A 69,243-nucleotide genomic window follows, 5' to 3' on the forward strand; every position below is an offset into this window, starting at 1 on the left:
CATTAGCTTTTGCTGCATTTTTGATGACCGGAGGTTTTCCATGAGTTCATCAGTTCACAGGCCCCGTGTCCAAACACAGCTTGCGGAGAAGCTGGTCCAGCACCCCCTCCCTCTGGGCCCTACGGTCATGATGGATGCATCTGGGGTGATACCAACAGCAGGTAGCAGGAAAACATTTTGCAGCAGTGCTACAGGGAGGTTAAGTCTTTTGGCGCAGATTACAGAGGCCCCTCTGGACTTCATTTCCCATCAGCACAGCATTTCCCCCCCGCCACAACCGGTGATCGCTTCCTGCTCCCGATCATATCTGGATAAGGTTACAGCTTTTCCTATGGCTGTCTATTCAGATTTCACATTATTATTCACACATTCACACATTATTGAAATGCAGATTCCTTTCTGATAAACTAAATTCATATTAGTTAAGTCCTGGTGTAGGTATGGGTACCACTGTAAAAATCTGGCCCCCTTTGTTCAGAAAACAGGTCATTGAATTGGTGATGGCCGATGCAACCCGTTTGCAGGTGCGCACAAGAGAACCTTGCTTTATTAACCGAGACAGACCAATAGTGTTAACATCTCATCAACGAACTACACCTACCTAATCACCACATACCACAATCGGACCACCTTCACTTAAACTGCACTTCAATACGTGCTTGGATTACTTCTGGAAGATACCCGTTTAGTATGACTTTATGGCCGTTCTCCATCCACTGCTCCGGGTTCCTAACTGTCGCGAGAGAAGAAAGTACTTTGAGTAATGAACAACAGGAAGTACGGGTCACAGAAAAAAATGGTGCTTTATTCCAAACAAAATGTGTCAAAACAAGAAGAAAACATGTGTTACTGTCTACAGTTCATCACTTTCCTTTTTTTGTTCCGTTTGCCCTGGTCAAACTTTTCCTTATGTACAAAATAAACAAAGGTATCAAATAAACTCAAACCCAATAAAAAAAGAAACATGACAGGGGAACACCTTTTATAAACATGACGTGGGTACTTTTCAATGTTCCTTAATGCATTTCACCAGGCCTCGAACAAAAGAAAATAAGGATTGACAGACCCCCCTTCCCCCCGCCCCCTCGCCAGCATATATACAAAGAAACATATTAACTTAAAAAATCTGACTATGCTCATACTCCACAGTTCCCCTGTGTACATGTACAATTTCCAGTGAAATTTTTGCTTCAGGTGCTTTGTAACTTTGGCGCTACAAATGTCCGTGCAAGAGCGTCAGAAGGCTTAAGCAGCCTCCTTGTCCACTACATCCGCAAGCTAATAGAAGACAAAAGGCTACAGAAAGAAATTAAGAAATTAAGGATTAAGGTCCCTATGCTACTGGATATAAATATGATTTACATATATCGTGACTGCACAGTTAACTCTCGAGGAAAGCAAACTTCCAAAATCTCTCCAGCCATAAAGAATGTTCTTTGTTAAAACGTTCCTCCCTTTAAAGGCACCGACTTTGAATCACTGACATAATGATTTTACGACTGGCACAAAAAAAAAAGGAAAAAAAACAGCAATGCAGAAATATAATGATCGTGCCATTTCACACAGAATGCAATTAAAACTGAAACCCGTTCGCATGTTCCCCCTTTCCCAAGTGCCGTTCCAAATATGAGGTCGTTTCCTGCCATTACAATTACAGCAAATGTGTATTAGCTTTGGAACTAAAAACAACAAAAATGATGCAATGCAGACCAAGACCAATGCAGAGAATAATATCTTGAACCTGGGCCCACTGACAGCCCAGTCCCACTAATAAAGCTGTCTTGTCCCGTATGGCTACATACAGTACTGGAAACACACTCACGCACGCACGCAAGCATAAACACACAGGCAGACAGGCACGCTAGAAGGCATACGCACACGCAAACCTGCACGCACAAATCCACAAGTAAAAAGGCACAAATGCTTAAATATATATATATTTTTAATCCAGGAAAAATCCAAGCATAAAAAAAGAACATAAAAGAAGGAAACCGTTGTAACCAAAGCAATCTCAGACAAGCACACACGCATAAGCATAGCGTAAACTATTTTTCTCCAAATGAAGATCAAGGGGCAGGATGTGCTAAACTGAGGGAATATGCTTACCACAAAGCCTACTGATGATCTTTAATCTGCTGTTTAGCTCATAAAAAGATCTGAGCTTCGTGTGTACGTCCCACAGGCCACTGTGTAGTTTTCCTCACATCATCCTTCAAGCAGCAGCTGCCCCAAACGCAGGCTTCCGGAGGTTTCCGTGCTCCCAGCCTCAGGAGCTCCCAGCGTTGTGCCCTGGACACTCAAGTGTTCTCCCATCTCAAGAGGAGGGCTGACACAGAACAGACTGCCTGGGCATCCACAACTGGGACATGCACACGCATTTCACATGAAACACGAACAGGCACACGCACACACACACACACACACACACACACGCACACGCACACTCTCTGATGAGCCAACAGGGATGTCAGACACAGTGGGAGACCTGGGAGACGTTCCTGGGGGTGAGGGGTGATGTGGCCAAAAAACACCCATGGCAAATTATAAATTCTATACTTTAAACCAGTGTGTTTTTTAACTCCAATCCTGGGGACCCACTGTGTTTGCTGGTTTTTGTTCCAACCACAATAACAAGCTCTGTATTGTAATGAGCTGCTAATTGGACATGTTTACAGCCTATGGAAGGATGCTGTGCCCTCTTAAAGCCACATTCTGCTAGAAATAGCTAAGTATGCCCCAAAAAATAAATGTCCCATATTCACAATACAGGAATTTCAATCGGTCAGACCAAATTTACAGTGCTGTATGCCCTATATGGCAAATAATCCCAAGTGAAAGAGACTTCATTTTAATCAATTAAATTATAAACTGACAAATGAAATCAGCTGGGTCCTATTTGCAGAGATTGTAGACACCTTAAGCCGTCTGTGCAGAGTGAAAGGAGTTTACTGACAGTTAATGGCAACAAGCCAAACCTGCATCCTTTTAAAACAAGTTTACCCACACAATTAAGGCAGAAACGAAACACATTTTCAGCAGCCTTAATTGATCTAGAGATTGGCTTTGACCAGAACCAGCACACACAGTGGGCCCCCAGGACCAGGTCTGTGAACCACTGCTCTAAACATGTCCCTATTGAATCAGTTCTGAATTTGGATGTTTCCGGCTGATGTGCTCGCAAACTTCTAAGGCTGATTGGCACGTGGCTGGGGCCAAGCCCATTTTTAAAAAAGATTTAAAAACCCCCCAAAAAAAGAAAAAGTTAGGGGAGTCACAGAGTTTAAGGTAAGGGCCAGCCCCTCACACTGTGGTTGGGCCTCCTATGAAACAGATGTGCTTGGTGCGTTTGGTGCGTCACAAGTGTATTCTGGGTCCGCAGAGTCTAAACTTTTGGGCAGAGGGATATGGGAGTGGAGGGCAGCCGGGGATGAGGTGGAGAAAAAAAAAGAAGAAGAATAAAGAGCTAAATTATAACGGGGAAGGATGCTGTGCCTACCACAAACCCCACAACAAACGCTCAAACGTCTGGCTGACCGCCAGCCCCTTCTGCATCAGCCACAGCCCCAATTAACCCCTCCCCTGCCTGAACGCCGGAGCCCAAAGCGCTCCTCGCCCCACTCTCAATTAACCGTAAACTCCTTCCAGCTTTAGAAATGAGAAGTCCAAAGGGTGCGTGAGGTTACCCTTCTGCTACAAAACCCAAGCAGCTTGTTTCTCGTAAAATGACAAAAATGAGAAACAACAAGTGCAATCTACACACAACTAGTGAGAACTGCTTATGTTTAAGTTTTTATTTATAAACATTTATGTACTTATTTTTTGCACCAGTCTCAAAAAATATCAGTCCTGTTGCTAGGCAGTTAAAACAGTCAGTACTTGGCTGCCAAGAGTGTGTGTGTGTGTGTGTTTGTGAGTGCCAGAGACCGAACAAGCTAAAATAGGAACTGTTGGCACAGAAATCTCCAGAATCTCTTGCCATTTCACGAATACTTTGAAGTGAGCTCATCTACCTAACAGCGACAATAGCATCACAACATGGACTCCTGGGAAGCAGGCGATCTTCAGAAGAAGCAAGCTGTAGGGAAGCGCAGGCTAACAGTGTAGCGCATGCTACCTCAGACAGCCTGTACCTTTCTCCTAAAGACTGCTGATGTCATCCCATTCCCTTTCTGCATCATACTCAAAATAAACACAGGACCCAAGGGAAAGAATCTCCTCTCAAAAGTAATTAAATGCCTGCATCCACTCAGTATTTACTGCTATCAAAATGATATACTTGCAAATGAGATATTCATTAGAATTAATTTCCAGACTGTCATAAAGAACATCCTAATCCACCATTTTACACTGAGGATGTAAAAATAATGATTAGAAGCATAATTGGTTTACCTGTTTCAAGTGCTTCGAGGGTTGTCTGGATCATCAAAAACTAAGCTCAGCGTTTTGAGCATAATTCACTCCGACACACAGTCTAAATCGCTGCCTCTCATCTTGGTGAATCACAGTGATAGTTTATCGATACTATAACACTGAAAATACTGTTGGATTGTGGGGGGCCTGCCAAAAAGAATGTGACTAAGGCGAAGAATTTGCTTCGTCACTCAGAATCCTCTTTATTCCCCTCTCGACAGCCTAAGACGACTGCGTCGTGACTGGAACAAGAGCCCGGCGCTATTAGCGCAGACCGCTTTCTCTGAACCCGTCCGGGTTCGGGCAGGGGCTCTCTCACCCGCTCCCTCCAGGCGTGAGAACCGGTCCACCCCTCCCTAGAACAGGTCCCCTGACATATAAACACGGCCCCCCGACCCGGTCTCACAAATCAGATCAGAGAAGGTAATTTGATGCAAACAAAGCAAAGGCAGTGCCCAGCGGTAGGGAGGGAGGGAGGGAGGGAGGGAGGGGCCAGCTGGCCGAGTTTTGCAGCGTCACTCACGGACCGCTGATCAGCAGCCAGGAGCAGCGTTCTCTCCGAGCGCTGGCTGCACCATATGCAAAACAATACCCTTCTCCCTCCTCTGTCCATTTTGAGGAGAAACAAACAAAACCTGACCCCCGTACAGGGCAACCTTCTTGAGTTGCTTTTAGGAGTGCGGCAGGGATTCGACCTAGAAAACGCCCCCGCCCCCCCCTTTAAAAATGTGAAATACAAGTCAAACTCTTAGGAATCAATGCTTAGATGAACACCAACATTTTTTTTAAACATCCCGGTGTTACACACAGACTGGGGGTGGGGTGTGGGGGTCAAAGCCCCCCGGCCCACAACCTGGGCTGGAGGGTGTCTTAAACGCTTCTAGATCAAGCACAAAGACAATGGCAGCGTAAGTGGCTCCAGGCAGGAACTGTTCATCCAAGTGCCATGAAAGTGTTCAGATACATTCACCTGGAGGCCTCTAGGAGCAGGTACTGCTAAAGAGAGTCTGATCCATTAAATACTATCCTCAAAGTTTACTGAAAAAGTGATTGAAGAAGAAGAGTTTTCCTTTTTCGCCCAGAGATTTCCTTTTTTCGCTTTAGTTTCTGAAGCGTCTCTCTCGCCGGGTCCCATGTAGTGATCCATTTCTCGATTTTGCAGTTTTGTTTTCTTCTTTAGTCATCGCCACGGCCCCTCCGTGCCGTGGAGCGCCCGATCAGACGTACCACTCTCTGCGCGAGATCACCGACCCGTCCAGGTGGGACACATAGTCGCTGTCGGTGCCGTTGTCGTAGCAGTCCTCCGGCAGGTAGGGGGAGCCGTTGGTAAGGGTAGGGCTGTGCACAGTCGGGCCCCTCGGGTGGATGTTGTTGGGGCTGTGGTGGTCAGGGTAATAGTCCTCCTCCCGCTGGGCCCGTCGGTTGTTTTTCACGTTGTCGCCCCACTCCTCCCTGTCCTTGTGGTCGGCGGGGTAGTCGGGGTAGATGACGTCCCCGGGCTTGGGCTTCAGGTCCTGCTGGCTGCCCTTCCCCGAGCCCTCCCCGTAGACCTCCTGGAGCTCGTGGGGCTGCAGCACGTCCAGCTGGGACTCCTTCTGCATGTCGCTGGGCCCCAGGTACTGCTTGGTGTAGTAGTCCCCGCGGAAGGTCCTGCGCTGGCGCATGTAGCACACCCCGCCCAGCACCAGCAGCAGCACCAGAAACAGCACCCCGCCCACCGCCCCGCCCACGATGGTGCCCAGGCTGCTGTCCGTCAGGGAGGCCAGCGTCGGGGAGCCGGATTTGGGGCTGGGCTTATGGGGGAGCGCTCCGGTGGAGGGGTGCCCGGGGACCGGCACGGCGGTGGTGGGGAGGGTGGTGGTGGTGGGAGGAGGCTCTAATGGAGGATGGGGTAAGGATGGAGGGAGGAAGGGAGGGAGGGAGGGAGGGACAGGGATGGAAAGAGAGAGGGAGGGAAAAGAAGGGATGGACAGACAGAGAAAAGCACAGAATGTCAATGACAGCTATGTAACTCTGAAAAGGGCTGACATGAATGTACACAGATCAGGTGAAGGACGATTATACCATCTAATCTACGATACCGTCTATACACACATTACACACACAGACACACACAACAGTTCCAGGTTTGAGTCATAACATTTCACATAACATCTCAGTTTGATTTAAAAAAAGAATAATAATCAAAGAACATGCAGATAGAAATGCGCATAAAATATAAAATGCATCATTAATATAATCTTAAAACTAAATTCAACAATCCAAGATTAGGACAGGATACACAGCCAGGCAAGGGTGACCTATCCATGTACAAGAGACGGTGACAGAACAAAACCTGCAACTGTTGTACACAGACACATTACAAATGGGGAACAATTCCTACTGGAGGAGTAGTGAAGAATGTAAAGTTTAACAGGATGTGGGGCAGTGTCCTCCACCCTAAATCGCACCGTCCCCTGAAGTACAGAACGTGCACAGGTGAAAGTAACAGGGCAGAACGTTCAGCGGGTCAGTCAGGAGTCACCTCAGTGAAACGATAAAGGAAAGAAGGACACCAAATAAGAGTATTTGGGTGCGGTCACAGGAGGACACAGAACAAGGCCATTTCATGGAAATTAGCTTCCGCTCAACCTGAAGAAAAGCTCTTCCAGCACAGTGTACACAATTCCATATGAGCAACGGTTACATGTTTTTCTTATTTGGTAATCCCTGGATTAGTTTAACCCTCTAAACAATGTAAATGCTTTTTTCTACAACTTCAATTTCAAGAAGTCGTCATGAACATTCAACAGCGGACAGCTAAAACCTCAAGAATCTTCAAAGGAGACAAGGCTGAAAAACTAGAGCAGCAGGGAGTATCGCATAGTATTTTAGAAAGTCTCCTACATGCATATGTCGTGTATGTTTACGTATGTGTAGTTTCAACCGAAGTTTCACCCAAATAGCAAATTCATTTAATAGCAGCTTGGTATATGATCACTTAAGTGAGAACAGAATAAGATCAAAATTAAATTCTGGCCCAGAAAACTCCTTTTTCATTTTCCTAAAGCTGTTGCAACTGAAATTGCACTCTGGCTTCTGCCCCATTTAGTTGTACAGGTGTTCTTTTCCTTTACTTGATTTTCTATTTTTGTGAGGACGTGAGCGTCGTTTGGCGAAGATCAACACCTCGCCTCTCCTTCCCTCAAACACCACCGTCGCTGGCGGTGACGCACAGCGACTCCCACCCGATCGGAACAAAGTAATTTAAGAAAAATACAACAAACAGGGAGGCCTGAAAATCCCTCTGCCCACACGGTGCATTTCTCTCGGTTTGAGGAAACAATACAAAAAAACATTTTTCTCCTCAATTTAAATCAAGGACGTATCAAGGGCTCAAGGATACAGTTGTTTATTTTCCAGGAATTCCGGTACATGGCTTTCAGAGCAACGGAGTCGAGCAGGAGCACTTCAAATGCATCACCTTGTGTGAACCCTGGCGTGTGCATCTGACTGTGCGTATGGGGTTATGCGTTTGGGCTGGTGTGTGTGTAAGTATGTGTGCGTGTTTGTTTGTGTGTGTCCGAGCATGTGTATACGCACGCACGCACGTGTGTGTCTGTGTGTGTGCGCGTGTATCTGTGTGCAGTGTGTATGTGTGTGCGTGCGTGTGTCTGTGTGCACATTGTGTGTGTGTGTAGGGGTGGGTGTGTGTGTGTGTGTGTGTGAGTGTGAGTGTGTATGTGAGTCTGAGTGTTTGGCCCCGCCTCCTTCTCAGGACTCAGGGAAGTCATGTGAGGAGATAAAGTGCTACAGGATCGATAGAGAGGGCCGCTGCTCTACTCTGGTCCTGAACTCCAGCGCTGCAGAGGACGCGCAGAGATAGAACCAGCCCCCCGGGACCGCGGTCAGGCCACCCCTCCCCTATCGACTTCCACACATCCGGAGAAAAACCAGGCCTTTAAGCCTTCTTCTTTTTCCTTCAGGAAAACTAAATCTCGCTAAGATGGGAAATGGAAGCCTCTGCATTATGCCCATTTATCGGCGGCTATTGAGCCAGTCATCGCAGATGCCCGTGCCTATTTTATACACTGTTATCCTGGATTAGACTCAACTGAGAAAGCAGAGACCCGGCTGAACAAAAAATAAAAAGGCACACAATGGGAGACCAAGCGATCAAGGTCAGAGGGGAGACTGGTTCCTGTCCCAGTCCCCCACCCAGTCTGTGCGAATCTGTGTCCACTGTAAAGGGGTGGGGGGCACCTGAGACCAGGGTCATCTGGGGGAGCACAGGGCGACAGGAGGAAGTGAAACGCGAGACACTGTTTACCAGGCTGGCCGAGACCCTACTGGGAGCGATGACTGGCTGACGTGCTATAGGCCAGTTTATCGCCCACCGCCAGGCCAATCCGAACGGAGCATTTGTCGAGGCCTAGCGCGATATGCAACGCCAGCCTCACACACTCGCACATGAGAACCGACTGTCTGGTTTGGGACCCTTCCAGCTCTCTTTTCCTTGTGAAAGGGGAAAAAAAAAAAGGAGGGGGGCGCAGAGCATATCCAAAAACTGCAGTCAGTGTGTTTGGACGTGGATCAGATGAAAGCAAGAAAAATATACAGAGAGCCGGGAGTTCTGATTTCTCCTTTTCCATGTCTTCAGAGTGCTGTGGCGGTCACATGAATAAAGGGTTGAATTAGGGATTTCTGGAAATCGCTCTGTTCCCCAACCAGACTCTGAACCAAACCCCACACTGTGTGAGACCTTCCAGATCTTACGGTTTGGCCACGTCTCCAAACGTTGTGTCGGTTTTCTGCACTTTCACACTCATGCTGTATACACTCTCTCACAAAATGCAGAACCAGAAACACACACACATGAAAAGCCTTTGACTGTTTTATGGACACAGTTGTGTTCCCCAGACAAAACAAGACATCCAAACACCAAGACCACAGGACCATGCGCAGAAGAGTGATCTGTCGTCTGATATATAGCAAAAATACCAGAGTTTATTGCGCAAAACTGAAAAGTAATCTTTTTCACCACTCTGGTTTTGTCTTTGTCCATAGACATGATATTAAAAGGACAGAGTTTAACCAAATACTAAATATAATAAAATGTAGATGTACACACACACACACACACACACACACACGTTAACGTACACGGAAACAAAAGTGCCAGCCACAGACCAATTTAACAGGGAGGGGGACGGGGGACGGGGGGGGCAGGAATGAATGAAAATGCAGGTGAACACATTAGTGAATGTTTTACCAGAATCGGGGCTCTAATCTTCCAGTCAAGGCTGTTTGCGTTTGACTGCCGGTGCAGGACAGAGAGGACTTTAAACAGAATGCCTGTTGGCTGCCAGGTCTTTTTACAGCAGACTAAACTGGCGGCCAGCGGATAGCTGTGGACAGCTGCGCACGTCCCTAGCGTGACCCAGCATGCACTGCGCGGAGGAAGAGACGGACGGAACTGAGAGATGGACAGACACTTCCAGAAAGGATCCGCTGATGGGCTCAGCTGTTTCAGAGGTCGGTGGAAATAGCCAAAGGACACTCTGGGATTTTAAGTCAGTGCTAAACCTTCACGGGCACACACCTTGGTGAAGTTAATGAAGTAACTGATTAATGTAGGTAATAATTATCCGAGGTGTCCTGCTGAAATGTGCATGCTCTCACCCTCTGTTCTACAAGTCAGCTCCCCTCGACTTTCTCTTTACTGAGCTGAACAGAATCCACTACCGTAAATGGAACATTAACGCCTGCAACAGAAGTCACATCAGGAGGAGAAGCATGTGTGTGCGTGCATGGTTATTGTGTGTGTGTGCGCGCATGGTTATGGTGTGTGTGTGTGTGTATGCATGGTTATTGTGTGTGTGTGCGCGCGCATGGTTATGGTGTGTGTGTATGTATGCATGGTTATTGTGTGTGTGTGCGCGTGCATGGTTATGGTGCGTGTGTGTATGTGTGTGCGAGCATGTGTGTGTGTGAGCACACACATGGTTATTGTGTGTGTTTGTGCGCGCATGGTTATGGTGTGTGTGTGTGGTTGGAGGTAGCAGTGAGTAAGGGTAAGTGAGAGAAAACAATGCAGTAACAACCTTGAACATATAAAAGCATTATGACCCCCTGTTATCCACCCCCATTAAGCCTCCGGTTCAGAGTCCCTTCATCGCTCATTACGTTCTCTCTCCCCCTCCAGAACTCCTCTGTGCCCAGCCTCCCTGGAGCCGGAGCGGAGAGAACGCTGCCCCTCATCAGCAGAGTGCACCACCCTCCCCAGGCCTGGTGGAGTCTGTTAAAACCCGCTCCTGTGTACAGAGGAGGGACACAGCCAAGACCCCACTGCTGTCCCACCACCACCACCACGCCCTGCTCCTCTGTCACAAACCAAAACATACGCGGGAGCGCACACACGCATATACACACATATATACACAAACACGCACACACTCAAACACACACACACACACACACACACACACACACAAACACACATATATACAAACGCATTTACACTTGCACCTACACCCGTGCTCCCACACGTGCGTGCACGCACAAGCAAAAGCATGCACACAAACGCACATGCACACAAACGCACATGCACACACACTAACAATTCACAGCTGCAGTCAAACACACAGCATACAATTATGGGAGACTCTCTGGTTAAAGGGCGGAGGATTTGGGCCTATGTTTTCCTATGCAGGAAAATCGCTTAACGCTCCCCGCCCCAACCCCCAAATTGCCCCCGGTGGCAAGAGGCAGCGTGATGTCTAGGGGCTCTGAAGAATGAGAGACAGAGACAGAAAGAGAAAACCCGAAAGACAAAGCGTGGGCAGGGGAGGGTTGTGTTTGGGGTTCCTGAGTGTGGTTCTAGGGTTCTCCGCTCACCTTGTATCTGGACGTGTATCTCCTTGCTCCGGCGGCCCAGGTCGTTCCCCGCTTCGCACCGGTATTCCCCGGAGTCGTTCCGCTCCAGCGCCCGCGCGAAAACCAGGGTTCCGTTCACCACCGCCAAGCCGTCGGGAATCTGCCCGCCCACCCTGGGGAAGGAGCGGAGCTCTGTCAGCACCCCGGCCCACACACACCCCGAAACTGAGCGCACAGCGAGACATTACATTACATCACATTACATTACATTACATTACATCAATGGCATTTGGCAGACGCTCTTATCCAGAGCGACGTACAGCAGGAGACAATCATCCCCTGGAGCAATGCAGGGTTAAGGGCCTTGCTCAAGGGCCCAACAGCTGTGCGGATCTTATTGTGGCTACACCGGGGATCGAACCAGCGACCTTGCGGGTCCCAGTCATTTACCTTAACCACTACGCTACAGGCCGCCCTGTAGCGTAGTCGCCCGACATCATGGCACATGACCCCCGGGGTGTGTGTGTGTGTCAGAGCAACAGCTCAAAGCCCTGTGTTCCGCTGAGCGCCCTACAGTGAAAAACGATAGGCGCGGGGCAACATGGCGACTGCAGCCTTCACCTTGGCTCTGTTTGAAGGTAACTTTCCCAGCACCCTGCACTGAGACAGACACTGTTGCTAATCACAGGGACAGCTGAGCTGGCTCTTCCTAAACTGAGTGTTACTTTCTGGGTCAGCATTTTTTTATGCAAGTGCGTGATCCTCAGCGGTGGCGAGAGAGCGACTTCGATGCGAGCGCGCACACACACACACACACACACACACACACTCTCTCTCACACTCACACAGACACAGACACTCTCACACAGACACAGACACACACACACACACACACTCTCTCTCACACTCACACAGACACAGACACTCTCACACAGACACAGACACACACACACACACACACTCTCTCTCACACTCACACAGACACAGACACTCTCACACAGACACAGACACACACACACACACACACTCTCTCTCACACTCACACAGACACAGACACTCTCACACAGACACAGACACACACACACACACACACTCTCTCTCACTCACACACACACACACACACACACACACTCTCTCTCTCAAACTCACACAGACACAGACACTCTCACTCACACAGACACAGACACACAGACACTCTCACTCACACAGACACAGACACAGACACAGACTTTTCCCCATTTCATACAAACATTTTTCCCCCCTGCCTTCTCAACAGCAGACCCGGATGTCATGTTTAAACCTCAGCAGGTTGTGTGACAGTGCTGTGCTCGTATAGATGCGGTACCCACCTGGTCCAGCTCACGTACTGGGCCGGCGGGTTGGCGTGGACTCTGCACTGAAGCCGCACCGACTCCCGCCCCACGAACCAGTTTCCATCGTACCCCGTCAAAACGACATCAGGGGCAACTGCAACAAACGACCAACCAGAGATCAATACGAGGACTCAACAAAAACCGTTCCTTCTGAACCACACACTTCACCTGAGAGGTTGAGTAGAGGTCGTTTTTAGCTCGGTCAAAACACGCTTCCAAAGCCAATTAAATTATAGCGTCTTTTTTTCAAGAGGAGCCCTGTAAACAAATTTAACATGCATCCTTTGGCCCTGATGTAGGTCTACATCCAACACTATATTAATCACGTCTGTGGCAAGAGGCAGGCTTTATTCCAGGCCTTCTGTTTGCAAAACTCACTTACCAGGGTATTAATTTAATGAGAAAAGGCACAGAATAACACTCTGACCTCAGGCTCTGCCAGAGGAAGTCTCAGGACCAAAATAAATTGGGTATTGTATTAGTAACAAAGGAGGAGAGGTGATAAGGGGAGCAGAGGGGGTGGCAGGGCCAGAACACGGATCTTGAGCGAGAGGGTGGGCGGGGGACAGGGCTTCGGAAGCAGAGGGGAGAGAAAGAAGGAGACAGAGGTCATAGCTTTGAGGGCAACAGCAGGGCCTTTGGGGCCAACAACTCTCTCTTATCCACAGAGCGTTAACAGGGTGTTAGAGTAACATTGTTTTAGCAGAGCTGCTGAACCGGAGCCTCAGATGCAGTTAAACGCAGGGGGACTTCCGCCCAGATACCGAGACTCAGCAGGGCAGAACGGGGGGGGGAGAGATTTCAGCAGAGCACTCAACCGACTGCTCCTTCACACCAAAATACCTACTCACCCTCTTTTACGCTCTCCTGCTCTCCTCTTCTACAGTCCATCTCTCTCTCTCCCCCTCTCCTCGCTCCCACTCCCATTACACCCCCCTCTATCTCTCTCCCTCCATCTCTGACCCATCTCTCTCTAGTTTAACCTTCCCCCCCTGCTTATCTCCTGCGTATTCCTCCTCTTCCTGGGGCGGGCGCTGGGCCTCGATCGATATTTCATAAAACGTCTTCATTAACCAGCACTAAAATACTGCAAACAGATAGCATCGCTGAGCGGAGCTAGCCAGGGAGACGTGCGTTAATGACCGTAACATTAAAGCCGCGATTTAATGGAGCTTTTATGAGCATTAACCGGGCGGAAATGTGTGTGTGAGAGAGAGAGAGAGAGAGAGATAGAGAGAGAAAGAGACGATTAACATTGTTACTGTTATTATGTTGTTTTTGTGTTTAGAATGTTCACTCATTAATATGTATATATATATATAATACTATACAGATGTATTTTCATTGATTTCTGTTGGCTTTGGCAATATTTAGAGATGCATTTCCTGCCAATAAAGCAACTTGAATTTGAAAAAAAAGAGAGTGAGACAGAGACAGTGAAACAGTGAGCAACAGCGAGAGAGAGAGAGAGAGAGAGAGAGAGAGAGAGAGAGAGAGAGAGAGAGATGTCAGGAGTAAAACGGACAGGGTGTGGTTGTAGCACATTGTGCAGGTATAAATTAGCAGCGTTTACGCAGCGCTTTCTGACAGGCCTGTAAGGGAAGTCACTGTTATGACGGCTCACTCGCTGTGCGGACAGCAGTGAGCTCATGCCATAGAGGCATTAAGAACAGATGTCCTCCAAACCATGGACACCAGACAAGACGACAGGTCCGCTGCCAAAGAAAATAAAGTCGAGTCTAGCTGACGGCTCTGTTCCAGTTGGTTGGTTTTCAGCCTTTTAAGATAATTTCACTGCAGCGATTTGGCTAACAGTCCTAGCGAATTAAGGGAAGTCCACACACCATCACAAAAAAAAAAAACCTATTTCAGGAAAATGATTAAATTTCTTATCGCTTCCTGCTGAATCTTCCAAAACATATTTCTAAACGTTTAGATGCGAGTCAACAATCACATAACATAATCGGTCATATATCAACACCATATTTTAAAAACATTGAACCTATACTTCTGCAAATCACAGGACTGAACAGGCGGTCTGTAAAATGGGACTATCATCCAACGTTACCTAACAATTAGCGCTCGGTAGATGCTAAGTGGCAAGCTCTAATTGTGTCATGTTCTTCATAGAAAAAGAGAACTTACTGCACACTCACATTGAGGAAAAAGTGCTGAAGGCAAACCAATTAATTCCACATTTTCTGTACACAGTTTTCATGAAATGGCGTAATTCACCCACACGCTCCACCCCGCCCCACCCACGCCCCCCCTGCACACTCACACTGCACGTTGAGCAGGTAGGGGATGCGGACCTCGGCCTGCAGGGCGGGGTGGCGCACCACGCAGGTGAGCGTGTGGCCCTGGGCGTGGCGGTTTGGCCGCCACAGGTAGCGGGCCTGGGAGGTGGTGGTGCCGTTGGGCTCGTCCTGGTGGTGCACGTCGGAGCGGCCGAACAGCTCGGACTCCCAGGACACCTCCGCCGGCGGCCGGCCCCGCTCCGCCGTGCAGGACGCCACCACCGTCTCGTTACCGCCGTCCAGCAGCGCCGTGGAGCCCGCCGACACGTACAGCTTCGGCTCCACTGAGGGGAGAGAGGAGGGGGGAGGGAGAGTGGGGGGGAGAGAGGGAGGGAGAGGGAGAGAGGGAGAGGGAGGGAGAGAGGGGGGGGAGGGAGGGAGAGGGAGAGAGTGGGGTGGGAGATGGAGAGAGGGAGAGATGGGGGAGAGGGGGAGAAGGGAGGGGGAGGGGGGGAGAGAGAGGGGGAGAGGGAGAGGGGGGGAGGGAGGGAGAGAGGGGGAGAGGGGGAGGGAGAGAGGGGGAGAGGGAGAGGGGGGGAGGGAGGGGGAGAGGGGGAGAGGGAGAGGGGGGGAGGGAGGGGGGGAGAGGGAGAGAGTGGGGTGGGAGATGGAGAGAGGGAGAGATGGGGGAGAGGGGGAGAAGGGAGAGAGATGGGGAGGGAGGGAGAGAGAGGGGGGAGGGAGGGAGAGAGAGGGAGAGTGTGAGGGGGGAGGGAGAGAGAGGGGGGAAGGAGTGAGAGGGGGGAAGGAGTGAGAGGGAGAGAGTGAGAGAGAAAGAGAAGGGGATTTGATTTAATACAGTCCAATTTATTGAAACATCCCAAAAGGAGGTATTTACAGAAACAAATACCACCTTTTGCTAAAAAGGGACCAAAAAACAAGAGTATTTTTAATGGAACAAATACAGCCACAATAAAACCAATCGATAGCTCTAAAACCACGAAATACAGACCTCCAGTAAGGCAATGATGGTAGCAATAAATAACAAATGAAAGAAGTGAAAACACAATATAACCGGAGTAAAAGAAAACAAACTCCACTTCCAGCCATAATGTATACTACATGATTTAGTGTGTGAGAAGGGCAATGTCAGTAAGTTAGGGTGACGGGGAAAATGCACAGAAAGAGAAGAGAGAAAGGGGAAAAGAGCAGAAAAAAGGGTCAAATCTGAGAATTAGAGAAGATGGAGTGAGGATAAAGTAGGAGAGGAGACCGAGAAAGCAAGGACACAAGACAGAGAGGAAGAGAAGGGATGACATCAGATGTGTTGATCTGTTGGCAAACCTGGAGGAATAAACAGCACTGATACCACAGGAGAGAGCCAGACTGGGGACAGAAGACTTCGCTTTCAGAGGGCGATCAACACAACCTCGCTTGCCCACTGTATACTCAGCTGACAGGAGCGCGAGGGGATCAATAAGCAGCTTTACATCGATCTTCATGAAGAACTGAAAGGGGCGAGGAGAGTGTGTGTGCGTGCCTGTGTGTACAGCTATGCGTGTGCCTGCACCCTCAGAACTCGTATAACCCCCCTCATTAAAGCTCAGGCTAGGCAGCTTCAACGGCATCCCAGTGACAGACACGCCTGAATAACCTTAGGTCTGGCCAGACTAGTCTCAAACAAACAAACAGTACGACCGAAGAATATGAAAGTGTTTTTTCCTCGTTCAGTAACAGGGAAGGACGTTTGGAATTATGAGCTGTTTGGGACACTGGAGTCGAAAATTAATGCGATGAAAAGGCGTATCGATGTGATCGCGTTTTGGCGGGGAAAAGGCGCTGCACATGGGATGTGAGATCATAATCTGTCTAGTCCAGTTACCGAACGCACATTTAAAACTGCAGCACGGATTATAGCCTCGCTGACCCCGTGTCCAATCAGATCACACACAGACTTCTGATGATGCGTCCACATGAGACCACTGATATGTTTGCCCACAAACCTGCGCACACACACACACACACACACACACACACACACACACACACACACACACACACACACACACACACACACACACACACACACACACACACACACACACACACACACACACACACACACACACACACACACACACCCTTAACTATTTCAGGAAATACAGTAAGATGAACAGTGGCAGACACAAGACTGGCCAGATATGAACACAAAGGTCTGAACTAAAAAAGCCCAAATAATTACCCTTCTTTCAGCCCCAGACAATATCAGCCCAACCCCTGGAGGTATAAGATTTCATTACATTTCATTCACTTCTACAATGAAGAAAACAACCCACATATCAAGTCCCTGAAACCGAATGGGGAGTATAGCATTTCAGGAAGACGGGGAAGAGGTCCGAGTCAAAAGCACAAGCTGTCGCGCGGAGCAACCTGAAACGCAATCCATCGCCATGCCTCGATTTCATACCATATACAAATTACGTAACGATGCATTCCGCAACAACAACTTGCTCTTTGTTGAACAGCTAAAACTCCGTATTTGTTACCAGGTTAGAACAGCAGGAGTGAGCCAACAGCCTTTCTTTGACATGAACAATACCTATACAGAGCAGCCTACTCGTTACTACACGTGATGTACAGTAAAATGCTTATTTTTGTTTTACCAAAATGCAGGTTCAATATATATGTTGATTGGTTCATATCAGTCAACGCTACAGCCCTGGCACTGACTGATGAGAACCAATCAACACATGCTATGCTCCACAGTGGAGGAGTCTAATTGGTTCAAGTCGTAAAGTTGCAAATTATATCAGCACCCATTAGGCCAGGCAAATGAATCTTGTCAAACGTGTAGAATTGCAGTGTGCTGTAGCTCCATTCCAGAGCCATTAAGTGGTTCATGAAATCTCACTTGCCGATCGCTACTCTGGTTTGACAAATGAATGAATGATATCACAGGAAAATGGCCACTTATATCCGTAAGGAAATATGGTTTCAGTTATGCACCTGCTTCCATCATTAAAATACACTGATAGTAGCCTTTTTCTGTTATGTACTGTAGCACAGTCATTCAACCCTTAATGTCTTTAAAATACATTTTACACAAATATTTAAAATAAATATTTTATCGAAATAAAAATACATATATCTTGCCAATGACTGTTGACTTGCTGTTGAATTTGAATTTCAGGTTGGCAGTGTAACAGGGTTGAGTTGCAGGCTGATGCTCAGTGCTACGGGGTTGAGTTGTAGGCTGATTCACAGGGTAACAGGGTTGAATTTAGGCTGATTCACAGGGTAACAGGGTTGAGTTTAGGCTGATTCACAGTGTAACAGGGTTGAGTTGCAGGCTGATGCTCAGTGCAACAGGGTTGAGTTTATGCTGATTCACAGGGAAACAGGGTTGAGTTTAGGCTGATTCACAGGGTAAGAAGGTTGAGTTTATGCTGATTCACAGTGTAACAGGGTTGAGTTGCAGGCTGATGCTCAGTGCTACAGGGTTGAGTTGTAGGCTGATTCACAGGGTAACAGGGTTGAGTTTAGGCCGATTCACAGTGTAACAGGGTTGAGTTGCAGGCTGATTCACAGTGTAACAGGGTTGAGTTTAGGCTGATTCACAGGGTAAGAGGGTTGAGTTTATGCTGATTCACAGTGTAACACGGTTGAGTTTAGGCTGATTCACAGTGTAACAGGGTTGAGTTGCACAGTGCTACAGGGTTGAGTTTAGGCTGATTCACCGTGTAACAGGGTTGAATTGCACAGTGCTATAGGGTTGAGTTTAGGCTGGTGCTCAGTGCTACAGGGTTGAGTTTAGGCTGGTTCTGAGTGCAACAGGGTTGAGTTTAGGCTGGTGCTCAGTGCTACAGGATTAAGCTGTAGGCTGGTGCTCAGTGCTACAGTTGATTTGTGTGTTGCCCTGAGCTCTGTTGTGCTTGGCTTGGGTTACAGGGAGTGTCTGCTTCAACACAGGTCAGATTACTCTGCAGGTTTCTAAGCAGTGAGACAAACTCATGAGAAAAGGTACTTTCTTTGGCAATGTTTAACTTCCTGCTTTCTAAAACGGGATAGAAACAATGGGCCAGATTCAATCAATGTTAGGCCTTATCATTGACACGCAGGTAAATGAAACAGATAGGCAAGTTCAGCTTTAACTGACACAAACTAGCCAATGTGAAGAAAGAAGTAATACTTGCATTTCTTTGTCAATCATTGTCAATCCTTAAGACACACTGATTGAATCTAGGCACATGTCTTCCACCGGAAACCTATCCCTTCATCAAAAGCAGGTACACTCAGCTTACATTAAAAAAAATGCTGATTAATGATTACAAACTGGACTGTGACTCACTGAAGAATAACGAGAGCTGAACTATAACCTAAGGGCTTCCTTTCAGCCAGGTTAAACTTTTCCCCTCACCCTTTCTCTCAATTCCTCTCCCTTCTCCATTCCTCTCTCACTTCTCTATTCCTCTCTCACTCCTCTATTCCTCTCTCACTTCTCTATTCCTCTCTACTCTTCATGTGAGAGAGTCATGGGGACACTGCACACATCACCCTAATCCACAGAGCACACCCCTCATCCCGAGACATCTAACCCCCTCTGGAAAAACCTTTCTGTCCTTGGAATGAAAAATGTAAATAACCCCTCACCCGTGTGTTTAAAATAGCGGTAGCGGTGCACCTCACCCCCCGTGCCCCTGCGCTACGCAGCCGGTCGGAGCAGTCGTCCCACGCCAATTATAGCTGCCCCTCTGCCGTCCGCTCGCCCCCCCCCCCCCCGCCCTCCCCACAGCCCCGTGATGTCAGGGTGTCTGGGGAGTAACTCCTCCCTCTGCCTTCGTAGGGCCCGCATGACTAACCAGACTAGTTGCGGGCTAATTTAGGGGTGCCGCCAAAGGGCAGCTCAGCGGAAGGGGTAACGATTTCCTGTCGGGGGGGCGTGGGGAGCTGCCATGCCCCACCCGCGCTATGTCCCACTCCCAGCCCGGGGACCCTGGTGGAGTACGCTCGAGTGTGAGGCAGGGAGACTCTACCCACGTTAACAATTATTCACAAGGCAAATGAATTCCAGATACAACCCCACCTTTCCGTTCCCCAGTGATAACTGCTCACCTGCTCCACAGAACGGTTTACTTTCTATTAAAAACATTCTTACCATGTATTCCCTTTTCTGGGAACAGAAATGTCTGCTCCTTACACACCTGTTAATTCTGTTCCTTACACACACACAACGGATTGTCATTGATAGAAAATGCACTGATAGCATTAGCTTGTACGTTCTATGGTTTATGGCTTGTGAATTGACCTTTGTAGCGAGACGTAGTGCGGGATTCACTGCAGACTGGCAGCTTAAACTTCGCCCAGCGCTCTTAAAGCACTCTAAACAGACCTGTTGATTCGCGGGCGTGGCGTAAACGTTTCTCCGGGCGAGCCGCTCTCCTGTTTTATTGGGGTCAGAGGACGGAGCGACAGGGATCGAGTAGCGCTTCGCCGGATCTCCCTCAGAATGGCGGCTCTCCACGGCTGAAACCCGACGCGGACGATCCTCCGCCTTTTCGCTGTCTGGCCAAACCTACGAGGGTCTGCCAGCTCATTAGACACAGCTGATACATTTTAAGGATTTATAACTACGGTGAAGGATGGGGAGGGCGGAGCTGTGCCCTCCAGTGACCTGGCAATTAAAGGGGGGGGGGGGAGGGGGGGGGGAAGCGCATAGCTAGCGATGGCGCACTGGAGGAAATGATGAGAGGAGAGTCTGGCCACAGTGACAGCATTTATCACAGACGTTTCCATATACGTGTGTATGTGTGTGTGTGTGTGTGTGTGTGTGTGTGCGTGTATGTGCGTGTGTCTATGTGCGTGAGTGTGTGCGTGCATGAGTGTGTGTGTGTGTGTGTGTATGCGTGTGTGTGTGTGATGTGTGTGTGTGTGTGTGTGTGCGCGTGTGCGTGTGCGTGTATGATTATGCATGCGTTTTGTCAAAGAGACACACACACATTCTTCCTGCAGGAGCTTTCACCACCTCAGAAAAGAAACTAGAAAAGAAGGAAAAATCAACAGAGGGCACAAAGCTCTCATTATGGCATCAAGAGCCAGAGAGAGAGAGAGGAGAGAGAGGAGAGAGAAGAGAGAGAGGAGAGAGAGGGGAGGCTCAGCTGCTGGGCCAGGGAGCCACAACTGTACTCCCTCATTTAAAATGTGTGTGTATATGTGTGTGTGTGTGTGTGTGTGTGTGTCAGTGTGAGCATGTGTATACATGCGTGCATACATGGGTGTACGCAAGGATGTGTGTTACATTTCCTTCGTGTGTGAGACTGTGTTCATGAGCGTGTGTGAGACTGTGTTCATGAACGTGTGTGAGACTGTGTTCATGAACGTGTGTGAGACTGTGTTCATGAGCGTGTGTGAGACTGTGTTCATGAGCGTGTGTGAGACTGTGTTCATGAGCGTGTGTGAGACTGTGTTCATGAACGTGTGTGAGACTGTGTTCATGAGCGTGTGTGAGACTGTGTTCATGAACGTGTGTGAGACTGTGTTCATGAACGTGTGTGAGACTGTGTTCATGAGCGTGTGTGAGACTGTGTTCATGAGCGTGTGAGGTTGTGTTCATGAGCGTGTGCGTTTTCTCCAGCCAGTTAATCCATAATGGCCTTTAACTGTCAGAAATGAGCCACGGGTCATGAATATTTATTCAGCGGTTTAATTATCCCTCCACTCATCGGAGGGGACAGAGAGAAACAAAACGCAGAGAATTCAATCAGAGACACTAATTTACCTAATCTCTGAGAGAGGACTCCCGCAGACAATGAAACAGCCACTGAAAACATCCTTATTTTTCTGCCTCTCTGTGCTTTTCCCCCTCTTTTCTTTGTTTTTCTTTGGCAGGGAGAGTTTTTACCTGGGAGAGCGTGATCATTCAGGGGGAAAGGACGAAAGGGAAACTGCTTAATGGAGATAGGGCGGCTTATCCTCCCCTGGGCCGCAGTGCTGGGATTTGAATGTGAATGCGCTCTGTGTGGGAGCTGTAATTAACAGGGCCGGCGCGGACTGATGGAGAGAGGCTATCCCATCAGCCCCGGCAACTCAACAATCACCCACCAGCTCTGCAACTGGGGGACACGTCAGGGTCCCCCAACCTGCCTGCCTGCTGTTTGGCCTATGTAGGAGGGCTTTTACTTGACTGGTGGCAGTGGCCATACAAGCACTTTGATCCCGTGTGCACACACATATGCACCATACCTGGGCCAAATACATTATTGTTTTGGGTTCAAATACTTTTCTGTGCTCGATTGATCTCGCCTGGAGCAAGAGGACCATAAGGTGGGGCTTGTATTTTTGAGAGTTCCAATTTCATAAGTTCCAATACAGCAGACGAGCGGCTTTGTACACACACACACACACACAGACACACACACACACAGCGCTTACCCATGACGCTGACGGTGGTGAAGGCCTGTGTGTTGCCCAGGGGGAAGGTGGCCACTTTGCAGGTGTAGACGCCGACGTCGGCGAAGCCCAGGTCCTCCAGCACGATGGTGGCGTCGTGCACGGAGGGCGAGCGGAAGTACAGCCGCTTCTCGTACTCGGGGGCCACGGAGATGCCGAACTGCGGGTTGAAGACGGCCAGGGTGACGGAGCCCGAGGGCAGCCGCCTCTCCCAGGAGCTCTGCGTCAGGCTGAGGTTGGCCCCCACCTCGATCCTGCAGCCCAGCGTAATGTTCTTCCCCAGAACCGCGCTCACCCTGTCCTGGACCACCACCTGGTTACTGGCCACACCTGCGGAGAGAGAGCCACGGTCACTTCCTGTGGGAACTCTGAGAGCAGCCTCTTCCCTCCTCACCTTTGTCATTTAGCTAACGCTTTTTATCCAAAAGCGACTTACAGTTGATTAGTTCATTAGACTAAGCTGGGACCAATTCTCCCGGGAGCAATGTGGAGTTAAGGGCCTTGCTCAAGGGTCCAACAGCAGTACAGCTCCTATTGTGACCACACTGGGGCTTGAACCTTCCAGGTCCCAGTCCCAAACCTTAGCCACTAGGCTACAGGCTGCCCCATAAAATAAACAAACCACACACAATAGAAAAGCATTAAAAAACATGCAACACCACTACCAGAGAAATGCAGAAAACAGCACTGACAAACACTACAACTGCCATAGGAGGCCCTAAAACACACACAGCTGTCACCACCAGTTTCAGACCACCCCAGAAACAACCTTATGTCCCAGCAAAACACACACTTTCAGACATTGGACCAATCCACTGGGGCCTTGTTAGTGAGGCTGCCCAAGACCTTTTCAGTTTGGGGAGCAGGCCACCCCCGCTCCAGGACTCGGTGTCTTAAAACAGCATGTCCCCAGCCCCTGTTTTATTACCCTGGGGTGCTCTGGCTAAACATTTGCTAATTGTCAGCACCTTGGCCTATAAAAGCCCAGAGAACAGACCCTGAGAACAGATACAGCGTTCTGGAATGAGATGAAACATCCAACAGCAATTTCCACGGCTCCCCTTCGTCGTTTTATAAGGGCTCATTAACCCGCGCCTGGTCCCGGCGCACGTTTATTTGCACATATTGGACTTATTTTCGGCTCGCCGTAGCATGTAAACGTGATTCAGGGGAGGGCCGGCTCTACCCCGGATGCGGAGTGGGAGTAACGGCGCAGGGCACAGGGTAGGCGGGACGACGACCACATCAGCACGTTCTGACCGACCGCAACCTGCAAGAGAATGACGCGCAACCCCCCCCCCCCCCCAGCATCCGCCCCAATTCTGTGCGTGCACGTACGCGCACACACGCTTTTAATTTCGGTAAACGGGGGGTATGGGACTGATGTACAACCAAAAAACCCCCCACCACAATATGCTCAGTTGGCAGTATCCAAATAAACTGGGCCCGTGTACGGAGGAGGATTCTTTTGTTTCCACTTTGGCGTGAGCCACAAGAGCGGCAGGCGAAGGAGAGAGGAGGCCTGCGTTTCGCCTCTCCCGCATCGGAACTTTTAACAACACCCAGATACGCTCTCGGCCACGACATGGCGGGTGGTCCATCCAGGAAGTATTAATAATAATGAAATACAAGTCCCAGAGCTCCCCCTGCCTACTCCATCAGAAGAGATCTCTGACTGAAGGTGAGTGGGGTTGGGTGCGTGGGGGGGTATGGAAAGATGGCATGAAGAAACATTAATAAGCATGATTCCGCGTGGCACGGTCGGGGGGGAAATAAGTAGTCATGTGAATAAATCTGTTAGTTGAGGGGAGATCTGATACTCCTCTCCTCCAGCTGAGAGTGCAGAGGGTGGTTAATGTAACCGTAGCCTCTATACACCCCCGTACACTCTGTCTCCAACTGCTGTTTCCAGTCTTCCTCAGCCAATCTGTCCATTTCTCCTTCTCCACCACCATAGTGGTTAAACCACTCAATATACCCCCTCCCCCATGAAAGGACTAGCGGTGGTACACACACACACACACACACACACACACATACGCACAAATAAATCACACACACACACACACAAGCCCTGACTCCCATGCACATCACTTTTGAGTTAAAACAGCTAAACAGAGAGAGTAACACATTTAGACAGGCCGATAAACACACAGTTTACGGCAGGCCCACACAAACATCAATCCACTGGCCAATGAAGGGCCAGAGGCTGCCAAAGGGCCTGCTGCATGCGAGGGGTGAGAGTGTTTAAACGTTTAAATGGATAACGGCCCTCTATACGTTTACAAAATATAATATTCATTTAAACTAAAATTTCTCAGGCATGTCTCATCTACCAGAAATACAGCAATTTTAAGCCAAACCTCAGGGTGATGATTTCATCATTCTGTAACTCGCACTAACGCGTAGCATACAATTCATCTGTCAATTTAACGTGCGTGAATTTCTCACTGCAAATTCCTGCTACCCGACTGCATTAACTCATGTTCCAGTGCAATGTATTTTCATGTATGTAGGAGACGATATAGTGTGCGTAGCGTAATTTTATAACGCGTGTGACTGCCATTACAACAGCTTACCTTGCATGATACAGCTTGGCTCCCAATTACTATTTCATATGAATATCTGAACACACAAAGTAAGGAAGACATTGATGAGCACAATTGCTTTTTTATGTATGTGTATGTATATATATATATATATATATATATATATATATATATATATTTGTAACGCGGCTTAGAAATATGAGTTGTGCATAGCCTGTTACAATTGAAAACATTGAGATGCTTATATTTTAAACTGGAAAACTGACTGAATGTACAATTATTTATTTTGTAGTGCAGCCCCCCTCCCCAACTTAAGCGTTAACTTGTTACAATCATGACCGCTGCCTCGATCTCTAGTTCATGCCCGGCAGCCCTCTGACACACTGCACTGCGTGACTGTATGTTAAATCTGTGCACTCAACTACACACAGCTCCCCATTACAATATCTGCCCCCACCCTGAAACACAGTACAGCATTTTAGTAGTGCGTGCGCATGTGTGTTTGTGTACATAGGTGTATGTCAATATATGTGTGTGTTTGTGTGCGTGTTTGTGTGCGTGTTTGTGTGCGTGTTTGTGTGCGTGTTTGTGTGCGTGTTTGTGTGCGTGTTTGTGTGCGTGTTTGTGTGCGTGTTTGTGTACATAGGTGTATGTCAGTATGCATGTGTGAGTATGTGTATGTGCGTGTGTGTGTATGTGCATGTGTGTATGCATGCGTGTGTGTGTGTGTGTGTGTGTGTGTGTATGCGTGTGTGTGTGTGTTTGTGTACATAGGTGTATGTCAGTATGCGTGTGTGAGTATGTGTGTATGTGTGTGTGTGCGTGTGTGTGTATGTGCGTGTGTGTACGTGTGTGCCTCAGGGTGTTTGGTTAAGAGAAGAGAATCCACCTCTCAGTCCATTTGGGTTATAACAGGGAGCAGGAGGTGAGTGAGGAGGAGGGTGCAGCCTCCCCCTCTCCACAGGAGTGGGGGCGACAGATGGCCCCAGCATGGGACCCCAAAACCCAGCCATCTCAGCGTGGGACACCCAAACCCAGCCATCTCAGCGTGGGACACCCAAACCTAGCCGTCCCTCCAAGCACCCACACGAGAGGGAACAAAAGACAAAAAAACAAATACAGAGAATAGGAAACGGGAGAAACAGACTTCAGAAGAGAAACCTGAATCTGTCTGAACTGCCAGGAAACCGCAGGAAGACCAGGAATGAAATTCATCCAAATAACAATGCAATCTGTCCGACGTTTCATTAAAATAAAAAAAAATAAAAAAATTCAAAATCAGTCTGGCTCTCAGAATTTCCATTTTAAAGAGCAACAGACAGATGTTCCTTCAGTTGTGTCATTATGTTTTCGGCAAACTTTAACGTTATCCGTTGAGTTTTTCAGAGAAAATCATTTTGTACAGCAGGATAGTTTTCCATGTTCTCTGGTCCACTTCCCACCCAGACCCCTCTGCCAAAACTGAAGGAGAGAAAAGAGGTTTTTATTCAGTGCACACTGTAATAAAGACATCCTCCAAAACAGGGCTGCCATCATCACATCTCTGACCACTGACAGACCGCTGAACGGATAGCTTTTCACCCCTGACCCCTAAAACAAACAAGTATATTTTACTTGTAGTTTCTGTCTAAGTTAACAATAACCATCCTGTTTAGCAATTAATCTAAATGAGACTGTCATGGTGAAGCTTTATGGATGTTTTACGGTCTTTTCACGGTCATCTGACTGCAGATGAGCCGTGCTAGTCTGAGGAGAGAGATGATCCTGAATGCACTGAGCAAGTTGCACAATAAAACTAATGAGCTGCATTATAGACAAGCTGAAACTCACTTTTTCCTCTCAATTTAGCCATAACCATACAAACACGTCTTAAAGCATATATTCCAAAACAAGACCATGTGCGGAAGAAACTATATGGGTTGACCCATGCCTGTCAGCTCAGAAGTGGAACTCAACCCTCTCTCATTTTTTCATTAATAATGAAAATATATAGCATTATAACGGTGATGAAAACCACTCACCCAAAAAACCAGAAGCAATGTTAAATATAACTCATTTAAAGGATAGGCTACACTTACTTCCTCTATTGAGGCATTTCCATCTCAGAATGTTAGGAAACGGGTTTTGCGGCTTTAAGAGATTGGTTGGGATTGCCGTGGCAGCTAGCTATATCGGGAAAACTGTGGAAACAAACGAGCCGCCAATACCATCTGCGTCACGGAGTGAACGCCGTTTCACGTCTCTTCACGCAGCGGTGGACATTTCATTAGTGAAGTTACCGCAGAAAAAGCTAGACATGACCGCGTTGTGAACCTTGTGCTTCAATCTAAGTCAGCTGAAACTTCCCTGAAGCTGTCCCAACTAGTCAGGAAGCAAAGCCAGGAAAGGTAACAATAAGATGTAGGAACGTTGGTATATATAAATAATGCCAATATACACTCACTGAGCACTTTATAAGTACACCTACTTATTCATGTGATTATCTAATCAGCCGACCATCAGAATGGGGAAAATTATTTCAACTGTCACATGATCGTTGGTGCCAGACAGGCTGGTTTAAGTATTTCTGTAATCCTGGGATTTTTCACGCACAACAGTCTGTAAAGTTTACTCAGAGTGGTGCACAAAAACAAAAAAGCAACCAGTGGCAGTTGTGCCGACAGAAACACCTTGGTGGTGAGAGGTCAATGAAGAAGGGCCAGACCGGTTTGAGCTAACTCAGATAACCACCAATTGTGGTAAGCAGAAAAGCATCTCAGAATGAAACACCACGTCAAATCTTGAAGCGGATGGGCTACAACAGCAGAAGACCACGTCAGGTTCCACTTCTGTCAGCCAGGAACAGAAAGCTGAGGCCGCAGTGAGCATAGGGGTGTGCGGCTGGGATTTCGGGCTTCCCTCCCGATCCAGCCGCCACCCTCCTCTTCCTCCTCTCTCATCTTCCCATTCATTCCTTCACCCTTTCACCCACCCATCCCTCCATCCTGTCTTTTCCCAGACCTTCGAGTCGGTCTGTCCATCCGTCCTCAGGACCTGCCTCTCCCTCCGAACCGGACGCTTCACCGGCCCCGAGGGGCTCAGAGTATCAACGAGACCACACAAAACTCAGCGCCTCTCCCCCCGGCTAAACTTCCCGCCGCGGTCTCCAGAGGGACACTGTGCTACAGGAGGGGCAGGACGGTGGAGAGGATGCAGACATAAGGAAATGGGAAACACATCAATAAAGATGTCATTTAAAAAATGGAAAGACTGAGAACTAGGCCAGGGATACAGTAAATGAGAAAGATATGCGTCCTCTTTGAAGCGTGTTCAGTGTTTGGTTTTCCCCCCTCCCTGCCGACATCACTAATTGCGACAAGCTGCTCGGGAAGATGTAATCGTAAATCAAAACCCTCGGCGCTGCTCGGCAACAGCCCCAAACATTCCACACCGGCCACTTGACGTGCCAATCCCCCCCCCCCCCCTCCCCCTCCTGGCCACACATTCCCCACCCCGTTCTGAACCAGCCCTGTCCCCGATGTATCCCCCCCCCCCCCACCCGAAAACGGCGTGGTCGGAGCCGTGAGTGTGACTGACGGGTTCCCCTGGACGGTGTCCTCCAGACGCCCCGGCGGGGGGGATCAGAGGTCAGAGGTCAAGGGGCGGCGGCGCGTGAGAAGGCCAGGCCTCACCCAAAGCCCGGCGCGCCAGGGAAACACTCACACAGGAAGCAGCCCTGGACCTCACAGGAGAAGAAAGAGAAGAAATAAAACCTGCGGGGGGTGGAGGGGAATTCCTCCAGCCGGCTGACACTGCAGGGCCGCACCACGTCTCTCTCTCATCAAGACTGAGAGAGACGGGGAAAATGAAGAGATGGAGGGAGAGAAACTGAATGAAAAAGAAGGGAGAAGGATACCAGAGGGCAGAAGCTCAGCTCTATCCCTACAGACAGACTGATGTGTACAGGAATACTGCTCTAACCACTGACAGTACTCTATCCCTACAGACTGACAGTACTCTATCCCTACAGACAGACTGACAGTACTCTAACCCTACAGACAGACTGACAGTACTCTAACCCTACAGACAGACTGACAGTACTCTATCCCTACAGACTGACAGTACTCTATCCCTACAGACAGACTGACAGTACTCTAACCCTACAGACAGACTGACAGTACTCTATCCCTACAGACTGACAGTACTCTATCCCTACAGACAGACTGACAGTACTCTAACCCTACAGACAGACTGACAGTACTCTGTCCCTACAGACAGACTGATATGTACAGGGATACTGCTTGCTCTATCCCTACAGACAGTCTGATGTGTACAGGGATACTGCTCTATCCCTACAGACAGACTTACAGTACTCTATCCCTACAGACAGACTGATGTGTACAGGAACAGAACTCCATCTATAAATACTTCCACTTGGTGCTTACAGTAACACCTGTCTAGAATATTCCTGGTGGATGATATAAGCTGACAACCACTGAGCTGGCACAAGTATAACTTTTTAGAAGAACAATTAGGTTCTGCTGCCATCCTGACACCGTTTCCCCAGGAAACGTTTGCTCTTCCCCAGGAAGTAGTTCAGGTAGACCCAAACACTGGGGGTGGGGCACAGTCCGACAGCAGGGACAGATGTCCACCCTCTCCCGTCCGCAGTATCAGCAGGGGCCGTGTGCAAGTGGGGCAGGGGCAAGACTCGTTCGTCCAAGGAGGGGGGGGGGGGGGGGGGAACAGACGGAATTCTAGCCCTGAGAGGAAATCGTTAGTAATTTCAGCGTTCCAGCACACCGAAAAGCGGAAAAGGTCTTGGAACAAGGAAGCACGGAGGAGCGGCTTTCGGATGCGTGACTTCGGCAGAGTCCAGACCCTCAGAGCCAGGCTTGGCTGTTCCTGGTTAGCCCGGCCCGGAGACGCACGGTCACACGCTCAACCCTGGACTGGAGCTCAAGTCCGTCCAGGAGACCCAAATAAGGGCTCTGAAAAAAAATATTAAGATTAAGAAGGATCCCAAAGTGAAACCCAAGAGAGCCGTCGTGCTGGCGGCTCAGAGAGGATGATGGGGGACGGCGGTGAGCTGCGTGAGCTTAGCGCTAAGGAGCCGACTGAGAGCAGATGTTCTGGACAGGCCGGGACGTGCACACACACACACACACACACACACACACGCGCACACACGCGCACACACGCGCACACACGCGCACACACGCGCACGCGCACACACGCACACGCACACACAAACAATCACACACAGACACACACACACACACACAGACACAGACACACACAGACACAGACACACACACATACACAATCATGCATACACACACAGACACACACAATCACACAATCACACACACACGCGCACACACACATACATACACATAATCTCACATACACACACAAAAACACACACACACACTCACACACACACACACAATCACGCATACACACAAAAACACGTTTGGACGCACACACTGGCTGGGATGTTCAAGGATTGAGTCCCTCACACACAGACACACACACACACCAGCTGGGATGCTCAGGGCTGGAGCCTCTGGGGGAAGCCCTGTCACTCCTGTCAGGCTGGCAGAATCAGTGCTGACGTGAGGAGGCCGTGTCACTGCCGTCTGTCAGAAACACACCCGTCACACAGACACAAGCGGACAGCAAGTGCACAAAGTAGCCATGCAGGGATGGATTCACTCCAGACAAAACGAGAACACATACACACACACGCTCACACACGCACATACACACAAACACACACACACACGCTCATACATACACACACACATGCACACACGCAGACACGCTCATACACACACACGCACACACACACACACATGCTCATACATACACACACGCTCACTCACACACACGCACACAGACACACACAGACACACACAGACACACACAGACACACACAGACACACACAGACACACACGCTCATACATACACACACGCACACACACAAACGGGGATTCAGTTCCCTCAGTTACGCGCCATTTCCTATTTTAGGAAAAATCCATAAAAAGAGCCCATTCATCTCGTCCAACAAGGATGTTTTGTTCCCCCCCTCTCAGAGTCCTGCAATATACTAATGAACCGGTGGGCAGATGGATGGCATCATAAAAATATACGGTCCACTCTTCCAGCCTGATAAATAAGAGAGGTTGTCAGAAACCAACCGACAGCCGGACACAAGACGCCTTCAAACTTAACCACTTCATTTTTAACCACCTTTTACTCCTTTTCCCCTGCACCCTCCCCTCCCCTCCCTTCCGGGCCCCATTCTCTATATGTGCCACTGACCGGGCACTTTTCAGGATTTTTCCATTTTCTTTTCGCCTCAACTTACGCTCCTGTAGTTTGTTTCTCCATCCACTTTCCAAAGTGTTCTTTTTTTTCTTTGAAATTCATCCTCGTTCAGCAGGAAGACACACCCCGCTACCTTTGGTCCGTGAAGACGTTGTTTAACCTCGCCATCTTCCTCTGCGCCAGGTGGCCATAACCAGCGGAGATGGAGCAGCCCCGCTTACTTAACTGAGGCCAAAGTAAATTTATTTATTTTTAAATGCCAAACAGGAAATGAGACCTAACAAAGCACAGCATAAATAATCGATGCAAACACAATCATGTTTCTGGGCTGTAGCATGAAGGTCATGCTTGGGTGGCTGGGAGCAGTGGGTCTGTGAACATCACAAAAACGCCCGGTCCCAGGTTTCAGTGGGAAACGCGCTCGTGTTTGTTTGGTCTAACTTACTGGTTGCATCCTCCAAGTCGTTCTCCATCCTGTAACATCATTCCCCCCCCCCCCCCTACATGTTCCTGGGTATGGGAAAAAAACCTCTGCCAGGGACTCGCGCTTCAAAAACAAGCCCCTTGCATTCCTCGGCCTGAAAACAGAATGCCAGGGGGCTCAACTGGGAGATTACCACAATCTCAGTGCAGGCAATTCACTGTCACCAGTTTTATTTGTAACCCATTTTACTTTTCCTTTTTTACCGCTGCACACTCAGGGGATTAAAACGGGCTGTAAAGCATTCAAACGGCCCTCCTGCTTGCCCAGCTGGGAACCCAGTCCTCACGACTGCTGGAGAAAACAATGTTTTGGAACCGTGAGGAAAAAAAATAAAAAAATAAAAATAAAAATGGTATTGTGGTCTGTTAAAAATGTATGGCACCATAAATTTGGTGAATGGCGTGGACTGTGCTACAGCGCAGGTTAAAGTGTTGCGGTGGTGTTTGGAAAGAGGGTGTGAAAACGACAGGTTTCGCACTCCTCCTACACGTTTCCTTCCTCGTATTGTTACTGGAAGGGTGTACAACCGTTCGGCGACGCTCATTCACTCCGGAGACAAACGCAGTCCGACAGGCTCTTCCGTGCCAGGGTTTTTTTTTTTTTTTTACGAGGGGGGCGTCAGTCTCGCCCCCCTCTCTCCGCAGCGGGTCTCTCGCACCCGCGACCCTCTCGCACCCGCGACCCTCTCGCACCCGCGACCCTCTCGCACCCGCGACCCTCTCGCACCCGCGACCCTTTCTCCTCGCTGCTTCGGAAGACCCTCCGCTCGGCTCCCGGCCCGTCGCGTTTGATTAAAGGCCGTCGTTTACGAGCGCAAGAGAGAGAGACAGAGAGAGAAAAGCTGAAATCGATGGGTGCTGGTGGACGTGGAGCGGGGAAAGTCGTGACCTCTCTCCACAGCGCAGCGACACTCATTGACGTGTAAAAGAACGCCTTGCTGGGCCACCATTAAGCAGCACAAGTGTAGGGGAAGGGGAAGGTCCCACGGGACATTACTACAGGATTACTTGCATTATTCATTTGCTTATCCGGTCTGACACTTTGTTTTCATTTTACACTGTATACATTCATATAGCTGGGTATTTACAGAAGCAATAACAGCAAATCCCGTTTCCCCATAACTAGCCCTGGCCTCCCCACCCAGTTCAGCATCAGAGCGCAGTTTCTCACCATGCAGAGCAAACACTCAAATCTGGGACCTGAACGCTCTTGATCTTCCCATCAGAAGTTGAACAGATGTGTAGGTTAGATCCCAACATTAACAAAATGAATGATCCCAACATTAATCTATTTGTTCTCTATACATTTATTCTCAAATGTTTTAACCTATATTTAAAATATAAAAATATTTTATATCTCCCTTTCTCAAATTTAGTAGCACACATATGGCACCTTACAGAAAATGTGGCAATTGCGTTTCGCAATATTGTGGAACATAGAACCCTTCAAATCTGTAATGGCTGATGGGTATATTTCATGAATACATGCATTTCCAAAAAAGGTTAAATTCCTGCATCCCTGTATAAAACAAAAGGTTGTTCACTCAAACACAAGAATAGCTAAGCCTACAAAGAGAGGGGAAAGGACCCCAGAGTACTCCCATCCAATGCGATTATTGGGTTAGACGTTTCTTAAGGACAGCACACCGGGGTTGAACTCACCAAATCAAATCTGGGGGGTTAAAAATTGAATTCCGAAAGCGTGTAGGTAGAATAAATACCTTCAGGCCTTACGAGAACACCATTACAGGAGCCTGCCAGAGTAGACTAGCCTCCAAAGATCCCTATCAGGGAAGGAAGGCATCTGGTAAGCCTACATACTGTGCTGTGCTCCACAGCTGCCAGAGCGACTTCGGCCGTTCCCTAACACGGTTTCCTGCGCCCGGCCGGCCCCCTCTACGTGCGCGTTTTCATGAAATTATTCAGTAGATTTGATTCTTACTCAAACCCCACGCCAGCAGGCCTTCGGGCCCTGTTCTGAGTGCTCGGGGAAGGAGGGGAACGGTGGTCCCAAAAACCCAAAACTACTGATCCCAGAAGACCTCCACTGTGAAACGCTGCACCAAAAGAAAAGGGACTTCTCCACTCTGAAATGTAACATTTCACTCGGAAATCATTCCAGGGGAAACTGCGCTGATTGGACTCATTCAAGCAGTTCCATGGCAAGTGACCGATAAACAAAGAAACTGGCAGTGCCGCGTCAGGGTAGGGGGTCCGGGGGGGGGGGGGGCGTTCCCATTTTTTATTGGGTTCTTGTTTAGTTTTCCATCTCAGGATGTCACTGGTTTTTTAGCCTTTCCAATCATGTGCCACGGTCCTTAGGGCTGGCGCTGACAGGAGCCAATGGGAATGTGTCTGCACCCATGTGAAACAGAGAGAGCGCGGTCGTGCCAGAAAAAAAGGAAAATAAATATATGTATTAGGGAAGCACGGTATGAGATTCCGGTTCTGGTACTTGGGCCGGCCGTGCTGGTCAGTGCCAATGCCTCCCTGTTCCTCATTACAGCGCAAAACTGAACTGCAAACAAGTTTCCTCATTCAGGAAATAAGTAGATGAGCGCAGACCTCAAGCTCATTGAGGAACAATGAAGAACAAATTTTATGTGTATAACTAAATATTTAAACTGGGCGGCACGGTGGTGCAGTGGGTAGCACTGTCGCCAGACAGCAAAGTTCAAATCCCGTCGAGGGCCTTTCCGAGCGGAGTTTGCATGTTCTCCCTGTGTCCTTCTGGGTTTCCCCCTGGGTACTGCAGTTTCCCCCCCACAGTCCACAGACACGCAACAGTCCCATCGGAGACTCTACACTGCCTGTAGGGATGAACCTGAGTGAATGGGGTGGATTGGTGATCTGTTCTGTGTATTCCTGCCTTTCGTTCAATGACTGCTGGGATAGGCTCCAGCCCCCCCCCCCACTAGACCTGGGTTCTAACAGTATTTGTCTTGGATTTAAATACGTATCTATTGATCTTGCCCGGTGCATTTTAGCCTGCAAGGAGGAGCAGATGGATGGGGTTTGGGATTACTTCAAGGGATCAATACCCCAGGCAAGCTTAGGTAATGAAGAACTGTATTTGAATCGAAAATAAAAAATATTTGAATAAATAAAAGTCTGACCCCACCCATCCTGACCAGGAATAAGCGGTTTATAAAATGGAGGGATGGAAATATTTCAGCTTGCTTGCTTTATTGTTACGCGGAGAGCATGAATCTAGGGAACTGCCCAGTCTCTTTATAGCCTCTCCAGAGAGCTTAGCTGGCAAAAATGATTCATTAAACAATAAATAAGAACTACAGATGACAATGATCAGGCTTCATTTTTAAGCATTACATTTTCACTAAATGTATGTGCAGCCTGCACCACTTTGGCATATATACGTTATGTCATCATGAGTCCATGATACCAGTCATAATCATAATCATAACCATAGCACTTATATGGGCTAGCCTATATCATTTCAAACTTCTGGACAGCTGGGAAAGCACAAGGGGCCGGTGTCAGGGTGTTAAGCAAGGCAAGGCAGAGCAGAGCGGTGATGAGGCAGCAGCTCATGACACAGTGCCCCTGCCTCCACTGTGTGAAAGAGATAGCGGTTAGATAGCGCTAATTCTGGAGGCACGATCTGACGGGGTCAGGGTTTGGGCTGTGGGACCCCCTCCGCTGCACCGTTCCCTGTATGCCCCCCACCCCCCACCCCCCCCATGCGAAAACACAGCAGGCCCTCCCGTAAGCCGCTGCCACTTGAAGGCACTAAATGAACATGTCTGCACTGCAGACAGACTCCCCATTCACCGCCCGAGAGACAGACGGGCAGTCCCCGCAGCGAGCCCGGATCTATTGCTAAGAAATGAGACGGCGTAGCGCTGAACGCTCCCCCCTCCGTCAACCGCCTGACAGCCGTGAAATTCACAAGCCGTTACTTTGTAATGACATAAACAGATAACAAGAAAACAGAAGTAATCTTTCTCTCCACCCCCCTCCTCCCCAATCAGTGCTTCTGCGTGGTTTCCCATCATTCACAGGAGCAACTGAACCTCTTCTGAAATCTCATTACGGATCTGGACTCAGGCAGCAAATAAAATGTAGGTATATATAGGTCTATTATTTTTTTTTCCAAGTAATAACTTCTTTTTCCTTCGGGTCGTAACAGACCCGTCCTTTATCGTGTCCGTCCGAGTTTGACTTATCCACTCATTTTCTTAAAGCAATAAATCACAGCCAGTTCAGGTTAGATTTCCCAGAGCTGTGGCCTCTCCCTGTCAACTTACACTTTGTTAACAGTTTGTTAAACTGATGATTACTGGCAGAAAATAGACACGGAAAAGAGAGAGAGAGAGTTCACAGATTTTGAGTTTCAATTTACGACTGGCCTCCTCCTCTTTCAGCTCCCTCAGCTGTTTTCGGAAGTTTGGCTCCACGGCTGTGAGACCTGGCGTACATCCGCGGGACCAAAACGCCATCAATCAAAGGAAATTACCTCCAATTAATTGAAAAAATATGTTTTCTACCAAAACGGCGACACGAGAGGACTGCCGTGTCAACGAGACGCAGACGAAACAGTCTGTCAACAAACCGACACAGCTTGCGGCTTCGGTCTGGAGTCTCCCAGGCAGGGGTGCCGTTCGAGTCGACAGAACAACGCGTAGACGCAGAAGACATGACGGCGCTGCAGTCAGACACCCCTGTCACACAGTCCTCGCTTTGACTCTGCATTTGTTTTGTGAGAAAAGACAAACATGTGGACAGGCTGGAGGCACGGGGAGCTGGGAAATCCCCCCCCCCCCGTTGTAAAAAAAAAACACAGCATGAAAAGGGCACTCGAACGGAACCTTCAAGCCCAATACTTGGCGAGAGATCGAAGGACGTCTCGAGGTTTAGTGGAGATTACAATCGTCTGCGTCCACGACCCACGGACGTAAGGAAGCATGAATTCATTGTCAGAAAATCTATCCCGTTTTTTTTTTTTCCCCCCTTAAGTGTAAATTGAGTTCCTCTCAAGCACTCTCAAGAGGCGAGGCCCGATTGTACCGTCCTGAATGATGCTAAAATGCTAATTTTCCAAACTGCCTTCCCCTGTAGTTTCTAAAAGTCTGGCTTAGCATACTTTCCCACATACGCAGGGCCCTAGAGGGAGCAGAAGGAGCCCCGTTTCAGGCTCTCGGACGTTTCCCAGGGATTCAACCAGTCAGAGAGAGCCCAAATCGCAGGTCAAAGTCTTTCAGCAATCCTCCTCCCTCCCAGGCCTCTCACATGCTCTCCAATGGCAGCGAGAACTTGAAAACCGGGCTTCAGAAACGTGCACCACCAGAGAATGAGACTGAGACAGGAAAAGATTTCCATATATTGTTTTAATCTATATATATATAAATTATTTATTTATTTATTTTTTAATCAATGTAGATTTATTCATGTGATGCCTGTGTTTCTCAATGTCAACTGTGTCAACTTGAGTTTAAAAAATAAGTCCTAAAAAATAAATACCTAAGAAAGTGCTCTCTGAGTGCAGAGAGCACTTTCTTAGGTATTTATTTTTTAGGACTTATTTTTTAAACTCAAGTCTTCTGCTGCTGTAGCCTATCCAGGCTAGAGGTTTAACGTGTTGTGCGTTCAGAGATGCTCTTCTGCATACCACTGTTGCGGTTATTTGCGTTACTGTCACCTTCCCGTCAGCTTTGACTAGTCTGGCCCGGGTCCGTTGACCTCTCTCGTCAATAAGGTGTTTTCGTCCGCAGAACTGCTTCTCACTGGATGTTTTTTGTTTTCCGCACCATCCTGAGTAAATTCGAGAGACTGTTGTGCGTGAAAATCCCAGGAGATCAGCAATTATAGAAATACTCCAACCAGCCCGTCTGGCACCAACAATCATGCCACGGTTGAAATCACTGAGATGTTTCCTCATTCCGATGGTTCAAGTGAACATTAACTAAAGCTCCCGATTAGATAATCGCATGAATAAGTAGGTGTACAGGCTATCCTAATAATTTGTTCCGAGAGTATGTGTGAGAGCACATTGTGGTATTCCACATGTGGTAGTGCTGTGGCCAAATATGAAAACTATAATAATAATCAGTGACAGAGCTAGTGACATCACAGCAAAAAAAACAAACAGTAACATCCAAAACTACCAACAGCCATAATGAGAGCCTGATCTATCATCTTAAGATGAAATCAATTACGATGCAGGGCAGGCAAGTAAGTTTTGGGCCTATCAAGCCATGTCAAGCCATGTCCTGATCGGATTTTCTGAACACAAGCTAAGGCACGGGTCTGCGGCTAAAATGCTGAGGATGTGGTTCCCGTCGACAGCAAAACAAGACATGCTCCTTTGCACTCTCAAGTGGAAAGCCTCTTCGACACAGAACGGAGAGGGAATATGGGCAATGTCGGTGACAGAACGAGAGGGCATAATTACAGTGACTCACAAAAAGCTCATTTTGAAATGATGTCATTAACCGCCCATCTAGCGCTCTGCTGCCAATGCAATTTCAGTGAACAATTATCAGAGGACAGCATACAGAGGGGCGGGACAAAGAGAATGAGGTTTACTAATAACAGTTTACCAATGGCCTACTAATGGTCTTTGCTCAATCAGCACAATAACAATAGCAAAGGAACAAGGTGAATATCTGTCAAGCTCTGCTTTATGACTGTACATTTTGCAGGATGCTTGAATACGATTGACAGGACAGTTGGTAATGCATACAGTACTGCTGACTGAAGCACTTCCTGGTGCAATGTCACTGGCTCTTATGAGTGTCAATCATCCTTTTCTGCTGCCTGGTGAACACACGTACAGTGCACTTTGTTTTCTAAGTCACTTTGGACAAGAGCAACTGCCAAGTGAACACAATGTCCAAAATCCAAATGATCGGACACAGATAACAACATGCAAATTAAGATTGCGCAAATGAATTAAAGGTGGTTCTGAAATTGCCAAGATCTGGAATGTCTCACACAGAATAAAAAATAAAAAAAATATATACAAATCTTTTGTGCTCTCTCTTTCTCTGTTGGGGGAAAAAGAAGAATTGTTAGCAGGTTTAGGAACGGTAAACAGACAATGAAGTGATCTAAAACTGACCGCATAAAGAGGCCATCTTGGCTCGAGGATCATAAGGGAATGTCTAGAGAGGATGTCAGGAAGGGGGTTCCAGAGGACACAAAACAAAACGCACGTCCCCGGGAAGTATCCGATTTCTCTCTTTCTCCCGAACCTATTAGCCCAAAAAATTCATATGATTTTTCCGATTTCACAGACTGCGTTCCCATTGAGACGAGGGCGCATTCCTCAGCTCTGAACGAGCAGGAAGGAAACCGCTCTTTAATATCTTCCTCATTGTCGCTAAATTGCACACATATGGAACGCACCGCAGCTGACCCTGGACTCTGGACGTACAGTTTAACCCCCCCTCTTTCTTTGGGATATTATTTCATACAGTTACACGCAGGCCACATACCGCACTGGAGGGGATCACTTCGGGCCAAGTCCTTCACGAGAAACAACCTTTGACCTTTGCGGCAGCAGCGAAAGCTTATATGCATTAATCTGCATTCTATATTAGCTTGGCCCATACCCAGTGATGAATGGGAGATTATGAACTTGCAAAAATAAGTCCTGGGTATATTCTGGCATGTGCTGGGCCTGTATTATGCACTTTCATGTACTGAAGTAAAGGTAAAAAATAAAAATAAAAAACCCGCCTTCGCCAGAAGTACAAACTGGTAATTAACCGAAAAATCTGTGCAACTGATTGGCCCTCACACCTGACTCCCAGGGAAAGGGAGGTTGGAAAACCCGCCGTTTTCAGGACCATGATTTGAGGAACAGGGATCTACGGAAAAAGAGTAATTTCTCCGTTTCTCTGTTTGACTTCTTTCCTGCAGCTGGCTGCACAGTGCACACACCACAAACGGGCAGAGAAAGTCAGCAAAACAAAAAAACACTGGGGACTCCACACTGAACCGGTGGCTAAATGCAGACGTCTGGCCAGTGTGGCGTTCCACCAGCATTCTCTCGGTCAGCACGAGTTGTTTTTTCCAGCCCCGTAAGCCACGCCCCCCTTCACTCCCATTCGCTCATGTTTCTCAAATGGGCGGGGCTGTCCAGCCCTCTCTCTTTTGGAGCACCAGCCACTTTGGACTGAGGTCAGACTTTCTACACCCCTCCCTACAAGGCAGGCTATACTGTACTCACTAGAGGCATATAACGGACCAAAAAAACCCATAAATCACCCACTCTGTGACGGACAGAAGAACATTGTGTGTAGAACACTGTTCCCTCCGACTAACACCGTGCCTTTCTGCCCCATAGACCTGCAAAGTCATCATCCTCATTACATTTCTCACATCCATCTCTGACACCCGAGGCTTTCCGCTGAATGAATGCTGAAGGCTAGGTTAGGCCTTACTCTTGGCTTTCAGATACCTATCGGTGACAAGCAGAGTAAAAATAATATAATCTGAGCATTTTAAGAGGATCAGATTATGGTTAACTGCGTAAGATTAGCTTGCGCATATGAAAACATGGTGTCATCATCATCATCATTACATCAAAGAAAAAATGAGGAGCTGTTCCCACAGAGGGTCACAAACACAACCAAAACATCTTAATTTTTCTGCCATGATTCCCATTCTTACTAGTTTGTTCTAGTACAGACGATTATACAAACAAGATTCATGTATAACCTGTGTTGCACCTACAGCAGCGAGCAGGGTGACTCCACTGCAGCCGAAGGAGCCTATTCGCAGGGCTATTAATCTTGTGCATATAATTAAAGGTCCAGAGGGAAGAGGGCAGAATCCCGACTAGGAAAGGCTACTTCTGAACCAGGCCCGCCTCCCACATCTCCGTCCCCACGGGCACGGGCACGCTGAGGATTCCTCTTCTATTCTCATCCCGGGGCTAGATTCGGATGTTCCCAGAGAGACGGAGGTAAGGAAAGAGGGATGGAGGCAGCAGGAGAGAGAGCACACAAGTGGAAATTTAAGAGCGGGGGCACGATGTGGGAGAGGGAATAAATAGTTAGATGGAGATGTAAACTGGACAGAGAGCAGGAACAGGTCGGAGGAATATGAGATGATGGAGAGAGAGAGAGAAAAAAAGGGAGACGGGAGGGAGGGAGAGAGAGAGAATGAGAGAGAGTGGAAGGGAGATGGGAGGGAGAGAGAGAGAGAAGGGGAGGGGAGGGACGGAGGGAGAGAGAGAATGAGAGAGAGTGGAAGGGAGATGAGAGGGAAAGAGAGAGAGAAGGGGAGGGGAGGGAGGAGGGGGGGAGAGAGAGAGAAGGGGAGGAGAGGGAGGGGGAGAGCAAGAAAGAGAGCAACTGAGAGCCAGACAGCGAGTGAGAGGGGGGGGGGGGGGGGAGAGATGAGGATAGAGAGCCAAAGAAAAAAAGAGAGAGAGGAAGAAAGTGAGGGGGAGCTGGCAGAGTCCCACTCAGGACATGGTGGTCTGAAATCCCATTAGACCCGTGGCTGCTGTGTATTTCATAAGAGCGATAAAAGCGACAAAAGCGACAGGGTCACTCCACAAGCCAAATCAATTACGCCCTGCTGCAGGACACGGGGCTTTCGGGGCTTTGGGCCGCCCAGCGCTGAGCTCCGGCGTGTGACACAATCAGCGGGTCTGCTGAGCGGGCTTCAGACCAGGGCACATTCCACACTGCAGTCCGTCTCATACGGTCTACATCTGCGAGCTGCGAGCTGCGAAAACCATTAGGAAAGGCATTAGAACAACAAAACTCCACATGTGTTTGGAAACAACCTCCAATCCTGCCTGGTGAGTAAGATAATGGCCCGCAGAGAGCGAGGGGCGTTACCGCCCCGAATCACAACTCTACTCCAGAGTGAGGCACTTAGCACACTGAGGAAACGCGAGGCCCTTCCTGCTGCCGTGTTCCCTCCAAACAGAAGTCCCTCATTAAAAACCTCCAGGCCCACAAACAACTACAGAGGGAGGGGAAGCTGCAAACAAACCAGCCCTTCATCAGGGGCCTGAGGAGACAGAACCCGGGGGGGGCTCGCCCGGCCCCCCACCACTTCATCCGCCTCACATGTCTCCACTTCAGTACCTGAGAGTGTGGGGAACGGGGACCTGAGAGTGTGTGTGGGGAACAGACCTGAGAGTGAGTGTGGGGAACAGACCTGAGAGTGAGTGTGGGGAACAGAGACCTGGAGTGAGTGTGGGGAACAGAGACCTGGAGTGAGTGTGGGGAACAGACCTGAGAGTGAGTGTGGGGAACAGACCTGAGAGTGAGTGTGGGGAACAGACCTGAGAGTGTGCGGAACAGAGACAGACACAAACAAAATGCACCGTCAGGAGAGAAAACGGCCTCGCCTGCCAACCGCCACAGAGGGGGGAGCGGTTCCCAATTTAAAACAACCGTTTTAGAATTTAAAAGGTGCCAAGCTTTATTTTGGGACAACTGCAAGCATTCCAGTATTCCAGAAAATCTGATGACATATTCAAACAGAAATCTAATCTTATTGCAACTACAGTTTCACTGTAGGTTTGGTGACACCTGCAGCAAAAGTATCATCAATATGCACCAGGTGAATTATCAATATGTTGCAATATTGCAAACATTGTGAGGATGTTTCATTTTCAGATGTTTTAACATACTGTACAGATGTTACTTAGCCAAAATGGCTAAGACTGCAGCAAACACTGTCTTTTAGAAATGTTTCTATTTCAAATTTAAACAACATTGTATGTTCAGCTGCCATTTTGTGTTTCTGACCATTTAAAGGCGTGGAATCTTTCTTTTTGTTTGAAAAATGAGATTGAATGTTTGGGGGGGGGAGCCCAACTTTCAAACAAATTATGTGATAATGTTTTGATTTGATTTTGAGGCATAAACTAGCAAACCACACTCCACAGAGATACCCATTCAATTAGCATAAGAATGGTGTTTTAATGAAGCAGATTTTTCCCCTTTCCGTTTCTTATTTAATGCAGTTCCACAGACACAAGACTGTTAATGAACTTCACTCTGTATAAAAGGCAGAGCAGTGCCTTTTTAATTTCTGCAGACAGAGGGAAAGTGAGCCCCCATAATGAGCCAGAAATCAGAGTGTGACCCACAGGGCTTCCACTGAGAGAGGAGAGCAAGGTAACACGGGAGCTACCTGGAGCAGTCAGGTGAATGAATCTTTGTTATGTTATACCTATACAAATTCGTTCAGTATGCACACACACGCGCACAAAAATGCACATGCGCGCGAACACACACACACACACACACACACACACACACACACACACACAAGCAGCACAGAACATTCAATTACACACACTCCACTAATTATGCATTTCTACCACGGCAGAAATTCTTCCAAAACTCCACCAAGCGACGTGGTCTATAATGTGGTCTATAGGAAACAGAATCAACTCGGCCATTGGCTACACTGCAGGACAATGTTTACTCAATACTCTCAAAACTTAACTGGCTTGTTCTCTGTGTTGTCGGAAAATCACATTCACAGTCGCAGTTTTTCAAGAGCAGGGAAAATCCTCGCAAGTTTCTAGTTTCCCGCTGCAGCTGGTCATCAAATGGAGAGGCTGAATTAGTCGTTATCCTCTGGCATCCAAAGGACTGCCAACATGGAAACGGGAATAAGATGTGCTCCAACGCACTCTTCTTCAGCAGAAGTCTTGTTTTCGCTGATATTTTTTTTCTTTCTAAAAGGGGCCCAAGCCGTGCTGTTTATATTCCAAGCATCAAAAAATAGCCCCTTCGTTCTATCAGCGCTGCAACCCACAGATTCACCTCCTCTGACCTTCAATCTGAAACCCGTCAAGAGAAAATAAGTAAACACAGGCCCGGGTGGCAGCTCAGGCCGCTGAACTAACTGACTGTTTAAACACACGCCCTGAAGCAGTCTTTGATATTTCAGTTTGGGAGTGAAATGAGTTGGTGTTGAGGCTGGCCAGGGCAGGCGGCAGGTCTTAAACACTTGGCGGGGTTTCTGCGCACTCTATCATTGACCCTGCTTCTGAGATTTAGTCTTGTGGCCGACAATACGGAGTCCTGCACTTTTATTTGAGGGTGTTCTTACTTACCTCATTTTTTCATTGCAGCTACATATTTAATCAAATTCAGTAGAAAAAAAGAACTGACCACAAAGTCTTGAAGTTGTCTTTACACATATTTATACTCTGCAGACAAAAAAAAGCAGACAAAAAAAAAGCATCTTCAAAACAAAGGGAGGGGAAAAAAGAGAGGGCCTGAGAGAAAAAGAAAAGAAAAACAGCAGAAACCCTGTCCAGGACGGAGAGCTGGAAAGTGTCTCCTGAACGCTTGGGGGTCCAGTCGGCAGGGCCAGTTCTCACAGGAGACAATAGGGGGGTTTCCCTTGGCTGTTTATGCCTCAAGCAAATGCCACTTTGTATTTACTGGACTGACTGATTGTCCACTTAAACTGGACTCCCCAGGAAAGAAAACAAAAAAGGAGGTGTTTGGGACTCTGGGATAGCAGGCTGTCCGAAGATGGGACGTCCCTCTGTCCCCCCCCACCCAGGGTCGCTCTGGCCTCCGATTCTCCATCCAAAAAACCACTCCCTGGCATGACTGACTGAATGAAAACCAGGCAAGGGGATAAAATGGCAGGATTCAGGCACCATGGGACCAGTTGTGAACATACTATAAAGCAGGCTTGTAATAATTTAAAGAGAATCATAATTTTTCTGTGAAAAGGTATCACACTTGGTTGCCTCTTGTACTGAAACAGCTACTTGAAAATAAAAAATAAAAAAAAAGTAAAAAGCTTTGTTTTGCGCAAAAAAACCCCGTTGTTGCGACATGTTAACCGGATATGTTAACATCAATAAATGTGGATATCTGTCTGAAATATGGAGTAAAGCTCGTATTTACAGAGGGAAATCAATACAGCTCCACGGAGAGGGAAAGCGCTTTGTAACAGGAGGAGGAAAACCTTCCGGATCATTCCGGCGCGCTCCCTCCCGCGGGAAAAGAAGAGGAGTGACACGCCATCGCGCCCCACACCGCGGCGGATCGCCGGTCTCCTGATCCCGCGCCCGTCCGTCAGGCGCTGGCGGGAAACGATGAGAAAGCCCGACAGAACCGCACCCAAACCTACACGTGCTGTCAGTCTCACAATGTCAACCTCTCAGCAACTGTTCCCTCACTCCCAAACCATTCGTTTCTCAGAGTCAGGGAGGGAGAGAGAGAGAGAGAGAGAGACAAAGAAACGGAGAGAGACAGAGAGTGTCGTTTGAGTCAGCCTAAAAGCAGATGAGCGTTGACAGCAAGCCTTGAGGGTGTGGGCTTCCCTCTTTCACTTGACAAGAACGGACACTCATTCAGCAAAAAACAAAGAAATAGAAAAGATGAAATTGAGTTTGTTCTGCTTTCTGAATTGTTTTTAACAAGAAACATGACCCAGTGGCTCCCAAACGTCCATGGTCAGGAGCCAGGGGGGGTTGAAGATCATTACAATATCCATGTTGCAAACATATGTTGGCTTACATTTCTCCCACAGATGTTGACATTAATAAAACTGAACACTAGATGGGCTACATTTTTCCACACAGACATATTTTTATAAAATGTAAGTCAATAATTCTACATGGTTTAATTGGTTTAGGTTATGACAAGGGGAGGGACCTGGTAAAAGACTACTTGCCAGCAGATGCAACCGGAAAATGACAACTTTCTGTAATGACAACTACAAAGCAAAAGCAATACACAGTACAAAAGAAAATAAATGAAGCCCCTTATGTCACTCTGTGCATCAGCGCAGAATAAAAGGAAGCTCATACTGCATTTCATTACACTTAGATAAGATAGATAACATACTTTTACTGAACCCCATGGGGTAATTAGTCTCTGCATTTGACCCATCCTCGTTACTTATGAGCAGTGGGCAGCCACCATGCAGCACCCAGGCACCAGCTCCAGTTCTGAGGCCAGTGCCTTGGTCAAGGGCAGTGGCAGAACCCGGAGGAAGCCCACGTGAACACGGGGAGAAACTCCACGCAGAGGACCTGGCCAGCCAGGATTCGAACCCAGAACCTCCTTCTTGCGAGGAAGCAGCGATAACCACTACGCCGTGCCACCCGACTTACACAGCTTTCACACTTTACATTAAATCCCTTCAGATGGGGAACGGAGGGCACAACCTCCGAGGTGCAATCCCAGTTCTTCACCCGTGATGCTACGCTGCCAGCCTGCCGCCGTGTGTTTACACAGCTCGTCCCCTCCACTGGCCCGCCGGCCTGCCGAGGAGGGATTATTAACAGCCATCGCTAAGCGCTGCAATTCCTCCGTTTGATCGGCAAACCGTGAGAGCGGCCAAGCGCCACAGCGAAAGCAGAGGAGGAGAGGAAATCCAGGAGCTTCCTGCGTGTTTGTTTGCTCGGCCGCGGTCTGCTTTCCTTGGCGTCCTTTCTGCGATGTGCGGCAGGATGGGCCGGGAGAGGCGATGCAGGAGGAAAAACTTTACAGGCGGACAGCCGGGAGAGGCGATGCAGGAGGAAAAACTTTACAGGCCCACAGCCGGGAGAGGCGATGCAGGAGGAAAAACTTTACAGGCCGAACAGCCAGGAGAGGCGATGCAGGAGGAAAAACTTTACAGGCCCACAGCCGGGAGAGGCGATGCAGGAGGAAAAACTTTACAGGCCAAATAGCCGGGAGAGGCGATGCAGGAGGAAAAACTTTACAGGCCGAACAGCCGGGAGAGGCGATGCAGGAGGAAAAACTTTACAGGCCGAACAGCCGGGAGGGGCGATGCAGGAGGAAAAACTTTACAGGCCCACAGCTGAAATATTACGTACTTCAGATTCCTCATCGGCGTGGAGTTCACACCACTTCTCTGTACATGAAACTTAAAAGCTGAAGCACAGAAACAAAGGGGTGGAGACGGAACCCCACAACGCTCTACAGTGGCTCCCCACAAACCACCCCGCCCCAGATGAGCTGGAGCCCCTGTCATCATCTCTCCGGCAAGAGACAAGAGACACTTCTGGACCACAAGAAAAAGGTGGCAAGCGAAACACGAAAGTGAGGTCCACACTCCACCCTCCTGCTCCACCCAAACTCAGACACGCCCCCCGCCACTTCACACACACCCCCAAACTCAGACACGCCCCCCACCACTTCACACACACACCCAAACTCAGACACACCCCCCGCCACTTCACACACACACCCAAACTCAGACACGCCCCCCACCACTTCACACACACCCCCAAACTCAGACACGCCGCCCACCACTCCACACACACACACCCAAACTCAGACATGCTCACCCACCCCCCTCTCCCACGACCCCCCAGGGTGGACAGCACACCAGCCATGGGAGGGAACTCATAATGCCTTCCAGTGACTCATTTATTCTGCACTGCCACACATACACAGCACCATCCACATTTAGTACTTCACATTAGTCGTTTAGCTGACCCCTTTGTCCAATGCAACTTACAGTTGATTTGACTAAGCAGGGGCCCCTGGAGCAATGTGGGATTAAGGGCCTACAGCTGCATGGATCTTATTGTAGTTACACTGGGGATTCAACCGCCAACCTTCTAGGACCCAGTCAAGCAACTTATCCACGAGGCTATAGGCTGCCCCAATTATATTGTATTTTTATGAAAAAAGACATTAGATTCCTTACATATAGATAAGCTCTGCTGATGTTTACAAAATATGCCTGCTTATAGCGCTGTTTTATACACTCGATAATGTGCATAGATAGTACTTTCCGATGGTAAAACATCTTCTATACATTAAAGGGTAATGATTGTAATGAATTTAATTGAAACAAGCCTAGAAATAGCCCAAAACTATATCTTAGCTCATGCATGAAATCCTACACCATGACTACTAGCTCTGATCTTGTTGCCAAAAGCAAATCTAGAGTGAGGCCATGCATGAGCTGGGTAGGCTAGTTCAGGATAACAGGGGAGGTAACCCCAGGTGACCACAAGCCTCCCAAGACCAGCAGAACAGAGAGAAACAGAAAAAGGCTCCGCTCAGCCAGTTAGAAGAGCCCACTTCTAAAGGAACGAATCCATGACTAGTAAAGCTTGAGTTATTTTTCCTGACAGACATATGGCAGAAATGACTGGCTCTAACTGCAGCACATGTGGAGCTCAGGCTAAATGGGAATTCATAGAGAGGTACCAAGTATAAAAATACTCGCCTGGTGACAGACATTAAAGTGTGCAAAAATATCTCTGTAAAATAGGAACGTTATTCCACCCAGGGTTACCCAAAGCCGGCCCAAACTCCCCTGGCCCCCAAAAGAACCAGCCAGTCGCCGTGGATGCCTGAATGCCAGCAATGCAAAACCACCAAACAAACAAGACACGCCTTCGGCAGCAGTTAATTACGGCACCACTGCTCTCCATATGGAGAAAAAAGGTAAGAGTTAAAAAGAGGGAGGGAGGGAGGGGCGAGCAGAGAAAAAGAGAGAGGGAGCAAAGAGAAGGGGGGTAGAGAGAGAGGGGTAGACGGAGAAAGAGCAGGAGAAAAAAGGGTAGAGAAGGAGAGAGAAAGAGAAGGGAGAGAGAATGAAGGGGGATAGGGGGCAGAGGGGAGAGGTGACCTAAGCCCGGCAAGCTTCCGATTCAAATCTTCCTTGAAAGGAAGAGAGAGAGAAAAAAAAGAAGAAAAAAAGAAAAGGCGGTGGCGGTGCTGTGACACAGGACTTTAATCTGGGTTAGAGCCGTGTCCGGCTGGGTTAGAGCCGTGTCCGGCTGGGTTAGAGCCGTGTCCGGCTGGGTTAGAGTCGTACTCAGCTGGGTTAGAGCCGTGTCGGGCTGGGTTAGAGCCCTGTATGCCTGGGTTAGAGCCGTGTTTGGCGGGCGGGGGAGCGTGCCAGGCCTGGGGCCTGGGGCCTGGGGCCTGGGGCCTGGGGCCTGGGGCCTGGGGCCTGGGGCCTGGGGCCTGGGGCCTGGGGCCTGGCCCCCCCCCCCCCCCCCCCCCCCCCGAGTGGCTTACAAAGTGCTTCTGCAGCCACAGCTGGCTCTACATCTCTCTCCCTGCCCCTTCACCTCCCATGCAGCTCCGCAGCACTCATCTGCTGATGGGGTTTCTGCAAAAACACGGTTCCCGTCCAACTGGGACTCTCTCAGTCTGCAGCCTCTTAAGGGAGATTAAGTTTGAGTCGAGAGTTCAGATAGATAGATGATCCAGCTGCAAATCACAGTCTCGCATCCCGTTGTCTTTCTTTAACCTCTCTCCCACACCACCCCCACATTTCATCCTCTTAGTATCCTTCTCTTGTCTTACATTCTTATGGGTAGGCAAAAAGATAAATTAGCCTGGCCCCCAATCTGCTGCACATGAATTTAATGTCAATTCAAGAGCACAAAAACACGACTTAAATACAAATGCTGACATAGCCTACACTGTGTTGGGCTATATCCCAGGAGTCTTGTAATGAAATAAATCAGAAATTTACAGAATTGGAAGGAGAGAATCTGATGCTTTTCAGAAATTTCAGAAACTTATTTATTTTCTATTCATCATGGAAGAGGACGCACACTGGAGGCCTGTTTCACTCCTTAACTTTCATCAGACTTGTTATATGTGCGGCACACGTATTTGCCATTTGCTATTTTTATCTTAAGCCTGTAATTTTGAGGGCTCCATTACTACTTTATTTATTTATATTTCAAATTACGACGCCTTCCATTTTTTTCTTCTTCTCGAGAGCTGAAACCCTAAAATTGCCCTGTTTAATTACAGACCTCACAGCCTCTAACTGTCGACTACTTTCCTCCTGCTCCATCGACATCCTCGTACACAGAGGCAACGCTAAAAATGACACGTCTGGGGCTAAAAATTAAATACAATCCCCCCAAAGCCCACCAACCCCCCCCCTGCCCGCCCCGCCCCACTCCCATCAATTACCCCCCAGTCTTCACAGGCAGATAAGAGTGTGTGCTCCAGTGTGCAGTGGTGCACTCTCGCACGCAACAGACACGCACATTCTGAGAGTTTTACAGCGGCTTACCCTTATCTCACGGGCCCGTGCAGTTTCAGGAGCCTGTAAAATTCTGACGAGGCACAGCACTCAGGGCGAGAGGGAGGCGGACGGAGATTCCTCCTTAAGGTCATTAAAACTCCCTCCTCGTTTCTTTTGAGGACGCCGGGCTGTCGTGCGTACATTGTGCAGACACGGCAGGGGCCAACACGGCCGCGCACAAGTGAAACATGCCGGACGGCGTGCTGCAGACACCGACGGCTCATCAACGCATGACTACATAGTGCAGTATTCCCCTAATCTACCTATTGCGTATTCAGCACGACCTGTGTCTTATTCTTTATTTCAAAATCCTTTTTGATGTGCAAAATATATAGAAACCGGAGCGTAAAGCCCAGCTATGACTTGTTAAACAGAAGAGATTGGCAAGATATATAATGTTTATCACAAATTTAACAGGTCAAGTGTCCCCAATAGCCCCACACACCGTCTGACTATAGACCTTAGACCAGTGGTTCTTAACCTTATTGGAGGAACTGAACCCTGCAAGCTTCATCAGTGCATTCACCGAACCCTTCGTAATTGGAAAAATAAAATATTATTTCTTCAAAAATTATAGTATATATTTTATTAGTGCACAATGGCTATACTGTGTGTGTCTTGACCCCTGCCAAACCCCTGAGACTGTCTCAACGACCCCCTGGGGTTCGATCGAACCCAGGTTAAGAACCACTGCCTTAGATGGTACACTGTCACAGGACAATACTGTCATTAGAATACATATGGATCAAGAGAAGAAACGTTTTCAGCGATGAGGAAAAACCTAGTTCACACAGGGCCGCAGAGACACAAAAGTAATAAACGAAAGCCTAACACAACCCTGTATCGCATGGATTGCGGCAGTTATCTGTACGATAAACAGATTTCTTTCGCATTACGCATTTCGTCACACGCTGACGGAGTGTGACACTGATTTGGCACGGCGATGAAGTGAACACTGAGCCAAGAACGTGCACAATGACGGAGGAGTTGAAGGACAAACATTCAAACACTTTGTAGTTACCAGCTGCCATTATCTGTTTAGCAGATACAGAAATAGAGTTGACATGCAGGAGGGCATGGCTGTGATGATTGACACGTATTTCACGGAAAGTCAAACTGATAAGGACTGGAATGAGGAAACGGATAAGGATAAGGTCACGTTATTTTATCACTGCATGTGTTCTGAGAATGGCTAAAATATTCCATAAAAAAATATCACAAAAGCAAAATACGATAAGAAGTCAGGGGAATGTTTTTTCCCCGTGGGAATGAATAGTATGGAAATTAACTATCCGAATGGCCAAGGGCTGCCAATTAATAAAGCGATAATGTACGGCAAATATTAGGCAAAAATGACCAAATCAAATGGGACCAAAATTTAACGAGATTAAGACAACAAGCCATACTGAGAATATGATTTAGTCTGGTGCGTAGCATCATGGAAAATGTTCAGTTTTACATTGCTTGACATGTAGCTACTTTATGAAGTGCACTATTCAGCATTCTGAACCGTGCTCTGTAAGATTAGAACTCAATCATCCTCTTGTAGTCAATTATGCAAACCACCTTGACTTCTTACCATGCTTTTCAATATTGTATAAATAAATACAAAATTTAAAAAATCTACTTTCTTTCATGGACAGCAGTACATGGTCATTACACAAACCCATGTACTGCCATTTGACCTAGATAGCGCATGGTGACAAAGTCATATTTCATTCAGTGTTCGGCAATATGAGAGATATTGGTTAAAAGGCCTTTCAATAGAGGCTGACTTGCTGCATTTGAGTAGGCTCTATTGCTGATTTCAGTGAAAACAGGAAGAGGAGGTTGGGTCATAGACTTAGAGGACGTGTTTCAGAACATTTAATTGCGCACGCAAACACATAGCCTAATGTTTTTAAAAAGACCAGATTTCAATCTGTTGACCACAAGTCTCCTTTGAAAATAGGCAGCAGGTTTCAAGGAAACATGCCGGGGTCACAAAAGTGGTCGATTTCACAAAGATTGACCCAGAGAGTCATTAGCATAAGCGAGACTTCATTGATCTACTGGCAGCTGTAGCGTCCGCAGAGTCACAGGTTTTGCCCTCTATTGCTACGCATTTGAATTGGGGAAAACCCCTGCCTCTCCTTGCCCCCGCCCAGCTCCAGTGCCCCCGGTTGGGGCGCGTGGGTGTTGGTTTGGGGCCTCTCCAGAGCGGGAGAGGGACGCTCAGGTCAATACCTCCAGACTGTGTGGCTGCACACACTTTCCTCTCTCAGTCACTCAAGTATGTCTCCATTTCCCCTGCCTCCACACACCCAGTCCTGAGAGCCTACACCACTCCCTCTCTCTCGCATACACTCCCTCCCCGCACTCTCCCTCCCTCCCTCCGCTTGTCTTCCTTTTTAACCCGTCTCTCCTGCCCCCACCTCCTTTCCCTCGGTTCTGTATGCACCTTCTCACGCTGCTTTGTACCCCCCATCCCCTCTCTCCATTCTCTCAACCTTGTATCCCCGAGTGAGCAACAGCCCGGATTGGACAGAGAGGGGAATTGGACCGGCAGAGAGACTTACGCAAGGTTTAACCCGATCCATTCACTGCTAAACCCTCTCTCTTATCTCATCGTTCAACAGCCCATTTTCACAGCCCATGGATTAATATGCAAGTTACCCACAGGTAAGTCCCACAATAAAATCTAGGCCTAATTCCAGGTTGACGCGCCATTTAAATACCTAATCCAATAAAGGCTTAAGTGAAAATAAAATTGTTATACTTTGGTGATTATGTACAATATTACACACACCTACCATTAAGTAGTTTCTCAGGGAATCTCACAATCCGCCGTGTCTCCAGTGCGCACCACGGAAGGCATGCGAGATGCTGAGTCATGGAGTTTTTCTTTGGCAGAAGCAGCTACCTAACTAACTGTATGGCTACCGGACTGTTTTTAAATGACAAGGCACAGTACGGTGGGAGGGAACGGCAACACAAACCTGACAGTGTGCGCTTATACTCACAGGCAGAAAGACAAGTCAAACTAAAAATGGGACATGTTTGTGAAAGCAAAAAAAAGTTATATTGGGGTGGGGGGTATCGTGTGCTGTCGTTCTAATGAGCTGTGTAGCCAAGCTAAACCTGTTTAAATGCAAATCTTGTGTCACCTCTGAAAGCAAACTGTGCTTCCAGAGTAATTACTGAAATCTCAGTGCTCAGAACTGCAGGCTCAAGCAGACGCCAGTTAAAAGTAGAATATGTGGCATGGGAGAGGGGCAGCCCAACCTTAGATTTGCTTCTGTACTTTTGAGATGGGTGCTATACACCCTGCCCCGCCCCACCTCACCCCCTGAGATTAATACAGTAATAGGCAGCGGAGGCACAGCCCCAGACTGAAGTTAATTATGGCCGTCAAACTGTCAGTATTAATAAAGCATCACATGCTCGGATCACCTGACTGGGAGGGGGTGGTAAAGACCTATGCAAAGGTTATCATGGGACAACTTCAGTTCTGAAGGTGTCAGTGTTTTATTGTTTTTGTTTTTTTTCAAATGAATGTCCCTCTAACATGACAGCATTAACTTTTTTTATTTTACTGCGTAAACATTAAAGCTCTGAATGATGAATTCACCAGGTAAAAATGTGACTGGATGTCTCAAAATTGAAACTGAAATGTGTGCCATCTCTCAATCATTGAGTTATCGTTCACCGGGAAGAACAAACACAAGCACAACTGTCACAACAAAGACATAATCCCTCATTTATAGCATGAGAAATCGGTGCCTTGTTAACAACAATAATGTCAACGAAACAATCACTTTGCAAAATGGCAATGAAAATATTTTCAAACTCACGCTGAGTTACCAATCCCCTCCCTTGTTTCCTTATGCCGTGACAATATTTCTTTTAGAAACATGATGAGCCTACAGTATCCACGCTACCCAGTGTGAACAGAAGATCTGTGTAAGGAACAGCGATTACACAGCAAAGCCAAACACCGCCTTATGGGTCACTCTTCATGCTACAAGCAGCCTGCCAGTCAGAAGTTTGCATATTCACAATCAGGCATTCAAAATGAATTGATATCTCCACATTCATTTCCACATTCAACTGGGTTCAGTCACAATCGCAAGAAAAGACCCCTGGCCTCAGTCGCTGAGCCACTGTGGCCCTGACAGAATAGCCATCAATATGTGATCATTTTTTCTGGGTAGCAGAACAAGAGCTGTTTAGCCTGTTATTTTAGTATTACTTGAAAAACTTCAGTCATAGGCTATCACCAAGCTTCAAACTAGTCAGAATGCAACCCCGACAGGAAGCAATTAGCCAACGCAACGCTGGCCAATGGCTGTATCCTCAGAACCTGTCAGTCTGCTCACCCCCTGCCATTATGAATGTGGTTACATGGTAATGTTCTGGGAAGCTGACTGTGGGCGGGTAAAACACCCAGGGCCACCATAAATCTCCTCTGATGAGACTTCCCATAAAGGCTCCTGAAACATGGAGTCAGAGCTGCACTCTGTTTCCCCAAAGCCCTGAAAGTGTGCTAAAGCCATGAAGAGGCATCATTATACCCGGTATGCGTTTTTAAAGCAGCCATTTCAGTGGGAAAGAGTCAAAGTTTAAAACGACAAGCAACGAAAAGCTCGGCATTGCAGCGGGATTCAGGTGGCATTGTGTGCGTGTGCGTGTGTGTGTGTGTGTGGTGGGGGGACAGGGGGATGGGGACGAGTACGGGGTGTTTTTGGAGACAAGGCCCCTTTTGTCTCCCCTCTTGGACAGGGTGGAATTTAGGCACCTTGCCGAATGGTTCCCCATTAATCCTCTTAGTTTGTTTCTTTTCTTTTTATGCAAGCAGGCTGACCACTTAATCCAAACCATGATCAGCCACGGTGATGGGAGACGGCACACTGTTATTTTACAGGGGTGCGTTTCTGCATGTGGGTGTGTGTTTGTGAGAACAGTTCACTATTGCCAATGCAAATTAAGTTTGTAGTGCAAAACAAATAAGAACATGGCTCATTAGAGCAGACATGGTTCCTTGGTTAACATGATGCTACCATCTTAATGAGGCAGCAATCAAGACTATTTAAAGCAGTTTGCACAGCTGGATTCGCGCTTTATATTTTTGAGAGAAACTCACACACATTTTATAGGCCTAGATATTAATCATACTGGTATTACTGTTATCAGGTGGCTCACTAGCAAAGCTATTCGGCTGTGTATTATAGATAAACCAGAAACTCTTACATGTGTTGCAGTTTATCCGACACAAAAGGTGCATGTAGGATTGGTTCATGTTTCTTACTCCCTTGTTCTCAGGGCACCCCTGTTGGCACTGTCAGTCATCGCAGGTGGCTAATGACAAAGCCAGGACTACCGCACGGGTAGAGGGGGATGCTGGGGCAGGAGGGTGCCCCTGCCCCTGCTCCTGCCCCCAAGCGTCACAAGGTCATGCGTGGAGGGTGTAAGGTTACACCAGGTTGAAGCAGGCCAGGCAGAAATATATGGCATATTATAGCAGAACTGAAGGAAAGGGGGGGGGGGGGGGGTGGGGGGGGGGGGGACTGCTTCTCCAAACCAACAGCACCACTACAGTGAATGTCCTGATGCACCACCCCCCAGGAGACACTGCCAGAAGCCCCTACAGTATGCAGGAGGGCACCCGTTTATCACGTTACTGTACCTGCCCATGCATTATGAGACCACCATGGATAAACCTGCTCTACATCACATCATTACTGGAAGCACAACCGCTCGAAAAACCGCTCTTCCCATTAACGCCAATGCCAAGGAAACTGTGGCAGGGGAACGCTTCCAGTTTTAACAGCAAAAGAAATTGAATAACCCAGTCAGTGGAGCCGGACAGCAGATGAGTCTTAACAATACGCTCCATGTTCATTTAAATAAAGTTAGGAATAGCCGCAGAGAGCAGTTTGTTTTCTCTCAGGCTTCCAACATAATGCAGAGTCCCGGCGTGTGAACGTACAGAGACAAAGGAGATACTCACCCGGACAGAAAGAATCAATAGGACGCAAGGTCAACAGTGTCTAGAGTGGCTAAAGCACTCTTGGCTCCCGCTAATGTTCGGCGGGAGGGAACAGGAATGAGTATGGGGCCAAATAGACGGGTATGAGTCCAACAACCACATGCATATCCATTATGATGTTATTATTATTATTATGAGTGGTATCTGTATCATTACTTATTTAGTTGGTCAATTGTACTATCCGGAACAACTTACAAGGGCATGATGGAGGATGCATTAAAACCTATTGCCTGATATCCGCAGAAGCAAAAAGATAAACAAGAACATAGACACAGTATAAAGTATAATGTCATAAATAATAATAACATTGAAAAACAGCCCTGAAATGAGCCAGTGAAAGAACACAAAGCCAAACATTACAAACAGCCCTTCTCCTGGAACATCACATGTCACCACAGCATTTCCAACTTTATTTGTACACACTTTTTTGTTTCCAAAGCTCAAGGAAGATACAGATAAGGAAATGAAAACTACATATTAAATGTTTAATGACTAGGCTTTTGTTTGCATAGGCTATATCAAGACTCGCTATGTTGTGATAAATGCAGGAAATGGTCATAAACAAGTAAATAAGAAACATTAACAAAAAGAATGCAGCAACTCCTAGGCTATACAGCTCACAAGTGTAGTGCAACTTACCATAACATTTCCTATGATATTCAGATACGATGGCAACTTGCTAACTTGCTAGCACCCATATTAAACCCTATAAGGCGTTTGGCATAGTCTAGTAGCTAATTAGATCGATTGTGTCAGCCAATGTGAAACTAACTGGTACATACAAATACTTTGTCAATGTTTGTCAAAGATTGATAGAAACGTGTGTGAGTAGTTGGTTTGCATGCCAATTACAACTTTCAAGATTACATCAATTGCTTTGTGAGCAATTATGAGCCAGTCAAACAAGCTACATACTTTGAGGAACTTGCTTTCCTGCTCACGGACCATACTGTCAAAGCAACACGAAAGTGCTGAGAGAAACAGGCTCTATGACGGAAATGATAGGCTCACGTTACAGGAGTTACAAGTCCTTGATGGGGCATCAGTCAGAGAGGACTGTTCATGGTATGTTAACGTGACAGTATTTCCATCACCAAACAGCAAGAGAGTAGCAGAGTTTTGCACTGAATGCAGACTGTAGCTACCCGCTCTTAAAGAGTGATTCTCACCATCTCCAGTAAAAGGAAAAACAATCGGAGGGAAATATCCACGTGACAAGCAAATTGTGAATTTACTGTTGTATTATGTTTGGCAAAGCTTTTTCCATTTCCAATTTTCCATTTATATTAGCGAGTTGTTGCCAGGAGCAGGAAATAAACATGCAAACCACACCATGCACATGCTAAAATACAGAAAGAATATACCATGGAAATGATCCCATTTCAAGATAAGTTCCTCCAACCAAAGAAAGAGGACAGGGTAGCCAAGGCTCATTTTAACACTGGCAACAAGAAGCATTTTATCAGGAACAGGGATCATTCAAAAGTAAACCGGACATGGAAATGGATATGCATAAGTTGCCCAGTTTTAAAATTCATTATTATGTTAAATATTAATTACAGACTTTTACCTGTGTAGGCTATTTATTGTTTGTTTTGCCTGTTTTGATTGTTTCAGTTTGACACAATTATTCTCTCTAGGAGATTGCTACATTGTTTTTTTAAGACTTTAATTGTAACCAAGTCCCTGTGCAAGCCAGCAACAAGGGCATTCAAGGGCAAGGTTCCTGCAACCTTCAATTCATCAGCAGACCTGAACACTCCTCAGTCTGCAACCTCTGGCGATCTGGCACATTCTCTTCTCGATACTGAATGCATACTTCTCCTCATGGGGGAGCGGTGGAGGACCGCGGGACTGCAACCGTCAAAAGAGCGGGGACGTCGTGTTCATATGACTAGTACGCACCTGTTCAGACCTTGTCTCGGTTTCAAAATATTTTCTGTGTTCCTCGTGTAGAAGTGAGTAGATTAATCGCCATTAAACCTGACCTATAGCGTGATTATACTCCCACTGAACGGCACTATGCGTGCGTCCATATGAGTTAAAGTAAGGCTGCACTTACGGGTCACAGTTTGGTACTTTATGAACACCATGATGCAATGTTGCTTGCAATCTACATGTAAATTATTCCGTATGTAACCTGGTTGTTAGTAACATTACCTGGTAGGCATTCTGCGCTACTTTAACTGAATATTAATTCACTAGGTACAGACCAGACAGTTCAATGAATGATCTGGCTGATGATTATCTGTACTGTGCCAAACTACTTGTGCTTCCGTTGCACTTATTAGCTAATGTGCAATGTGTATAACTTACACTCATATGATCGTAACTTTATAAAAAAACAAAAGTCTGTTTACGACAAATAAAACACTAGCTGGCAATGATGTATTATCCTCCACACCATTATCAAGTGCTTTTGAGGGACAATACATGCCCAGCCAAGAACAGAAGAACACATTTGAGCAGCAACATCCAGGTTTTCAACTGTATTGCCTTTTTATTTCATTCACATCTTTTCTGGAAGAATGTTTCCATGGCATTGTGTGTGTTGCGGTGAGCACACTCGCCGGCTTGTTAAGCACGCTGTATTGTGCCTTGCAGGAACTTACGGACGTAACTTTGCTCGCTAGTTCACCAATGTAGCTCAGCCTACGTTTCAATAAGCATGAGTTTATTAAGTCCACTAAGGTTACCTGAACCAATAACACAACCTGCACAATTGTGCGATCCTGATGAAAGTTAATTTGTACTCCTATCGTTAAGCCCATCTAGTTACGCGTACCTGTCGATTGTACTCTTCTAGTAAAGGAAATATAATAACGTTGCTCCTGTATTCTATTTCGTCGGTTGCATGTCAGTTCTGCTGTTTATGTTTTATTTCAGCTCGCTAACGTTAACTCAGTGACAAGTTGAGTACACGCAAGAAGCCTCGCTACCATGCCAAACTGAAACCGTTAGCTGCGCAGTTCAAATGTAGGCTACCATATGGAAGCACATATAGCTAGCACATCTACCACAATCAAAGCACAAGGCTCGCTTAGCCAGCAAGGCTGGCAATCATTCGAATCAACTCAGCCATGCACAACCAAAGCAGTCCACATTCCCGGCTTGTAACGTTACAGTAGCAAGCGTTAGTCATCAAAGTAGCAACAACTAAAAAAAGGCAAATATATTTTTAGCAGGCGTGTGAATCTCGGACAAATGAGACAAACAACAATATCCCACCTCACTGGAAAAAAAAAACATGATACGGTACTTTTTAAACACGAAACATCCAATCAAGTTTGGAACTTCTTGCTTTGTCGTGACATTTAGCAGCGAATCTAGCTTCCCAGCTAGCCGAGCATCATGTCGCGCACACTCCATTCCATCGAACTTATTTTCTTTCTGATCATGCCAAAGTTTTGCCGAAAACACATTTACCAAGTAGGCAACTTACCGGATACACTGAAAAACAAAAGCAGAAACGTGGCTTTCATTCTCATGTGAAACGAAGTACTCCGGTGGCAATGGAAGGACATTCTAACGGCCATAATTTCCCTTCTCCAAAACTCGCTCGCTCTCTCCCTCTTTCTCCTTCTAAACTCCGGTGCTTCAGCAATTGCTCTCCATAGGGACTGAGCTGCGCCTGGAAGGTACCACCTCCTTTACTGAAATAGGGGGCACAGAGTTACTTAAAACTCTCGTAATTTAAAACAGGCATGTATTTATCCGTACGGATTATAGATTAAATGCACTTAAAGGTGTCATTGAGCATACAGAATCCAATAAAGATATACATTTTATGTCAATAGGAAGGATAGGTTAACCGGGGTCGGCCGGGTTCCCCCACTGTACAAAGATTTTCCCGCAAACACTGATCTCGAACCAGTATCCATCGTTTGCACAAAATTGGGAATGGTGCTTTGAGTTGGGAAATATAATCCTGGATCAGTTCGTGGGAACAGAAAGTACTTCGTGCGGGCCTCCTTAAATTTTTATTTCGAGTGATGAATGCATCCTTATGCATGTGTGACTACATCAACATATTAGTGATTTCCTAAAATGCGAGTGACTGTTACAATCTAACCAACATTTCAGTCAAGCAGCGCTGATGATATGAAGGAACGGAAGCAGAGAATAACAAATAATTGTACAATAAATAGTTCACAAAATACATAATAGGCCTATATTCACCAGAAAATGACACGTTTTTATTTGATATTTGATAGAAACGGAAAACAACACAACTGAAGTCTATGATTTCTAGAATAATGTATTATATTCTGTGATGTGTTTGGACGGTGGCCTACAAAATAAATAAGCTGGAAAGACGAGCTTGGAAAGCGACTTCTGCACATTTAACAAGACGGATTATTGGATGGTGGCACGGATGGTGCAGTGCGTAGCACTACCACCTCACAGCAAGGAGGTCCTGGGTTCGAATCCCAGTCGGCTGGGGCCTCTCTATGAGTTTGCATGTTCTCCCTGTGTTTGCGTGGGTTTCCTCCCAAAGACATGCAGGTTAGGCTGATTGGAGTGTCTAAATTGCCCGTAGGTAGTGTGTGAGTGAATGGTGTGTGTGCCCTGTGATTGACTGGCAACCTGTCCAGGGTGTATTCCTGCCTTTTGCCCAATGTATACTAGGATAGGCTCCAGCCCCCCTGCGATTGTTGGATGATTATTGGATGCTTTGATTGCGAATCAAGCATCTTAATCTCAGACTGTCTACACAAAAACAGTAATGATGTATGCCATAAATAACCTCATTCCCAACCCCTAAGTACATGTGTAAACAAAGTAAAAATGTAGCTGTTTCCTGGAGTAAATATTAACTGTGATTGTCTGCACAGCTTTACTACCACTTCGTAATGAAGAACCAGCAGGGTAGACGCTTTTAATATCCACTTTGGTCCACATTGCAGAGCCTTATCACCTGGTTACCCCAAAATGCCCCCCCTGTGCTCCCAGAGGGGGGTGGGGTGGTGGTGGGAGTGCTTGTTCTCTGATTCATCAAAGGAAATTATACATATACAACCAAAGACTCATAACTCATGTGTAAATGAACATTTATTGCTGCCATTAAAACCAAGACAAAGAAGAGACTGCAGCTCATGCAAATATTTGTTGCATTCCTTCCGCTGTTTCCCTGTTTATGTATACTTGTTGTGTCAAACAGTCAGGTCCTTGGACTCCCATGAAAGCAAGAATATCACAAATCAACAGTCTGCCAATAATTGTTTGGGATTTTTTTGCTTGAACGTAATGAATGGCAAGCAGATGTCCAACCATGCCTATACAGGTGAAAGTTGTTTTTTTCTAAATGTCTCTCTTTGTGGTACACTTCATTATGCAGTGTATAGGCATTATGTTAAATTATTAAAATGTGGCATTTGATTTGTTCAGTGCAAAAGTGGAGAAACCATAACTGAGATACAAAGGCAGCCATTACTATTGAGCCAGTTGGCAATTACTTGCTGCAAATATTTATGTTTTGCTGAGATAGTAGGTTTGGGAGGGTTGTGGGGTAGGAGGATATGTGTTCCAAAATCTGTGTCAAACCCTGCCCCCTGGAAAATTCACTGACAATTATTTCACCCCCCCCCCCCCCCCCCAAAAAAAAAAAAATAACGCACACACACACACACGCACAAATGCACACACAACACAAGCATCATGTAAAGATACAGACACAGACATTGTACAGTAAGACATTGTGGCAAGGTTCACTGTTATCCAAATGAATGTTGTTGTATCTCACAAAATCAAGTATGAATATGTTGTTTCTTTTTCATTTTTTAAATAAAGGGTTTTACAGTGTTGCATATTTACAGGCAGGACCAATGTGCCCAGGCAGACTGGCTGAACACTCACAGCCCAGTGAGGCATTCAACAGTTTAACGAAGGAAGGCAGACATGAGCCAGAAAGCTACCCGCACTCTGATTGAAGAGCCTCTTTGCCAGCTGCTTTAAATAAGGGTGGGAACACGCAAACTCTCTGTCTCACACACAGTGAGAATTATTAACAGAGTTGTTTTGGAACTGAGCATTTGTTGCTTTTACTTCCAAGAAACATTGGAATGTATTTTACAACTCAGTGCTCCCAGTTGATCATCTACATGAGCAAACACTATTTTAAACATACTATCGAATGCTGCAGTTTAATATCTCAGTTCTATACCTTTGAGACTTTCATTATTTAAGTGTTGTCATTGCCACCAAAATCTGTAAGGACAACCCTTGCATAGATTACATGCAAAAAGAAGGTGCCACCCACCAAAAATCTGTGGTCATTTGACCCTGCTCAGACCAGGATAAAGTACAATAAAGGGCAATCACTTGAATTAAACAACCGGTTGTTGGATTTATACCATAAATGTGACAAAGTAATATAATTTCAGTTTTTTATATATTTTTATGAAAAAGATCCTTATAAAAAATAGAATCATATTTTAATAAGCCTTCAATAGGACTACAAGTGGGGTCTGAAGGTATGGAGGGGCGCACAGGAAAGATAAGCCACCAGTCTTTTTCCACTTCATCTTCCATGCCTCAGATTCTCGCATTTCATGTTTCTCTTCCTGTCACATTTATTCCAGGCTTTCTGCCTGTTCTTGCCCACACTGTCACCATGAGTAAGAATCCCTGTTCATCACAATCCCCACCCTATGCAGCTCCCCTGCTCCATGCCCCAAGATCTACAGTGCCCTATTACCCTGGTCCTCACACCTAGCTCATATGACCTCACCCATTTGTCCGCTCATTGTTCTAAAAAAAACAAAAAAACACAAAGGTAACAAAATACGTACTAATGAACCCTATACCATGTCCCTTAACAAGGTGAATGAGAGACGAGAGGGTCGGCCATCCACTCAATTAATCATCGTCTTGTCTCGCAAGTAAATAGAATCTCCGTCTATTTAAAAAGCCACCTGAATGCACTGTAGTGTACCGCGTTACCCGCAGTGTCCTAACACTCAAAAGGCCCTCTCTTTCATTGCTGTTTCTGGTGTCCCGAGGTCCCTTAAACCCAAGTAAATGTATTGTCTCAACGTGTTCTACCAGTGTCACTGCATACTGCACAGACCATAAGCAGTGGGAGCCCCTGAATCACTGTGTGCAGTCATTTCTATTTCTATGCAGTAACTAAACTGGGAAATTCATGGCAATTGCTGGCTATGCAAACAAGCTAAAACATTTGAGCCTGGGGAAATATTGAAACACTTCGTCCTCACTTTCATTCTATTTTTGTCTCTATGGGATCTCGCTGTGTCTGAGTAACTCTTTAAGTAAGATTTAAAGAGTTTGCCCAATAATTAAGCTAATTTATTAGCTTTTTTTCTTCTTTTTTCTTCCTTTTTCTGAGTAATTCTTATAAGTGACATTGTAAAAATGAAATATTTTTGCAATAAATCTGAGTAACTTACAGCTTTCCATTAAGGGAGACCCTAAATCAACGGTCTTTTTCATTGTATTTATTTCCACGTTTCAATTTGGAGAGACATCGTCATTAATCACTGAGTTGGGATTGGTTCCGGGCACCCCTGGGGGACAGTAACTCAGTGGGGTCCCTATGCTCCTGCAATATTTAACAGAGTCCTACGGAGTCTCTCCACAGCGGCACCACGACCCAGATTCACAGTGGTTAAACATCTCCATTCTGAGTACACACACACACACACACACACACACACACACCTTCTCCATGTGTGTTATATATGCCATCAAAGTGTAAGAAACCACAGGTGAAAATGGTGCCATTTTCCACAATCGATCTCTTCCTCTTCTCAGTCGTTTTACTCTCTCTTTATCTCCCTGGGCTTTTAATGCAATTCTGAGGTTCCAAAATGCAAAATCTCTGGGAAAACATGAGATCACTGAACTAGGAATAATGAAAGAATGAGTTTATTTGATGAATGAAGACTTACCTTTAATTAATTTCTTCTAATTTATAGGTTGTATACCTTCAGTGAAAATAATATATGGTTTAGTTTCTATTGGCCTGGATACACACACTAAAACCATATATTAGTTCTAATCTCTTGTAAAGTCCTCGCACAATACATACTTAGCTCCATCTATAAAACAGAACCCTTGATTGTTCAGTTGAATCACAAAAACTGATAAAAATACTGCTATACAAAACTTATTTGTAAATTAGATACAGACACTACATGTATAGAATACAAACATGCATTTTCATATTGTGTTGTAATCTCTTTATTTTGTATCCAAAACTGAAGTCATAATATTTGCCTGTGGAGTCTAACACCAAGGGAACAACTTTCGCACTATCCTTCCCTGTATTAGTCCTTAAATTGCGCTGACCTTGCAGGGATCTTTTACCTGGCAAACATTTTTATTGTGTTATTAACAATGAGGATCTGGCAGCCTGGGCTACACTGGCACAGCCCCTCCTGTGACCTGAAGCTGAACATCCCAGGCCTGTCTGGAAGCTTTAGTTTTATAGGCAGTGAGCGCGCCCATAATTAAGCCAGACATTCCTCCCCGGTCACACTGATGAACCCCACCCCGCCCGACCCCACCCCCTACCCCCACCGCCTGCCAACGTCCTGCCATTGCAGATCCAGGGGGAGAGCTGTCCACTACGCTGACACTCTGCACCTCTTTATTTATGACCAGAGCCCAGCCCCCCCTCTGTAATAAGCTCTCACTTTCCCGTTCAGGCCCAGCGTACGATGTGACCTTACACAAATTAAGCAACTAGCAGACAAATAGTCATCGCAGTCTAATCTGTTGATGCAGCTCAAAGCACCAGGAGGACGTGCTTTGAATTAATATTTTTCAGTATAGGCAAGAACATACGATTCACAAGAATGCTTATGCCATTGCTTCACTTCACTCCATCAATTTGGGAAGACTGAAGCCGTACCTGCCTGAGTGATATTACAGCTGTTTATGCTTTGTTGAGACTCTTTCTCATGTCATTGGTAATTAACCTGGCCAATGGGGAGAATAACTGAACCAAGAACTTGTGCTTTAGCTGGACATCTCACTGAATGGTCCGCAGTCTTCTGTGAAGTTTCAGTTGGGTGAGACGCATCAAAATAATGAAAAAAAAAACCCTCGCCATGCTCTCATGTTTTGTACATCTAAGTTCAAAGTTCCACCAAATATATTTTGCACTGGTGGGAATTTACGTGTTATACGTTCTTGTTCAAAAATATGCATATTTCAATCCATTACATGAAATACTCTGGAAACTCAGCCTAAACAAATGACAGGTCCTTTCAACACTATGCTTTTATGTTATGTTTATGTTCTTCAAAAGGAGTTGTCTCAGAAAGGAAACTTTCCGTCTTAATGTCTGGTTCTGTCTAGTCATCTAACCCTGTCTTTGAGGGCTAGAAAACAATCTGTAGTAGAACTGTAGTTAGTTTAGTCTGCACTTTGGTTTTGAAGTAATTTGAGACAGCACAATATTTGAGACAGCTTTGTCAATATTTACAGCCAACTCTGATGATGGAAGTAAGTGATAATACCCATAATTCAAAAAACATAATGCACAACATATGATAAAATGTTAATTAATCTTGCTTAAAGCTATGTTAGATGGTTCATTGAATGAAATGTCTGAAATGTCATTCAAGCAATGGTCCGCACCTGTTCTTCTTTCACAATGATATTTTTTTTTTTCTGTTAAAGATACAAATATATTTCATGACTTGATGATATGCAGGTGCTTCTTGTTTTTTCTTTTCATTTAGCTGTCCTATTTCTAAATTCCATTTTCATGTGTAAAACAGCCATGCAGAGTCATGAGGCATAATTAAGAGTCATGACTGGAACATAAAACTGAAAAAATATATTAAAAAATTACAAATGTTGGCCATTGTACAATAATTCTTCAATTGGCTCAAGACAGTTTACAAAAATTGCTTACCAACAGATAGGTAATCTAGGTAACCTTTTCTGTTCTGCAATAAAAAGTGGGATTTTTAAGTATATCCGTGCATACAGTGTGAAGAAGACTGTAGATTGCATCCCATCCTAGAGACATCCTAAAAAATGTCTACATCGCTCTTGGCCCTGTCATCCACAAGATAATACCTATCTCTCTCCTGCGTATGCTCAATACAGCGGCCGGACAATTCGCTTATCGGGGGTTCCTGACGATCCCCTTCAGAACTCATGCGCTGTCCACTAACAACACGGCCGCTCACTTTCCACCCAATCAGCCTCACCTGTGGTTCTGCTCAGTTTTTTTTAACTTCTACTCACGTCCGTTATTCCGTGTAGCCAATTTTAATCTGCCAAAATAGAAGAATGCTGCAGTGAATTTCGAAAATGGTGAACAGTTGTCATTGTGTGGTGGGTGGATATTTTCCCTGTGACTGTGCTCCAAACTACGTCTGCCTGACTGTCTCTTTGACATTATTCATATGATAATAATAATAATCTTATTTTGAAGATGCAATTTCAAATGTTTTATATGATCCGGTGCTTTAGAATATAAGCGGCACCTCCTTTGAGCTTATTACTCATTTGCTGAGTAGACATTCTCAACCGGGATGAATTAATTCCACATATCATATCCCTTCAGACATCTGGACACTCTACGAAGAGATTCAGGTTAACTACCTTGCTCAAACCCACCGCGGCGGTGGACCACCCGGGATTTGTACCGCAGCTACGTGTTTACAAATCTCCGTCGGATACCAGCTGCAAGTGCTTTGTCACAACTGTCCACATCGGGATCTTCTCGAAAATGTGCCTGCAGAGACGAATCAGTAACTAAATTAGCTGACGTCAAACGCATACAGAACTGTGGTTTTATGGCGTTTGTTTATGTTTTTTGTTGTTGTTTTATATATGAAACAACATCAACACTTTTTTTAAATAGATAGCCTAAATAAATACCATGTTTGGTTCCATAAACTTACAAGTAACAAGTTCGCTCTTCCAACCCACACCCACACACATTTTAATAGTATCAGCTGAATACTTTTCGAGATTGCAAACGATGTCTAACAATATAACTGGCCACACTGGAACTGGCGCAAAAATACATAATACGGTTTCATTGCGCCATCTGCTGGCAATTTTGTGACATCAGCAAAGGTCTGGAAAAGCTTTGTATCTACCACATGTGCAATTTATCTTTGAGGATATGTGATGTTTAACCATGGATTTGTTTTGAAATATTAATTGAATAGGCTATAATATAAAAACTGGTTCACATTTTTACCACAAGCTATCTACGAGCCATGAAATTAGGTCTAATATTAGCCCAATCAATGTAAAACTTGTTTTAATTGTTTAATTACTATTTTATTTATTTTTGTTTACATTATATGGACTTCGCATTAGCAAACGTGGATATCATTAGCGTACCTAATGCAATTTCGAAATAAGATTAAATATTTTTTGGATCTTCATTGACGGAATTAGAAGATTTAATCTGCATTGGTGTGAGACAAGGCAGAGATTATATAATTTGCTTGAGAAGTGCTTGGGAAGTGCTTGAGAAACATGATAGGTTCATCTGTTCGACAGAGGCAGGTCAGTCCTTTTAGTCCCAAAGGTAGGTAACGATCCATGACGTCCTTGCAGTTTGCCAGGCAACCTCCCCCAGTCAGACCTCCAACCATTGGCCCTATCTGTCCACGCGTCATTTGTCTTTGCATTTGCCGTAGACGCCTTGACCATCGATAAAAAAAGAAAACAAAAAACATCTATCCAGTAGAACTACCACCCCGCTAGAGTTTCTTTAAAAAATATATTCTATTCATAATTGTTGCCTCTTTTCCGAGATGGGATTCCTTCTGCAAGTAGTAGCTATACTGCAGCTGCGCTGAAATCCAATATAGTAATATTGTTAATTTACTGACCAGCATTCTTCCAAAGCAAACTTCTATCAGAAGCAACCCATACAAGTAAATGATCAAAACAACTAAAGCAAGGTTGTATCTCCCAATACAGTACATCATATACTTCAGCATATTTTTGTCTTTTTGTGAGTGTAAGGGAGGGGGTATTGTTTCTGATGTTTTATAATGGATTGGATGATGACAGTAGCAAGTAATTGATCCACACTGAAAGAAGCCACATGACACGCTACTGGTGAAATGAGGGGTAGTAAAAAAGTAACAAAGAGGTGCTAATGATGGCGTGAAAGCTTGGTGTTTTCTGACTTCTTTGATGCCTGTGGCTGAAAAAGACCACCACGGCAGTATTAATGGGGACAGAGCTGGATGTGAACTTGGCTTATAAACAAAATGGTGCATGTGTAAAATGTGTACTTTGACAATGTCCCAAAAACAATAACAATAATAATAACCTAAAGTTGAGTTTTTTTTTGTTTTTTGTTCTCTCATCTTTTGGGATTGCATATTTTCAGAGCGATTAAATATAAAATATTCATATTTCATAAACATTCATTACCAAATATAAATAAATAAAACTAGAAGAAATCTTGAACAAAGGAGTTTTTGAAAATATTTTTCAAACTCTACACTAGTGGAAGAGTTTGGCACCTGATTAAATTGCTCAAAAGTGAGGCCAAGAGACAGTCTAATTGCAGTAAGAACTGTACAGCATTTTCATTTGGACCACAAATATTTTGCACACTAGACATCATTGCAACATCAGCAAAACATGACATTGAACTAAATATATAGAGCAAAGTCTTCAGAAATTGAGCTCAGCAGATGGACTTGTTTTCCTGCTTCATGTTGTTTGGCATGCTCCAGACTTTGCATTGGGCAATGACAAGGTCAATGGTTATTGAGGTAAAAAAAAACAAAACATGGGAGTGACGTCCTCACTTTAGTGTGGGACAAACAAGCCACACACTGGTCAGAATACAGCCTATTCCAGCTGGATTGCCTTAGTTATTTATTTCTACATGGTGGCTAGCATGGGCATAGTTCCCAAGCATGTTTCTCCAGCAACAGACAGGGAAATATTTCCATGACTGCATGTCCACACACAGAGATCAAAGTTATCATTTTCATTATTTTAAGCATCTCAATATGTTAACAATGCAATTGCAAAACAATGCAAAAGCTTAGTCACTGCTTACACAGTACATTTATGTGTTAATAAACTGAACATACAGTCCCAGCTGGACTCCAGTAGTGTTAGAGTAGTATTAAGATGTAAAAGTCTACTGTATATCTTGTCACATTTATTTAAAAAAACATTTTTTGCTGTATTAATGTGCAAAGCCAGAGAATATCTACTACTAAGTGTGGCAGGAACTAAGATTCCAACTTTGAAAAAAAGCATATAGCAGTTCTACATCTAGAATATTGCTTATGTTTTTTAATTAAATATATGTGTTGTTTTATAATGGGCTGTGTTCCAGAATTGGGGTCAGTTTAGGAAACCAAATGGAATTAAATTCATTCATTTACAAAATGCCCATGTTCCATGTGGATTTTCAATTAGTTCATTGAATTTCATAATAACGTTTCGAATTAAAACAAGAATTGACCCCAGCTGCAGTTCAATACTAAACGAGGCAAACCAAAGGGGTTTGTGAAGAATGATTAAGGCAAATTATTACTCTTCATGGCATTATGTCTTTTTCTGATTTTTGTTCTGGACAGTA

The 69,243-nt window shown here is 46.4% G+C and overlaps 1 protein-coding gene across 1 annotated transcript; it reads right to left on the bottom strand.

Annotated features, from left to right (window-relative positions):
* Positions 1-784: 784 nt before the first annotated feature.
* On the bottom strand, positions 785-59,259 carry nectin3a (nectin cell adhesion molecule 3a). The gene is made up of 6 exons (XM_061217327.1): positions 59,128-59,259; positions 22,304-22,651; positions 14,920-15,219; positions 12,615-12,732; positions 11,287-11,438; positions 785-6,286 (listed from the first exon to the last, which is right to left on the bottom strand). Exons 1-6 carry the CDS (start codon positions 59,219-59,221, stop codon positions 5,628-5,630), a joined length of 1,671 nt encoding a protein of 556 aa, XP_061073311.1. The 5' UTR covers positions 59,222-59,259; the 3' UTR covers positions 785-5,627.
* Positions 59,260-69,243: the final 9,984 nt, after the last annotated feature.

Source organism: Conger conger, chromosome 13, assembly GCF_963514075.1.
Source record: "Conger conger chromosome 13, fConCon1.1, whole genome shotgun sequence".
Taxonomy (NCBI): domain Eukaryota; kingdom Metazoa; phylum Chordata; class Actinopteri; order Anguilliformes; family Congridae; genus Conger; species Conger conger.

Coding starts and splice junctions, on each gene's coding strand:
- nectin3a (XM_061217327.1), bottom strand. CDS start 59,221: ATGGCCGTTAGAATGTCCTTCCATTGCCACCGGAGTACTTCGTTTCAC. Junction 22,652..59,127: donor TTTGTTTTTCAGTGTATCCG/GTAAGTTGCCTA, acceptor CTCTCTCCGCAG/GTGTGGCCAGTAACCAGGTG. Junction 15,220..22,303: donor CACCACCGTCAGCGTCATGG/GTAAGCGCTGTG, acceptor CTCTCCCCTCAG/TGGAGCCGAAGCTGTACGTG.